We start from the raw sequence: 60,948 nt of genomic DNA on the forward strand, positions 1-60,948 counted from the left end.
GTTCCAATTGACCTTTAGTGTGCTGTATGGTATATGAGCACAAGTGAGTGTCCAAATTGTAGGGTGTGTGTGTGTGCATTCAGTTTTAGTGGGGAGCTTTGAGATGTTGTACTTTGATATCCTTTCACAGGAAGTGGAAAGGGTTTTTATGTTCATTATTTTGCATGAAAACATGGCAACAGACCCATCATTTTGGTCTATCTTTCTGCATCTACAGTAAACATGTTGGTCCTTACCCATAAGTGGTCCTGCGTAGTGTTGATTCATATTTGTGAAACCCAGGGCTGTACTCAGGAACTAGAAATGGCCTGACCTTTTTTAATGGGTAGATGCTGCATTTGCCTGTGAAAAAATAAGGTTTATTAAAGTTTCAAATGTCTCTCAGGCTACAAAAGTTTAAAATTTTGTATAAAACAAATGACCCAAGATCTAAATCAACATGGGGTGCACTGATCTACACATTACTATACAACTTCTCTTTATATAAATGGTTGGGAACAGTAGCAGTGAGTAGCATTATTAGCATTGATAATGTTGCTCTTACCCTGCTTTTTCCTCCCTATGGATGATTCCAGGGAATTTTCTGAAATGCATCTCATGCTTCTCATATGATTAACGCCATCCGTAAAACATCTTTTTCCAGTGTGATAGGTCTTGGGCTGTCCAAAGTTTGGATAAAAGCTCCACTCGGATTCAGACATCATATTTGCCTCTAAATGGACATGCCGATAAATATAAAGATTCTGAAAAATGATCTCAGAATCTAACGACAAATTCCAAAGAAAGATGTGAAGGTGTTTTAGATGATACAGTTACAGATTACTCTAATAAAAACATATGAAAGTTTCCATGTAAAACTGACACCACTAGAGGTCCTTTTATTAACTTGAACAGATTTCTGCTGATCAAAGCCTAACTCACGTGGAAAGGATCTCATCAGTTTCCTTTCATGGGGAAACTTTATGTCTTTGATGTGTGGAAATGGGGCATCACTGTATCGAGGTTCAGGAATCCAGCGCAAATGGGATTTCCAGTCAAGATCACATCTAAAACCATAGGCATTGGCATTATATTAATGTAGAGTAAAAGCCCTAAGTAAAGGATACATACAGTATAGACATTCTGTTGGACTTGAACATCTGAAATACTGACAATGGCCAAAGACAGACCACAAGTGTACCACAATTAGCTGTAATGTTGTAACCCCAGAGCTTTTTTAAATCTAGAACCAAGAGTCTCTCATGTGTCCCAGTCAGAAATTGAATTCAGTTTACAATCCAGCTTATGCAATAAAACTATGACACTTTGCGCCCACTGCTTCAAATACTAGGGGTAAAATTGAAAAGCTGTCATTCACAAGTAACTTCAGCTGTTGTTTAATCAATTTTTAATACTTTATGGGGAAGAAATTGATGTATGAAATACTAACTCAGTAAGAACAGGCTCGATGTGTCTAATATGAGGCTTGAAGTCCTGCTCTTTTCCAAAACTCCAGAATGAGTCACCGACGTCAGTGTGTTTCTTCATATCAGTGTATGACCATGATGACATTTCACTGTAAATGACAAGAGGAAAAACAAAAATCATAAAGGGGATGATCTGTTATGCAGTTCTTTTTGAACTTATATTGCTTTTTTATATTGTAATTAACAAGTGTTTCTATAAAACTGTACACAAAATTTTCAGAAATAGTGCCTGATCGAGCTACAGTATAGGCTAATTAATTACTTACACAAATTTACAAAAAGAAAAGAAAAATATATTGCTCGTTGTCATGTGATTTCAACATATCTGCCACAATGGCAACCTGCAAATCAACTGGATGCAGAGTCTTCATCTCGTGTGAGTTTACATTATTTTAAAAATTGTCACTTCTTGAGGGCTAAAACTTTTTTAATGAGGAAAAATTACCTAATGAAGCGTTAATGCAGTCAGTTAAGTGTTACTTTATGTGATTGTGAGCATATATTGCAATGAGAGTCATTTTAAAAATACTTTCTCTCGATTGAGCCCATCTCAAAGCGACAAATAGGCTATAGGCTACAAACGTTAAATATTTTTTTAGTAAATAAACAGACCAATGGCCCAATTTTCTTCTGGATACCTTACCTCCTGTCCATTATATATGCAAATGTTCCGTTCATATGGAGTAATAATCTTTGTACCACGAATTGAAAGCGATTAAACATAATCCGTTGCCCGGAGAACATAAACAAAACTGCCAATACCAGTTTACCGGGTTTGTATATGCACGTAAATCGATCGGTTCACTTATTCACTTACTTACTGATAGGCTATACATGCATTATTTATTCATATGGTAATTCTTTCGATCGATTTGTTGATGTGTTACATTAGGAAATAGGCTATAAAACCAGAATTTGAATTTGTCTGACTTTGTCGTGTCGAAACACAAGATGGCGCAAGAAAATAATTTATCCTTACAAGGATTTTACTTAGGCTACTTGTGGTAGTTAATACTATATAAAGCATGTTAAAATGACAATATATATATATATATATATATATATATATATATATATATATATATATATATATATATATATATATATATAATAAAATATACATGCTAAATGTATAATATATATATTATTTTTTAAACGGAAGTAGGAAATGACTAATGGACCTACTGGAACAAAATTCGGTGGGAAAAGTTTATGTATCAAGCATAATTACTTAAATTATATATAGGCTATATATAAAAAAAAAATCCTGAATGAGTGGTGTTTCTGAACTCAATGCGGTTGAAATATGGAAAGTGGACTGTCAGGATGAGGACTGACTTTGATATTAACTCATTTTATAAATATCTGAAGGTGTTATTTATAGCTGTGAAACCTTATAAAAGAGGAATATTTTTAAAATGAACCTTCCTTTTGTCAGGACATACCAAGTTGTGATTCTTTAAAAGATACACTATTTAGCCTAGCCTATATTTCTGTTTATATTGTAATTTATATGAAATATCTCACTTGTAAATGAGATATCTATCTCAATGTGATTTTCTTCCCTGGTTAAATAAAGGTAGCCTATATATATATCCTACGTGAGTTATGATGTATAGACAGCTAGTTTTAGGCGTAGTACTAGTGAGTGATATCTGTGATCTGTTAAAAGTGTAAATATCGCTGTTTTAACTTTGACCCAGTGTATGATGAGAGAGAGAGAGAGAGAGAGAGCTCTTTAAATCCACCTGTTAGCCGGCATATATTCTTGCGCCTTCGGTTTGGGAAGGTGAACTGATCGCCAGGACCGTGTGTCAGTGCATTAACTCAAAGTTCTGCATTTCCCAAGTCACAATCTCCATCTTTAATGGACTATCACTGCCGACGACACCATATGGGACAATGTTAATGCATCATTTGCTTAACCGTCCACAAATGCCTTGATCTCGCAGGGACTTCGCCACACTGCTGCAACTCGCGCAACATCGGCACACCACTGGACTTTTTTTCATTTATTTATTCGTGAATATGGCAAAGCGATCGCAGTGAACTGTAGCCAAAGGTTTGCAACACATTGTTGCAAATATTTTGATGAAGAACATGATGCTCTCCCTCTCGCGTGCCCCGTAACTGCTTCCTTTCATTCAGTCCAGTTTAGCGCTGAGCACCGTCTTCTCCTGGAGATTTTCCTTCCAGTTTCCTCTCAATTATGTTCACTTTCGCTGCCTTTTGCTATATGCTTTCCCTTGTCCTCTGTGCTTCTCTCATCTTCTTCGCGATCTGGCATGTAAGTGTTTGCATCTTTGACGTGCTTTATGAAAATATATTGCTGCAGGATGGCATGCATATGTGTTAGAGCAGGGGTTGCTGCATCAGACAAAACTGTCCACCACCTGATCAAAGCCTCCCTGACATTATCAATGTCTCTGGCATGTCTTGCATCACCAAACTGAGTGATCATTTGGGTGTAAATTGATTGTGAAATTCAGACTTGGGTGACAGCAGTGGCGCATCTCCTGGCTTGGTGGCAGCAGCTTGTGTCAGGGAAGTCTTTTGCACACCTTTCGTGGGTATTCCCACCTCTCTGATGACCAAAACACCTTTGTGGGTGGTTTCAGATCCTTTTTATGCATACGGGTTACATTTCAGGAGCTGCGTACCTGTGTTAAACCCCTTACAGTTCAACTGTACAAGCCACATTTCAGGCAGCAGTTTGTGCCTGACCTGTTTTGATGTTACACTGTCCTTTATGTCTGTGCACTTTATGCAAGGTGTAACACTTTTTTTTTTTTTTTCCTCAAGGAAAGCTGCATTAAAACACTCACTCGCATTCACAGCACTGCAAGACTGCTCTAGATTTGGGTCAGCACAGTCGTTTGCCCTAGGCTTGCTTTTGCATAGCAACAGACATTATAGCCCCAAGGGTTAAATAAGGGGTAATTATGAGCACATCACATTCGACCCAGACCTTTTAGTTAGACATCATATAACTCAGTCTATTTCCAATATTCCTAAATGTGTCCTTCATTTCTTCTAAAAGATTTGTCCGTTATTGTGTGAGGAAGGCAGGAATGCCATCCTCAGCGGTTTCAGCTTTTGAATCTTTAATAGACTTAATTCGATCAGCTCACAATGGGAAAATCCTGACACGTCGATCCCCTTTCACATTTGCAAATCGAATGCCTTTTACACTTTAGGTTCTGACTGTAGGTTCAGCATGGTGTTATGTAGTCTACAGTATGTTTTGATGCAGTTTTTGTGTTGAATGCACTGAATTTATGCATGTCCTTTTAAGCCATGCTGGAATAGAGTATGTCACCCAGACATCAAAGAGAGCAGCACCTGATTTAAAAAGGACCTATTATTATAAAGTCATGATTGTTGAATTCCTGGACAAAGAAAACCATAGTGATAATTTTGTGTATAATTGTAGCTAAGGGTTTCTTAAGGCTTAAGGGGTTTGTTTCAACCGGACCCAGAACATTAGTTAAGTGTCCTTTAGCCAACATCCTGAAGGTGTTGTAAGTGATGTTTTTTTTTTTTTCAATAACACACATGAATTCTTATGCATACATTTATCAGTTCTTAATGGCTGATGGCACCACACAAATGCGCACAATCCCAAGAGACTATCTTGAGCTGTAGTGTGAAAAGCAGCAGACAGGGACAATAGCCATGAAAGTACATTTCACGCTTTTAAGAGCCCTTTACAAAGGCACTGGCAATACATCTACTATTATTAAAGTTTTTTTGGTTAGAATACCCTATCATTCAAAAGTTTGGGGTCAGTAAGATTTCTTTTTTTCTATTTTTTTTTTTTTTTAAAGAAATTAATACATTGTGACAGTAAAGACATTTAATAAAAATAAATAAATACTGTTCTTTTAAACTTTCTATTCATCAAAGTATTAAAGGTGCCCTAGAATCAAAAATTGAATTTACCTTGGCATAGTTGAATAACAAGAGTTCAGTACATGGAAAAGACATAAATTGCGTTTCAAACTCCATTGCTTCCTCCTTCTTATATAAATCTCATTTGTTTAAAAGACCTCCGCAAAACTGGCGAATCTCAACATAACATAGACTGTTACGTAACAGTCGGGATCATTAATATGTACGCCCGCAATATTTGCATATGCCAGCCTATGTTCAAGGCATTAGACAAGGGTAGAACGTCTGGATGTGCACAGCTGAATCATCAGACTAGGTAAGCAAGCAAGAACAATAGCGAAAAATGGCAGATGGAGCAATAATAACTGACATGATCCATAATTACATGATATTTTTAGTGATATTTGTAAATTGTCTTTCTAAATGTTTCGTTAGCATGTTGCTAATGTACTGTTAAATGTGGTGAAAGTTACCATCGTTTATTACTTTATTCGTGGAGACAAGAGCCGTCTCTATTTTCATTTTTAAACACTTGCAGTCTTTATAATTCATAAACACAACTTCATTCTTTATAAATCTCTCCAACAGTGTGTAATGTTAGCTTTAGCCATGAAGCACAGCCTCAAACTCATTCAGAATCAAATGTAAACATCCAAATAAATACTATACTCCCATGATCCGACGCATGCATGCAGTATGGATGACGAACATTTTGTAAAGATCCATTTGAGGGTTATATTAGCTGTGTGAACTTTGTTTATGCACTGTTTAACTACACTTATAGTCCAGAGCTCGGAGGGGCAGGGAGCGAGAGATTTAAAGGGGCTGTGCAGCCTGAATCTGTGCATAGTTAATGAAGCCCCAAAATAGGCAGTTAAAAAAATGAATTAAAATAAATCTGTGGGGTATTTTGAGCTGAAACTTCACAGACACATTCAGGGGACACCTTAGACTTATATTACATCTTTTGAAAAGACGTTCTACGGCACTTTTAAAAAAGGAAAAATGGTTTCCACAAAAATATTAAAGGGGTCCTATAATGCCCCTTTTACAAGATGTAATAAGACTCTAGTGTGTGTATGTGTGTCCCTTTAAATGCAAATGAGCTGCTGCTCCTGTCCGCTTTCCAGAAGAGGGCGTAGCTTTAACAGCATGCGCTTTGTAGCTCAACAACAAAGCTGGAGAATCTTACGCAGGAAAAATGACAATTGTCAACACTCTACTACAACAACTCTTCCTCTTCTCTAAAGCAGCCCAACATGGCCTCACCCCCTTTGTTGTGTGTTCTCGGGGGCAGGGTTTATGTAAATTTTAGGGTTAGTGATGTCACTAAAAAGTTTGTTGTAGTCCCTCCCAGCCTTTTGCTGCAGTCCTTAAACAGAGAATTCTTTAAAAGAAAATATCTCCCTATGCATTGAACTTTGAGCGTCGTAACTTTGCAGACTTTGTTTATGCTCTAACAGCAAAAAAGTGAAATCATAATCAACCACCTCTTTAAGCAGCACAACTTTTTATATATATATATATATATATATATATATATATATATATATATATATATATATATATATATATATATCGATAATAATAGGAAATGTATTGAGTATGAATTTTCAGCTTTTCCACCACAGGAATTTATTAATTAAAAAAAAAAAAAAAAACATTTATGTTTTTTTTTTAAATAGAAAAAAGTTATTTTAAATTTTAATAATATTCACAATATTGTTTTTACTGTATCTGTATTCAAATAAATGCAGCCTTGGTGATCATAAGAAACGTTAATGAAAGAAACATAAAATCTTATACCCCAAACTTTTGAAAAGTAGTGTACAGTACATGGCTACTTTTGTATGGCCATCAAAGGAGAGGCTCCTTGTCCCCAAAATGGTGTAGTTGCAAGCAGTGGTTAACGGGGCCAACGTAGCTCTGCCTTTTATGTTTTTGGATTTGGTGTCTTCAGGTTGTCTGACAAGAGAAAGAAGGTTATGTGGTTAAAAGACCAAAAAAGAAAAAGTGGTTAAAAGAAAATTCTTGAAATTTCTTACAATGTCTTTTAAATGTGAAGTTTAAAGGTGCCCCAGAATCAAAAATTGAATTTACCTTGGCATAGTTGAATAACAAGAGTTCAGTACATGGAAAAGACATACATTGAGTTTCAAACCCCATTGCTTCCTCTTTCTCAAAACATACTGTTACGTAACAGTCGGGATCATTAATATGTACGCCCCCAATATTTGCATATGCCAGCCCATGTTCAAGGCATTAGACAAGGGCAGCCAGTATTAACGTCTGGATCTGTGGGAGCGCGCGATTTAAAGGGGCCGTGCACTGAATCGGTGCATAGTTAATGATGCACCAAAATAGGCAGTTAAAAAAATTAATTAAAAAAAAATCTATGGGGTATTCTGAGCTGAAACTTCACAGACACATTCAAGGAACAACTTAGACTTATATTACATCTTTTAAAACTGGTTCTAGGGCACCTTTAAACTAGTGGCGCCGAACAGAATTGCAGAACAAACACAGCTAGTCTATCTTTCATTATCTCAACTTAGATTAGTATCACAGCAGAATCTGTCAGTTGTCCTTTTCAAAGAAATCCTGTTTAACAGTCTAGGGAATCCTAATCTGCATATTTCCTCTTGTGTGTTATTCTACATCTGAAGGGAAATGATCCCCACATTAGCTTAACTAACTCAGAGAGTCAAAAGCTCCCTCAGCAGATGTTTCAAGTACTTTCACAGCCAGTGGAAACCAACACATTAGTGCCCACAAAACGCCTGCCAAAAATGCACAGTTTAGAACAGTATTTAACAGATTATCTGTGAGTGCAGTGGTGCATTCATCTGTGAAGGGTTGAATGTATTATTGAGATGTATAGTGGTTGTCCTAATTGCGGCACGTTTAATTCAGTAATCCTGCAAACTACTACAACAAGCTCTTGTTCAACATCAAAGGGCACTGCTACAAGGTGAACTGCACCCTAATGTGCTAAACACAGTCTTGCACATACAGTACTAACATGAGTTGAATAAAAATTAGTATTGAAGCACAATCCTCGCCAGAAAAAAATATTTTCTATACTGACTAGCTTTTCACTTACATCCATGTTCACAAAACAACCCTGATCAGGTGCATTGGAAAATGATATTATGTTGCTTCTGGCACATTTCTCTATACTTTCAAAATTAAATGAAAAATTTTGTACATTTTATTACACTGATTTGTTGTATGTATCGTGGCAGTTCTGAAATGAAATGTTCGGTGTGGCGCTAAAAGTTGAATGCTCTGTCACATTAGAAAATAACATGTCCTACCCTAAACATAACCCTAAACGATAGTGTTAACAATAGAAAATGTGAGCTAAAAATGCATTTTCTTAAGTAACCATGCCATTAAAGTATTTGAGCTCTTTTATTGTGACTTGTGATTCATGGTATTTGCTCATACATGATCGGTCTGCATTGCAAGTGCAATCCTGTACCAAGGGAGCTACCAAACAAATTTACTACATCAGAAATGCCATACTGAGCCATACATATTGACACAAAAATATATGTAGAGGCACATTTCCAATGTTGGTTTTGTCATTTACTGTAGCTTACTTGAGCTAGTATTAGGGGAGGTCTCTAACCCAAAAATCATGGTTAATAACCACTAAGAGGATTTGTAAAGTTAATACTAACATAATTCTGGATAATAATAGGTATGGGGTCAGTGTTAGAGAATGAGGTGATGGATGAGGTCAAGCATGATAAAATTTGTAGAGAACAGCAGGCAATCCAGCAACAATCTATAATTTCTCACAGCCTGATTCCCTCTTACTGTCAGCAACACAATGTGTTATAATCATGGATAAATATGAGAGTGTTTATGAGGAAATCACTTCAAATCATTTTAAAAGATCTGCACTTAAGCAGTTTATGAGCAACAATTAGGCTACCATTCTGTGCATCACATAAGTATGTTTATATACAGCAGAGTTCTGAATTCAGCTTAGCTCTTTTTCAGTAACGTAATCCCCAAATGGTTATACTGATGTCACATAGGGAACAAAACAGCAATGATTCCACATGGATGCATTATGCACATGTTACATTCTTTGCTGATTTTCTTTTTTAGTAGCGTTGCTTTGTGAATGCACCTTACTTGCACGCACAGTAGAATGCATGGAACTTATTCAGGGACATTTTGAATTTCCTACAACTGTGATTAAAATTCACAAGCTGCTGTCAGGTTTAAACCCAGCCTTATTTTAAATGAACCTGTTTTAAGTGTTTTTTATGCTTCATCAACATTCAGAGAAGTGTTCAGTTATTTATGTCACTTGTGTAGTTTCTATGGTTCAGTGATCCCCCTTTCGTGGTGCAAATCTTAATGTGATTATTAAAGGATGGCCAGATTTAAAACCGTGTATTTAATGCATTTTATTTTCTAGTTATGTAGCAGTTACAGCTCACACATGCTTATCTGATGGCCAAGCAGAAAAGCAGTCAAAATCATACCCTTTTTACTGCTCGTGTCGCCTACAGAATTGAGAGACCATTGTATGAAAGAGGCAGTGTAGGAAGTGAGGGCAGTTTGGTCTGTAGCAGGGGAAATAAGCTTGTCTAATTTGATCTAACTTTAATTTAGGCTTCTCTTGCATGTGCATGTGTTATAGCCATGAGGCACCACAAGACCCTTTTTGCTCGAATGCACATACTAAAGAGGATAATTGTATATGCATTGACAATCTGTAAAATCTTTCACACATCAAGCACTACTTCCACATCCATGATGTAATGGATATTCAAGATTTTGCTGAACTCAAGATTCAGGAAAGTTCATGAATATTATTTTAGCATTTTAAATGGTCTTTTGTCTCTCATATGTATATATTTAAATACATATATGTAGATACACCGATCAGGCACAACATTATGACCACCTTCCTAATATTGTGTTGGTCCCACTTTTGCTGCTAAAACAGCCCTGACCCGTCGAGGCATGGACTCCACTAGACCCCTGAAGGTGTGCTGTGATATCTGATACCAAGATGTTAGCAGCAGATCCTTTAAGTCCTCTGAATTGTGAGGTCTCCATGAATCGGACTTGTTTGTTCATCACATCCCACAGATGCTCGATTGGATTGAGATCTAGGGAATTTGGAGGCCAAGTCAACACCTCAAACTCGTTGTGCTCCTCAAACCATTCCTGAACCATTTTTGCTTTGTGACAGGGCGCATTATCCTGCTGAAAGAGGCCACAGCCATCAGGGAATACCGTTTCCATGAAAGGGTGTACATGGTCTGCAACAATGCTTGGTAGGTGGTACGTGTCAAAGTAACATCCAAATGGATGGCAGGACCCAAGGTTTCCCAACAGAACATTGCACAAAGCATCTCACTGCCTCTGCCGGCTTGCATTCTACCCATAGTGCATCCTGGTGCCATGTGTTCCCCAGGTAAGCGACGCACACGTACCCGACCATCCATGTGATGTAAAAGAAAATGTGATTCATCAGAACAGGCCACCTTCTTCTTTTGCTTCGTGGTCCAGTTCTGACCCAGACGCCAGTTCACCGCTGTTCCTTCTTTGGACCACTTTTGATAGACCACTGCAGACCGGGAACACCCCACAAGAGCTGCAGTTTTGGAGATGCTCTGACCCAGTTGTCTAGCCATAACAATTTGGCCCATGTCAGACTTACTCAAATCCATATGCTTGCCCATTTTTCCTGCTTCTAACACATCAAGTTTGAGGACAAAATGTTCACTTGCTGCCTAATATATCCCACCCACTAACAGGTGCTGTGATGAAGAGATAATCAGTGTTATTCACATCACCTGTCAGTGGTCATATAATGTTATGCCTGATCGGTGTATATGTAAATGATATATAGAGAGAGAGGAGGAAGATTTCAAACTGTCAGTATTCAATATATATCTGAGATAAATAAGTCTAATTAAAATACATAATTATATATTAGTTATAAGGACAATAATATTGCACAATATATTTCAGTTATATCACCCAGCTCTACTTGTACTTTATACCAATGAGATGCTGAAATAATGGAGGATAGATCTGAACGAAGTAATAAAGAGAGTATGTACCCTTGAAGATTGCGCAAAGGCTGCAAATCCATGCGTCTAGCCTAATGATAATGATCGTGTTCCTTTTTTTTCTTTGGGTTTTCAGATAACAGCCTTTGATGAGCTTCAGGCAGACTTCAAGGTGCCGATCGATCAGGGCAATCCACTTCACGCGGTAAGTCATGCAAATAATGGACTTGATCATTTGATTCATTGCCCTTTTCACTGCACTTCCATGGAAATGAATGAGTTTGTATTTGTGTGTGTGTGTGTGTCTGTGTGTGTGTTTATTTGTTTATGGTGGGAATATATTTCGCAAGCCCTGTGATCTTTTGCAGGCACCAGGTGTGTTGCCTACCCCAAACTCTGAAACATTTCCTGTCATCCGCAGCATTGCATGAATAATCCATAGAGCAGCTGTCTATGTGTTGTCTTTCCTCTGCTGGAGGCCCTGGCAGCTTTAATCTCGCTAATTAATTCAACTTTTCCATCTTTTTGGATACACCAACTGTTATCCAAAAGTTTAGAAAAACATTGTCATTCTAGATGCCAGCATTGCAGAATAATTTACATGTGTGCGCTTGATACCTTGCCAGGCTATGTTGTGACAGAAAACAAAATCAAGAGGCGAATGCAGATATTTTTGGTCTTTTGGACTCGGTGTCAGAAAGTCTCACTCAGAATGGGGCACCGTGATGTGTAGACAAAGTATCTGATCTGTTCTGCACAAAACTTCTGTAGTTGTAATTTATTGCTGTCTTCCCAACAAAGTGTCAAAGCAAGAGATACACGCTCTATATGTCACCCACCCCTTTGACAGACCGGAGGGAACTATGGAGGATCTGGAAGGTGGGGGGTGCTAAAAGATTGATGGCCTCCTAGCTGATCTCACCACCCAGTCAAGTCAATCTCACACCCTGCCTGGCTAATTGGTGGCTTCTGTCAGTCTTCAGCTGGGAGGAAGTCAGGACTTCATCCTGTGATTCTCATTGGAGCTCCCCTTATGACTCTCTAGTCTACACAGTAGTGCTGCAGTTACTGTGTTCATTCTTTCAGGCCCCTTTTACATCTGGCATCGTGCGATTAAGAATAAATATTTCTTAATCAGTATTTTTTAAGGCTGAGAAATAATTTATGCAATTAATACAGATGCACTAATTCACACAATACAGCATTGTTTTTTTTTTTGAGGCTATGCTAATATTTTGTTTACCAATTTCCTGTGGCTAGGGTCATATTCTTATGCTGTTTGTGTTGAAACAGGATGGTACAAATGTACCCTATAAATACTTTTTTCTCCATTTTATCCTCAGATATTGAAAAAAAACAATTAATAGCAGTATCGATATCACTATTGGTATTGGTATCAATATCGATGACAAAATTAATTTAATTTATCAATAAATTCTCCATTTTATCCTCAGAAATTGAAGAAAAAAAACAATTAATAGCAGTATCGATATCACTATTGGTATTGGTATCAATATCGATGACAAAATTAATTTAATTTATCAATAAATTCTCCATTTTATCCTCAAAAATTGAAGAAAAAAAACAATTAATAGCAGTATCGATATCACTATTGGTATTGGTATCAATATGGATGATATCATTGACAAAATTAGTTGTTCCAATTTAGCAGACTTTAAGTATATCAATTTAGTATACCAAAAGTACAACTGCAGGGTACATAAATATGTAAATATATAAATATATATTTTATATATATAATTTTATATATATAATATGTAAATATATTTGTAGTATACTTAGCATAAAATAAATGTATTTCAAATACATTTTGGTATATTTATTTATTATTTATTGGTATATTTATATATTCACTAGGGCAATAATATCGATTTAACTGTACTGACAGACAAAATGTGAACTGGATTGAGCTGGATAATGACACTAACTTGACACTGAATTTGAATTACCATTGAATTGTTTTTAAGCTGAATAATGACACTATTGTCTTCTGTAGAGCTGCTTATAGCTGAGTTGAACTTGTTTCATAATTCATGAACTTTACAACTTTGACAGTGAATTACAATTTAAGTGAATTGAAACAACGTTGAACTAAACTGAGCTGAATAATGTTACTTATCTTCTGTTGAGCTGCTTTATGGGTGAAATTAATTTACTTCTATAACTGATGAGTTTTAAAACATTATTTTCATGTATATTAATATGAAAATAATTTGAAAGTGTTATATAAATAAAGGTGACTTGACTTGAAAAGATGCCATGCGGTTTATGTAAAATATAATTTATTTTTGTTGATTTAACTTTAATTTGATTCAATGTGCAATTATTATTACAGATTTAAATGTTAGATACAATTGAGATTAATTAATCACAGAAAACTATAATCACTTGTTTACTTAAATCACAACCCTAGTTTTTTGTCTTATTTTCCAGTAAATAATGTCTAAACATATTTGAAACAAGATACTTGTGAATCAAAATTGCACAAGGCAGAATACATCTTGAATTAAATGTACTTTTCTTACCTCATTTTTTCAATTTTTAAGCATAAAACAGAATGTAGTGAGGATTAAAATTTTCAACTTGGAATGTTTCTGATAAATCAAAGTGTGAGAGCTAGCAGAACTGTCGCATTTAACTGCCCTTGATTGCCGCTGCCCAGCTAATTCTGTGAAGGCATTCAAGATGTAATTCTCCAGCAATTAAACACTTCTGATGCTATTCATTTATAAGATGCTCTAATAATCCTTGATGAGTTTTCTTTATGTGTTGAAACGAGGCATCTTTCATGTTAACGTTATGAGCTCATTAGACGGAATTTGTATCTGCTGTGCTGCCTGATGTGCGCAAGCTTTTAATATTTTATCATGTTAATGTTCTAGACAGACTTTACCACGCATGTGGCCGATTTCAATGTAAAACAACACTAAATTAGAGCTATCATTATGTTGCTTGCATGACGGCAAGTGTTTTATGATCCAGATGTTTGTCAGCATGCACAATATGACCAATCCAACACATCAGCTCAGTTTTTTTTTTTTTTTTAGATTTGGGTCATGGACGAATAAGGTTTTTAAAAATGTAAAAAAAAAAACAATGGAGATATAATACATTTTGAGTAATTTTTTTACAAGATGGACAAAATTTGTCCAAAATGACGATATTTTCGAACACTGCTAACAGGCTAATATCTAGCTAGCTAGTTTTTAAAATATCCCAACATTTTCCATGTTTTATAGCAGTTGTACCGAATGACCTGATGTTTCGGGACATGTGTATGAGCAAGTGAAAACATAAATTTTTCAAATAGTTAAGAGAGAGTTAGTTACTGTCACGATTCCTGTCACTTCCCGGACTCCAATTCCCATAATCCTCCCTGCCAGTCACCTGCACACACACTCCACACTAATCACGAATCACCACACCCAGCTGCAGCACATTAACCAGACTATAAAAAACTCTCATTCACCACACATCATTGCGAAGTCTTGTTATTGTTGCATTACTGAGTGTTATTATTCTGTCTGACTGTCTGCCTGTCTGCCTGTTTACCGATCCTATTTGCTACCCGTTTACGATTCTCTGCCACCTGCCTTTGGACTGTGTATTGTTTCCTGACCTTGTGAGTGATATCTGCCTGCCTCGATCTACTGCCTGTATCCTGACCACGATTCTGCCTGTCCTTTGCTGTTCCTGTTTGTCCCTGCTTTGACCCTGCCTATACGACCACGCTCTTATCTAATGAAAGCTTGCAGTTGGATCCCTGCCTGAGTCCCGCTTCGTTACAGTTACTTTGCTTCGTGACCATGTGGTCCTTTGAATGATGTTTGAATGATGTCACATCCTGTCACATGATATTGAATGCATGTCTTGATCCAAAATGGTCCCTTCATATTGGTTACACCGACTGACATTAATGAAATTCATTTTTCCGGACATCACAAAGCGATTTCTACACATAATTTTAATACCATTATGCACTATGTTGATATATGATGTTATAAAATCATGCCAGAATAAAAAATATTTAAGATATTTTAATCACAAATGAAATGGCTGTATTGGCCTTTGGATGGTTAACAGAATGACCTTTTGACCTTCAAAATCTTTATATGTAGCAAAATATAATTAAAACCTTTTGGATTCAATAAAAGAGATCTAGTTGTACTACCTTACATACTTTGGATGTCATATCTTTGTATTTTATTATTATTATTATTATTATTATTATTATTATTAAGGCCTTAAAAAATCACAAAACAAATTCCAAAACAACATTCAGTACAGGCTTTATATATTTTTTTTTTTTCAGTATGTGTGATCCCTGTGAATCAAACCCATAACTTTGACGGCACCAAGATGTTGAGCTAGTTGAGCTACAGGAGAATTGCTAAAACATTTGCTAATTGTCTAATTCAGAGCTTATGGTAACAATATTACCTACCACGTCCGCCTTAGTAGAGGTCACACAACCCTCCTCAGGGCACACTTTGAATTGGATACGAATGGTCCCTTTGGGGTCAAATAGCATCTGTTACTCTCCATACCACTCAATTAGCTGCATGAGCTGAGCAGCAAGTCTGACCATTTTACTCTGGCATTGAAACTTAAACTGAAAAGAAGAGAGAGAGATAAATGAAGGGTGCTTCAACAGACACAGCAGTAGTGGGTTCCTAAAAACACACAGCTCTTATATTTTTACTTCAGTCGGAAGCTCAAAAAACTTTTCTTGATAACCGGTTTTGTTTCAGGGCCCATATTTTACATTAGAAAAGCCATATATTATTTATATAATTGAGACAATTGAGGTTTCTAAAACAGATTGAGTTATCTAAAACAAGTGAACCACTATTTAATGTAGTCTAGGTCATATTTTATTATCATTTTTTCTTCACATTGCATGTTTTATTTATGATTTTCAAGTATGAGGGGATGCCAAGCTAAAGTGACCAAAATAGTTTGAGTTTGTTCAGAGGCTGAGATTTTGATCACATCTGTTCATGCTCTTTTCACGCCATTGTTATTGGTATGCTGAATATTATTTGCACAACAGAGATGATAGACTCGGTTCTGCTGTGTTCGCATTTGCGTCTACATCAAGGATTACTCATTTGTACGTTGCAGATTCCATGTCTCGAAAACATTATATTCTCGCTGCTGTATTGACTCTCTGTCCTGTATTTAATATATTGTTTACACTGTATGCCAGCACTTGTCAAGCAGAATTTGTGCTGACGAATATTTCAAAGGGAGCTGAGTCTAATTGCCTGCTAATTAAAAGTGCTGATATGGCTGCAGTTATCTCCAGTCGCTTTGGCTGCCAGTGGAATATATTTGCATGCTGTTGTTGAGGAGGGGAATGGTGTGAAAAAATGTCTTAAGCAAATTTGGAAGTAACTAAAATGAGGTACGGTCCAAAAATAGTCAGAGTTCAGTGTAACTTTCATGGATGTTTGGTGTAATCTCTGAAACACAGCTGTGTGCTGAAACAAGACAGTGGGAGGCTGCCAGTCAAAGCCTTAGAAAAAAACTGTTTAAAATGCACCAAGGAAACTTTGGGAAAATAGCTGCATATATCAATTATTTTTAGCAAATTCAGCGATAAGAAGCATCATGTCACTTTTTTTTCGCCAGTGGATATTGAATTATTTGTATCTTTCATAAATATATTGCGAGATCACTGTAGTAAAAACAGTTTAAATACATCATTCTAATTTATAATATAATATAAAATAATTATATATAGTATTATGTACATTATATGATATTATATTATATTATATTATATTATATTATATTATATTATATTAATCATATTATATTATATTTAAACAAACAAACTTTTTACTTCGATATATTATATTATTTGAGCCTGGACATGTCTTATATTAGATTAGCAATTAAGCAATTAAAAAAATTTTCTCATGTGTTATCTTGCATCTTGCTTTGACTTCTATTGGTGCCTCTCAAGAAAAAGAGGTTCATGACGCCCCTGTCTGAAAATCATTTTGTAAAAAAATATATACTAGGAAAAGAGGAAAGCTTCATCTTTAGTCTTTAGTGTGTGTGTGTGTGTGACTGACTAACAAGGCCATAAAGACAGTATTCTTGCTGAGAAGGAGTTTTGTTGTGGTCACTGTAGTTCTGTGTATTAGTGAATAACAGTACATTATTTACAAGTGCAGGCTAGTAGTGTAAATAATGCATTGGGTTGAATGAAGTTAAGTTGAAATGTAAAAAAAATAGCAATCAAATATGTATGTTTAGACTTCATTACTGCAGAAAACAACATCTTTGCACTCCTCCTTCCAAAAGGCAGTGCTCTTTTAGGCAGTGCCACTCATGTAAGATTTATTTGTGCCCAACATACATCCATACATGCCTCCCATTGAGTTCTGCTTTTATTTGTGCCTCAAATATGAACAATTATTCCATTGTGCATATAAGAGAAAAAAATGCAAAAAAAGAAAATACACCTAACCTGAGCTAAGTAGACCTTGCATTCAAATCTCTGTTGAATTAGATTTAATCCATTGCACACACGTGATTAAATGATAAAACACTGACTATACTATGTCTGGGAGTGTGTATATAAAAACAGATTTTGAAACATTCTCCCTTGAGCGTACCGCCACTTTTCCCGCCCCCCAAAACGTACATGTTTGGATGTAATGGCCATATGTCACTTTCACATGCCATTCAAAAATCTCCCTGCTGTTTTTTCCACCTCTTGGCTGTTGTTTTTCTAAATGCAAGTCCCTTGATGTCCTTGCCAATGTATAGTGCTCTGTGATTCTCCAAGGGAACATGGGCCAAGAGCTCCAGAAAACACGAGCTTCAGGCAACAGTGGCATGTCAAAGGAATAACCACTGTGCCACAAACACGTATATTCATATACACTCATAGACATTAAGTCTAGTTAAAAATGTACAAATCCACCCTACTCCTACTATTTGATGCACCACAACTTTTTAGCAAATGAAGGATGTGGCCTTCATACTAGTTTTGTCCTTGAGACTGGTGTTTTAGGTGTTACGGGAGATTTAACAGATCTTTATTTCTCTTAACAGCGTGAAAGGCTGCGGAATATTGAGAGGATCTGCTGCCTGCTGCGAAAGGTATGTAACGTTTGTCTTTATCTGAGGGGAATTTGAAAGTTTTAGAATCAGTCATTGGAAAATCCATGGTGATCGACCACTTTTCATCATCATCATCAGTCGGCTGCAAATATTTATGGTTTGCAGGCGTCAAGAATAAATATTATAAACGTTGGTCCTATCACATATCAAGAGACCCTCGATGCCGTACAAGAGCTTAAAAATGGCAAAGCAACAGGATGCGACTTCTCCATTACACCTGAAGCGCTCAAATATGGAGGCCTGGCGATAATTGAACTTCTCCACCAAATTTGCAATGACGTATACAACCAAGAGACTGCACCGAGGCAACTAACGACCACTTTTACGTACACTGTAAACCCGAATAAGTTGGCGAAACTCAAAAAATTTGAGGCAATCAGATGCCCCAATTTTTAAATTAAGAAATTCAAGGTTTAAGCAAGCAGAACTGCTTTTGTACTCATACATTTTAATTGTTTTTAACTTGACATGTTTGCGTACACTCATACATTTAACTTAAAATTATCATGTAACCCCAATCTAAACATATTTAGTAGTGTAAAACTAGCTAGCTACAACAAGCTAATTCAGAAAATGCTATCTTGTTAGTTTGCTAACATGTTAACAATATGGTATTGGACTTGCTGAATGAGTACAACAACATAAAGCATTTAACATACTTGCTCTCAAAGCAAGCCACATGCACCACTTATCACCATGATGGTAACTCTCAAAAAACCAACATTAACTGAAACTCTTCTAAATTAGTATAACAAAACGTTAATCACTACTAAATCTCTCACTTAACATGAATCGTGCACAAGAAAACATTATACAACACTTAATTTTAGCATTTACTGTCCCTTTTGAGTGCCATGGGCAAAGCATGATGGGAAATAGAAATCCCAGCCCAGTTTCAGTTAAACTTAAGTTCATCTAAATTAAAAGAAATACGTTCATAAAACTCAAAACAATTAAACAGTTCAGTTTGCTTAAAATATATCAGTTCTGTGAACTTGGAAGAAAAAGAAAGTTCTAAATACTTGATTTGATTGAACTAATTTGTTTAATTTAAGTTTGTCCTACTCAAACCAATTAACTATTTTGAGTGTTAGTGTTTACACTGTACATTCGAGGTGATGTACTGCTTTTTACACTTTGCCTGACATAGCCATATTATATGGCATACTGTAACAAAAATAATTTTTCCTGGAGTCTGTGATGAATGGGGTCCAGTTTTAGTGCTATTATATTATATTATATTTAGGGCTGGGCAAGTTAACGCGTTTATCGCGTTAACGCATTAATTAATTAACGCCGACAATTAGTTTATCGCGCGTTAACGTACTTTTTATTTTGAAAGTCCTTTGCTCACTGCGTTTGAATACACATAGATAGACTACAACCGAATACAACACAAACCATGGGTCACAGGAGGGGTGGGATGTTTATCAGTAGGCTACTGGCTGCTTGGGATGAGCGTCATCACGCGTCTCAACCAATGAAAGCATTTGTCGTGTGCCTAAAAGAGAGCTACAGCGCGAAAAAGGAAATATCTGGTGCGGACAGAAAAATGGAAAAAGGTACCCACTGCTTATCACTCAATAAAAGAATCACATTGCTAAGTGTTTTTGAACGTTTTGATTTCGTTTGGTTTAATAATTAACATTACATTTGCGAGTCTGACTCTCACTGCGCTCGTGAATTAGCTTAACTTGACGGGGACATTCAAATGCTTAACAAACGCTTAATGTGACCAACAATTCTGTACATGTTTATTAAAGCATACTGTGTGGAGATCCGCAAATGAGCCCAAAATATGAATGCAACACGTTTATATCTTAAACGGTTTCCTCTCATGTCATCTAAAGAAAACGCTTAATGCACTTAGACTGATATTAAAGATACCAAATTCTATTTACAAATAAAGCACATGCAGAAAAACGGATGACACCAAAATATAAACTTTCAGTATCACTTAAAATGTAAGCATTTTATAAATTTTCTTCATAACGGTTTTATAAAGGTAGGGAATTGCTTAGTGTGGTTGTCATTTGTTAAAATAAATATAAAAATACAGTGTGTTCGTGTCCGTCTGTCCGCTGAATTTGACCCATAATCTCTGATTCTCCTCATCTGTGATCATGGAAAAGGGGAATTACAATGACAAGTAGGCCTACTCAATATGCTCGTTTAAGCATCATTTAAACGTTTCCAACAAATAAATGAATCGACTTTTCTCAGTGTGTTAATTACATAGATTTATTTGGATATTCATACGATGGCTGAAGCAGCAGTGCGTCCAGCGTGCGACACGGCAAACAGATCAACACTGTAAACGAAATTCTACAAAACTTCAGTGAAAAAAAAAAAATGATCATGCGATGCGATAAAATAGCTTCTATTCCTGCAAACGATACCATTAAAAATGTTAACGTTCCACTAAATGGCAGAAACAAAACAAAAGGTAAGCAAGAATCCGTATTAATTTCAGTATGAGTAATAGAGGGCGATCCTGTCAAAATGGCGGCGCCGCCCCGGCATGCAACGAGGTGTGACGTCGGTTCGTATTCTCTATTGCACTTTTGTTCATACAGCAGTACTTTGAACGAATAAAATTACGCAATACACTACTTTTGATTTCATTATTGAATTTTGCGCATGCTGCGATTAATCAGAAAAATCATGCGATTAATCACAATTAAAATATTTAATCGTTGCCCAGCACTAATTATATTATATTATATTATATTATATTATATTATATTATATTATATTATATTATATTATATTATTCCAAAGGTCTGCAGACCACAGTGATGATCTATAATTCAGAATCTTATCATGTAAAGTTTTAGAATCTTTTTTAACAACAACAACAAAAACATCCTTCTAATACGAAGAAGAAATATCTAGAAATTTCATGGTCACTAATCAAATTTAGTGACCATGGGGTCTGATGTTCTTCTCAAATCATTTTGGAGAGCATCATCAGCTTTTACACAAACTTGTGGAGTCAGCTTGAACGTTTTGGCTAACATAATTATGCTGAAAATATAATTTTTGTTTATTATTAGGAGTTTATTGTTTAAGTTTGTTAAAACTGTTTTCACTTGTGGTCTCAGTTGTACTAATGATGACTTCTTAATTAAAGGTATTATAAAAAGTGTTTCCCACACATTTTTAGTGTGAAACTGAACGCACTGTTGTGGGTGTTTGAACATTTGAATCGAAGCACTGTTACAGGGAGCCATAACCTGTTATGTTCCATATTTATATTGTGCCAACATCAGCAGAACGCCTTACAGTCGCCTTCATGAGTAATATGTCTCGTCGCATGAGGCTCGTCTGGAGACCCAGCTGCACTGTGTGCATGTGCACCTAGCTGAAAAGGTTTCTGCTGTCACTCGGTTTCACCTGACTGCAAATGTAAAAGAAAACACAGCCTGACAAAAACACTTAACCAAACAGTGTCCACAAGGGCTTCATATGTTGAGGTGAAACGTCTGCGATTTTACAGATACACCATTTATAAAATGGTTTACAGCTTTAATTTGTGATTGTACAAGCCACGTTTAAAGCAATTGTATGTATTTAAAGCTAGTGGAAAGGTGACATCTATGCAGTTATTGCTTTTGTGCCTTCTTTCCCTTCCCTCTTTGTCTCTCAGTTGGGGTCTTTATGCACATGGGGCATGCGGTTTGTCATTTATTATCATTATTAATTATCTTGGTTGTAAACACTTAGCTTAAGGATCACACCCTAATGGGCCACAGTCTTTGCTTTGATTGACATGAGCTCAATGATAGTTTGTAAGAATCAAGCCAAACAGTAAATAAACAAAAGTTCATTTTTATTCTGAACAGGTAGTCCTAACAGTTGCAGATCTCTTCACTCAGCAAATAAGAGATTTTAAATATATTTGTGCAAGAGAGAATAAAGTTTTTGCTAGTGTGACAGTTTTATTGCTGAGTGCATCTGTGGATTGTGCATCTTTTCAGAATGAAATATTCAGTTATGCTCACAGGTATTCAGTGCTAGGGTGACAAAAGGTAGTATGAGATCATTTATTTTCCCCCACTAAAGGTGCAGGGTATTTTTCATAGCCGACAAACAAACAAGCATGTTTTCTCATCTTTGCTAGGCTGGTATAAATGCCAATCTTTGACATCTGTGTCATTTTGTGTGCATTCACCAAACCACAAAGAGCATGAAACGTCTGGAAAAACAAGAAAGGAATGGTGTTTGAGTGACTTATGCTGAGTCACACAGAGCTTCTTTGCAAAGTGCCAGCATATTTTTAGACAACTGCTAACACGTCCTTTCAGGATCCATAATTCAGATACTTTGCACCAGTAAAGTTTGTTTGTAATATATTATACAGTGGTGGATATGTAAGTATGTATAACTGTAAGGGGTCAGTAGGATTTTTAAAATGTGTTTGAAAGAAGTCTTATGCTCACCAAGGCTGTATTTATTTGATTTAAAATACAGTAAAAACAGCAATATTGTGAAATATTATTAAAATTGTAAATAACTGTTTTCTATTTTAATATATTTAAAATGTAATTTATTCCTGTGATGGCAAAGCTGAATTTTCAGTGTCACATGATCCTTCAGAAATCATTCTAATATTCTGATTTGGTGCTTAGGTGCCCTAGAATCAAAAATTGAATTTACCTTGGCATAGTTAAATAACAAGAGTTCAGTATGGAAATGAAATCTCAAACTCCATTGTTTCCTCCTCCTTATATAAATCTAATTTGTTTAAAAGACCTCAGAAGAACAGGTGAATCTCAACATAACACCGACTGTTACGTAACAGTCGGGATCATTAATATGTACGCCCCCAATATTTTGCATATATGTACTGTTAAATGTGGTTAATATGTGGTTACCATCGTTTCTTACTGTATTCACAGAGACAAGAGCCATCGTTATTTTCATTATTAAACACTTGCAGTCTGTAAAATTCATAAACACAACTTTATAAACCTCTCCAACAGTGTAGCATTAGCCGTTAGCCACGGATCACAGCCTCAAACTCATTCAGAATCAAATGTAAACATCCAAATAAATGCAATATTCACATAATCCGATGTATGCATGCAGCATGCATGACGAACACTTTGTAAAGATCAATTTTGAGGGTTATATTAGCTGTTTGAACTTTGTTTATGCAATGATAGTGTCGAGAGCTCGGGAGGGGGCAGAGAGTGCGAGCAATTAAAGGGGCCACAGCCTGAATCTAGCATTTCTAATTATGCCCTAAAATAGGCAGTAAAAAAAATTAATAAAAAAAAAATCTATGGGGTATTTTGAGCTGAAAAAACGTTCAATGGCACCTTGAAGAAACATTTCTTATTATTATCAATGTTGAAAATGATTGTGTATTTTTGTGGAAACCGTGATACTTCTTTGGTGAATAGAAAGTTCAAAAGAACAGCATTTATTTTGTAACATTATAAATGTCTTTACTGTAACTTTTGATCAATTTAATGTGTCTTTAAAAAAACAAAATATATTAATTTATTTCAAATAATAATAAAAAAAAATCTTATTGACCTCAGCCGTTTGATCGGTATATATGAATTAGATTGCATTTTAGTGAATTGAAATTTTTTAATGAAAAAATCTACCTTGTATTTCTGCCAGAAAAGAATATGGCTCTGAATAAATTCTAAATTATATTATCACCATTCATAATAGAATACATCACTTCTGTTGTGGCATGTAGCCCAGTGCTGTTTTCTAGAAAATTTTAAATAATCTTTAACGCATATAATTTTGCAGCAGTTTGAATAATAAATGACTGAAAAGTTTATAGTTTCATTTCCATCAAAAAATGAATAAGGTAACTGCACATGATAGTTTACTGTTCTGTAAAACTGTTTTCAGTACAATACAATTCAGAACCAATTTATGTATAATAATAGTTTCATTTTGCTGTCAAGTTCTGTCCCTGCATTTTAACATCATTGTTTTGACCCTGTCTTTCTCTTAAGCTAAGCTTTTCCCTCTAACTCTGAAGGTCAAGGTCAATATTCCAGCAGCCAATCAGAGTCGTCCACTGGGGGAGTGCGGCGTAATCCCCTATGGTTGCCAATGCTGTGTGTTTGTTCTTCAAACGAGAAGCTACTTTTTGATGTTGCAGTACAAACGTTTCTGTCCTCTCATCACTCCACTTCACACTTGCATTCATCACCAAAGGCATTTGCACAAAATTTGCAATAAATGGAAATGACAAGGTAGAGCTGAAAGGCAGAGAATCATTCATAAAAGACCTGTATGATATGCTGCAGCCCCTTTCACTTTGGAAATTGATGTTCCAGTACATGGTGAAACACATCATTCAAGATATGACACAGAGCATAAAATATTTGATAAGACTCTTTTGAACTGAGGGTCTGAGATCTGTTATTTTGGATCTTTTCAGAGAGCCGCATTTGTACTAGCTAGAGAGTTGCACCACATGGAATCGCAAAACGACTGTTTTCGAATAGGTTGCCTGAACATTGGTTGGACAAAAAAAAAAAAAGAAAAATGAAAATGAAAAGAAAAAAAGGGCCCTCCAGTTTCTTTTTATGTCCTAAAGAGGACAGCTTACCCCACTACCCTACCCTATTCTCTGTGATTTATGAAAGTGTTGTAGTGATTATTTGAAAATGTTTCTTTTTAGATTTTTACATCTAATATTGGGCAGAAAAACAGATGTCAGCTTAAAGGATTAGTTCACTTTCAAATAAAATTTTCCTGATAATTTACTTACCCCCATGTCATCCAAGATGTTCCTGTCTTTCTTTCTTCAGTCGAAAAGAAATGAAGGTTTTTGATGAAAACATTCCAGGATTAGTAGGGAAGGCATAGGTTTTTGAAGAATACGGAAATGCGGTTTTGGCGGAAGCACTTACAATGGCGATCATTTGTTTATATAAAGCATATACATTTAAATTTTTTTCTAAAATGACCGATTCTTTTGCTAGATAAGACCCTTATTCTTATCGTCTGGTATCGTTTAAAGCCCTTTGAAGCTGCACTGAAACTGTAATTTTGACCTTCAACCGTTTGGAGGTCACTGAAGTCCGCTATAAGGAGAATAACCCTGGAATGTTTTCATCAAAAACCTTAATTTCTTTTCGACTGAAGAAAGAAAGACATGAACATCTTGGATGACATGGGAGTTAGTAAATTATCAGGAAAAATTTACTTGAAAGTGGACTAATCCTTTAATACAAAGTAAATATTTTCCAGATGTTATTTTGGTATTAATATAATGCTTAAATTCTGTCATCATTTACTTAACTTTATGTTCTTCCAAACCCGTATGACTTTCTTTCTGCTGCAGAACACAAAAGAAGATATTTTGATGAAAACTGTAGTCCATTGACTTTCATTAAATGGACCAAGAAGAGACATTTTGAGACATTTTTCAAAATATATTCTTTTGTTTTTTAGGTTTGGAACGACATGAGGGGGAGTAAATGATGACGAAATATTCATTTTTGGGTGAATTATCACTTTTAATGAGATTTTATAGACATAAATGCTGTCTTTATATTTTAGGTACAGACACTATCTTGCAAGAGAATCATCATATGGGGATCTTTGGCATAAAAAATGTTGGATTACTTTTAATTGACTACTTGCTTACATTATCAGATCAGTGCTTATTGATGGCAGATATATGTATACAGTCAGAAAACTCATCTGTGTAGACTGCTGTGTTTTGCCCCAAACATTCTTAAGTCTCTCCATCTTATGACTTTTCCAAGCAATCCTTATCTCATTAGAGCAGGAAATGTGATTTTACTTTTTCACACCCTACACTGATATACTTGGGGGCGCTTTAAGAAATACTGCCTCTGCCTGGAGAAAAAGCTCCATTTGCCTTCATAGGGCTCAGGGCAGAGAACGAGGAGGGAGCTTTCTTGCACTATTCTCAGTCTCTTACCAAGCTAAGACAGTTTAGTGCCGAGACTCAACTGCTGCTGCCTAGGCGTAGCCCAGGAAAGAATTTGCATTAGCCTCCTAGATCAGTCGTGTGCAATGAAAAATGGAAACCTGCTTGAGAATTTATTAGCTCGTGATGTATATGCGAAACTCTTTTCAGAAAGAAAACCACAGTTAAAAATAAGCCATTGTTATTAAGCCTCTTGTAGCTGGCCCAACGCTGCTGGAGAAAAGAGCATTCTCTTTTGTGGCTTTTAAAAATAGCAACATCTGGCTGGTAATCAGACAGTAGCTTGTCTCTGTATGCATCTTGTTAGGTCCGAGACTTGGGTGTGTAGGGGGCAGCAGGGCCCTATTAGCTTGTCACCAGGCTCTGAGACAATGTGCTCTCATCAGAGGTGTGGCAGTGCTGCTGCTGCTGCTACTGCTCTGTGGTATAATTAACTCTGCCACCTAAAAATCACAATGTTACACTATAACTTTGAATTAGTGTATTCCTTCCAGCTTGACGTCACTGTCTCTTACCTAAGGTTGATTTACATTTGCATGTTTCTTATTGTTTATTGTAGACTCTGAGTGTTTAGAAATGTTTTGTTTCTGCCTGCATTGAATATTTTGCCATTCAAGTTTATAATTGATTATTCAGTAAATTCATATTATTATTTATACAACAGTTTGTTCTGGTTCTCGAATCTGATTGGCTGAAAGGTCTTTCTGGCCATGCAATATTCTACCAGTATCACCACAGGAACCGTTTTACCCTTTGAATCACTCCGCTGTCAGCATTCTCACAGCAAATGTCATGGCGGATGAGCAAACTCACCATATTTTTATAGATACTGTTATTTTGTTACGGAATGTAGTTTTAAGAGGTTTTTTTTAGGCAAGAATGTAGTTGTTTAGATCTCAGATATGCGATTTATATGTAAACATAGCGCCTATTTGAAAATTTGTTTAGACGCTTTCGGAAATGGAATTTGCCACTGGCTTTTATGTAGAAAGTGTTTTAACATGAAACAATCATTTTGGGTATATCAAATGGGCAATCTTTGGTCTTATTAATCTATTACTTGTTCCAGAGCTAATAGATTTGGCTTAAGGGAATTTTTATTATTTATTTATTTATTACTTGCCAAAAAAAAAAAATGTTATTTATTATTCAGTTGTTTTATTAGTTATCTATTATTTGGACAGAAGGGTATTGCAGGGTTGTAGAAATGCAGCATAATGTATTCCTAGATATTATTTGTTAATAACTTTTGGTTAACATTGCATGTTCAGTAACCATTTTCTTTCACTATGACAATTTGAATATTTGTTAATTCATTTTATTATTTGTTATTTAATTGATTTATATTATTATACATTGTTTTATTCAGAAAGAAGGATATTGCAGGATTGCAAAAATTCAGTGCAACTTAATAACTTTTTTTAAATGTCTTTATTTATTTGGTTGTAACTGCTTTATAAAGCCTATACACAATACAGAAAGAAAGAAATATAATCTCTCTTAAAGTGCATCAGATATTACAGTATTTCTGCTGGTAATTTTTCCATTGTTTTTTTTGTTTGTTTGTTTGTTTTGTTTGTGTTTTCATTTTTTTATTCATATACATTATACCTTTCAAACGGTTGAGGTCATCTTCATCTGTGCCATACCCCAATATTCAAAATGGTGATAATCACATTCTGAATAGTTTAATAGAGAGCCATTTCATATGCTATCCTGTCTCATGGGGTTAGGTGTTCTTTAAAGAGAAAATATGTATAATTCTATGCTGCAGTTAATTATTGGCTGCTGCTGAAAGAGAAAGACAGTAATTGGAGACTAGCGGCTATTCTGATCTGCTAAGGCCGAGAACATTTTGCTGTTGCTAATCCGAGGGCACAGTCAGATTTGTCATTGAAATAAGTGAATGTGAAAGGAAATGGATCCTGAACATATATGAATTTATTTATGGTTACTAGTACTGTATGTCGAACCCCTATATAGGCTACTTGTGGTCTTTTCTTTACCACAAAGTTAATACCGCTAATTGTATCAATTGCTCTTGCCCATTTCTTTTTTATCTTTATTCTTAATATATACATTGTCGAGACACACTGCCTCATTAAAGAGATATCTACAGGTTAGGTGCCTGCTCCCTTCTGCACTAATTGTGGGACATGTCATTAGTGGTAAGTAATGTTAATTGGAGAGACCTGCAGTAGCAGGCTGGTGAGAGTTTGATAGGAACAGAGGGTTAGAGAGCGAGTGAGGAAGAGAGAATGTGAAGGACACTCCACAGTACAAAGCTCTCAGCTACAGTAGACCTCTCATTAGGTTACATGATTCTGAAGAGGCTCTTGTGATTCCCATGGGAAGGCAACTTTAAAAGTTATACTTAAGGCACTCAAGCTTCTGGACTTTGGTGTGAGTGGTCCTTGACCAAGGCCTCATAATTAACATATATAGGTATAGCAATGGTGTATAGGAGAAACTAGCTCCTTCTGAATGGTTAAATGTGTACATTAGTTAACATTAGTTAATGCACTGTGAACTAACATGAACAATGAATAAAGATTCATAAAAGTTATTGCACACTGTTAGTTAAAGTTAGTTAATGCGTTAACAAATGAGACCTTATTGTAAAATGTTACCAAATTATCTTATTATGCCTTTATTTTAACAGGAAATACTGTTAAAGAAGAAGAAATCATTCAGACAGGAATATATTTACTTTGTATTGAAATTGGTGACGCAATATGGCTTTATTTATGCAGTTTTATATTTAAGACACATTATTATTAAGTGTCACAGCTGGCCTGCTAATTAAAAGTTAATGTCATATAAATATCGCACATAAAATCACCCCAAAATTGCTGTTTTTTGTTGTTGTTTATTCATGCCACTGAAATGAAGGACAAAATATTGTGCCTAAAGTTAGTCAGATGTTCAGAAGCCCTCAAGTCTAACAGATAAAGACTGATCTTCCAGATGGGCACTTCCTGGCCCAGCTGCCAGTCCATATTTACTTGATTATCCAGAATTTATCTCTGCCCTCAGTTGCTCTGTTCCAGACTCTATCATTTGAAGGCATCATAGGCTCAAAAAAGCTGTTTCAAAAGGTAATTAATTATGCTGCTTTATAAGATAAATAAAGCCAAATTAGAAGACAACTTCCCAAATATAACTCATGCAGAATGCAAAATGAACTGAAACAAGCTCAGTGGGAAAAACAATAAAACCAAGATGGTGGACAAGGTGAGAGAATGCTGATGAATAAATAATTTGAATGTAAATTTTTGTTCAAGACTAAAACTGATTAGACTAATTGGAATACTTATTATAGTACTGCATTACGGTAACAACAGGCTAACATCAAACTCTTCTGAGTCTCCCATGTGGAGCGATGGCAAGGAATTCATTTATTCTAGTGAGGAGAGTGAAGTTTTAGATGAGAAACTTTGCTTTGCCAATGGCAGTTCACAATTCAGCTAAAATCCAGATAAGGAATTACCCATGAGCCTCAGCTTGAAGCGAACAGATACACTAAGGGAATGGTTGGAATAATAACTTGAATTTGTGCAAAATATGTTGAAGTCTTTGTTTAATGGCCTTCAGCGAAGACCATGAGAACCAGACAAGATGTCTGCACAGACCCTATAGCCAGCTACAACTCTCCCACCAAATCCTGGTGTATATATCCCAATCTTCAAGTAGAAGTAACTGGATGAAATATTTGGAACGATATCAATCCACAGTCTGACTTGTGATGCAGCCTGGAATTGAACAACACCATGTTTGTTCATCTAGCCAGAGGAGAATTGACCCCCCAATTCACCCCCCCCCCCTCCATTTCTGTCACCCATTGAGTTGGGGCTCCTTGCCACAGTTGCCTCTGGCTTGCTTAGTTGAGGCCACTTAATATTTAACAATATTATTGATCTGACTGCACTGACATTATTGGAAGAACTGAGCTGCAGCTGGATGATGACATCGCTGTTTTCTCCAGAGCTGCTTTATAGATGAATTGATCTCATTCCATAATTGATGAACTTTACACAGTTATTGAACTGAACTGAATCAACACAGAACTGATTTCAACTGAATAATGACTGTTTACTATTTTCTTTTTATAGCTGCTTTACAGCTGAATTGAACTTTATTCTATAAAGAGCTATATTAATAAAGGTGACTTGACTTTGATATTTCTCTTGTTATAAGGATGAGAATATGGCACAAAGACAAGAATTACACAGGACAAGACATTTTCTCTAAAGCATTTATCATTTTCTTTTTATATCCAGGGTATTTCTGTATAATGATGGAATATTTGGGGCTTTTTTTGCACTAATAAGGTTAAATAGCTGGGACAGGTCAAACTTTAATGAGCCCTCTTACATAAAGGTTGGCCTGAACCACATTTTCTTTAGCCTGCTGTGGACTCCACAGGAAAGGTTTGTGCCTTAGGATGTTGTGTCTTAAATGATAAATGATTCACTGAAGCCAGTCCTCAGGCTGAGTCAGGTATAAACTGGAGTTAATGGCTACGATATTGCAGGCTTTCTATATACCTCTTCCACAATGGTTTTGGGGATTTTGTTGGGTATTAGATATCTTTGGTAGCAACCTCAAGTACTGTCCAAAGTAACTGCCCTAAGAGTCCCCTTTCTTGTCCATTTACAGCAAACTGGCACAGCAGTGTTGCCAAAAATTGTCCTGTTCTTCCTCAGCTGAAGGTGAACTAACATAACCTAGAAACCATGTCCTCAAACTCACAATGCTAACACCAGTGATCACATTAGATTTTTATTGATTCCATCAAGTACTCTGCCTTAGAGTTTCCATGAAAAAATTTCAGTTGTATCCCTCTTTCTTATATAAGAGAAATCCAATTTTTCACTGATCTCTGAAATCTCTTCAGAGTAACAATGTGAATATAACAGTCACTTCCTTTCTTAAAGGGGTAGTTCATTCAAAATTACAATACTTTCAAGACAATTCTTTCATTCAATCATGGCCTAATGTCCTTGTCACTCTTAAAGGTGCCCTCGAATTAAAAATTGAATTTATCTTGGCATTGTCAAATAACAAGAGTTCAGTACATGGAAATGACATACAGTGAGTCTCAAACTCCATTGTTTCCTCCTTCTTATATAAATCTCATTTGTTTAAAAGACCTCCGAAGAACAGGCGAATCTCAAGATAACACAGACTGTTACGTAACAGTCGGGGTGTACGCCCCAATATATGCCAGCCCATGTTCCCAACATTATGAAAGGAATTACACAAGGGCAGCCAGTATTAACGTCTGGATGTGCACAGCTGAATCATCAGACTAGGTAAGCAAGCAAGGACAATAGCGAAAAATGGCAGATGGAGCAATAATAACTGACATGATCCATGATATCATGATATTTTTAGTGATATTTGTAAATTGTCTTTCTAAATGTTTCGTTAGCATGTTGCTAATGTACTGTTAAATGTGGTTAAAGTTACCACTGTTTCTTACTGTATTCACAGAGACAAGAGCCGTCGCTATTTTCATTATTAAACACTTGCAATCCGTATAATGCATAAACACAACTTCATTCTTTATAAATCTCTCCAACAGTGTAGCATTAGCCATTAGCCACGGAGCATAGCCTCAAACTCATTCAGAATCAATGTAAACAATATAACAGTATATATTAGATTATGTGAGTATTACAATATAATACTCGCATAATCTGACACATGCATGCCACCTGCATGACGAACACTATGTAAAGATCCAATTGAGGGTTATATTAGCTGTGTGAACTTTGTTTAGGCACTGTTCAAGGCAAGCGCGAGCTCCGTGGGCGTGGAGCATGAGAATTAAAGGGCCAGTAGCCCTGAAACGGCTCATTTATAATGATGCCCCTGTTTTGCTGTTTAAACACCTTTATAATGATGACGTTAGTTGAGCCATATGAGCGATGGGCGCCGCCATGTTAGTTTGCACCGTGCAGAGAATCGGATCTGTTGGATTTACAAGCCGTGAATTTATCCACTTCTCCCGAAATACATGAAAGTAAGTGTGCCGGTGAACTGGGGAAGAATAGAGTAAGCTTTTAAGTTACTTTCACGATGTATATCTGATATGAATTAAACGTGTTGTCAAGTTATAATGGAAAGGGTTGTTATTTCCGCTTCTATAGACATCATTGTGTATTTTACAAACTCTAAATATATTGTTTAATTAGTACTTATGTGCATTTAAATGTCTGAAACCTGAAATGAACATTATTTGGTTGAAAACACTGCATATATGTGATATGAAAAGTGCTGCGCGCGTCCGTCTCTGGTTTAGAGCCAGTTAAAGCGCGCACGCACATTTGAATTTGGCAGTTGATCACGTAATGCACTGAACGTTCTAATCACACTGGTGTGATCGTACGCTCCTGGGGCAGCTAAGACTGATCACACCGGTGTGATCGTACACATCAAAGGGTTAAAAAAATGAATTAAAAATAATCTATGGGGTATTTTGAACTGAAACTTCAAAGACACATTCAGGGGACACCTTAAACTTATATTACATCTTTTTAAAAAAAGTTCTGGGGCACCTTTAAGTGACACAATTTTAATTTTGGGGTGAACTATCCCTTTAAGAATGAATCAAAGACTTCAAATCTATAGGTCTACCTGCATGAATCAGACCCTGCTTTAAAGAACTAAGTCTTTATCTGTGTTCTCTCTAGTTGGTGCTTCCAGAATACTCTATCCATGGACTCTTCTGCATCATGTTCCTGTGTGCACAGGAGTGGCTTACTGTAGGCCTGAATATCCCACTACTCTTCTACAACACATGGAGGTGAGCACCTGAACCAGCCTTTATTCCCCTTAAACAGCCTATGAGGACTATAATATTCCTGCTATCTGTCAGATATCAGTGAAATAGGAAATAGGAAATCACAGCAATACTTCTGATATTATTATACCAATGTATTTTTTTGTGAATATTTAAGGATAAAAATTATAGCCATTTAAAATTAAAAAGCCATTATCAACAGCTCTATGTGACTGAGTGATGAGCTATATATTGAGGGGTAATTATCCTACAAGACTGTTTATTAAAAAAAAAAAAGAAGAAGAAGTGGGAATTTTCATTCTAAATTATTGTTATTGAAAAAAATTGGCAACACTTTATTTTAGGGTCTTTTAACTAGTTCCTTATTAGCATGCATATTACAAGAATATTGGCCTATTCTGCTTATGAAAAAAACAAAACTGGCACTGCGTTCGTTCCGTAAGTAGAAGCATTAGGACATACAGCATAAGCGTTTTGAAGAATACAGAAAGCGGAATCACGTGCAAGGCGATAATTTGTGTTTATAAAGCATATACAGTTGTATTTTTTTCAAAAATGACCAATCATTTCGCTAGATAAGACCCTTATTCCTCGTCTGGTATCATTTAAAGCCCTTTGAAGCTGCACTGAAACTGTAATTTTAGCCTTCAACCGTCTGGAGGCCATTGAAGTCCACTATAAGGAGAATAATCCTGGAATGTTTTCATCAAAAACCTTAATTTCTTTACGACTGACGAAAGAAAGACATGAACATCTTGGATGACATAGGGGTGAGTAAATTATCAGGAAATTTGTATTTAAAGTGGACTAATCCTTTAATAGTTTATATGTGTTCCCTTTACTAAAATGTTACCAAAAATTCTATATTTTTATGTGAGGACTGATCCTCTTTTGATACAGCATCAGTAGTGGAATTATCAATATTTCAGATCAATTTCATTCCTAATTATCCTACATTAAAGCTCCTTGGCACTAAATGTACAGTGTGTTCCTAATCTTGTCATTGCGCATTAGTCTTTTTCATTTTTTGGATGAATAATAAGAGACTGAATGTTTCATCACACAGTGAAACAACTTGGAAATTCATAACTTGGATAAAATTAGTTTCAGTCACTTTGCAGTGGAGCGCTTAATATTTCTTCAGGGTTTGTTACAAAATGTTCAGATCTATTGTCAATTACTGCCACAGTCCTCAGAATATGAGAGATCATTCTCTTTGGGGCCCGAGCACCGATGGTGTGAGGACTCTATTAGGCCTACTCTTCTTCTCCGAAATGAATCACATTTTTGAGGGCCTAAACATGCTCGAAAACTCATGAAACGTGTCAAAAGTTTTTATTTCTTTTGCAGATTGATAAATGGTGAAACACTAAACTTAATTTGATTATTGTTATGAAGTTACATTTAATTAGCTGGTTGAGTTTACCATCAATAATTATCAATAAAATCAAACTACCTTTTTTCACTGATCCAATGATTCTGCTACCCAGTGCACTCTCTCTTTTTCCCTTCGTTTTGCTCCAATTCTTCCATGTTTTTCTTCCTAATGCACTTAAAGCCTCCACTTCTTGTTTTTGAGTCACCTAATAGAATTATTACACCAGGGGTGGCGTTTTTCCTCATCTTTCCTCTCTAAGAACTGCCTACATTGACAGAAATAGAATAAAACAAAACTTTGCATTAGACATTAAAAAATAAAAACAGACAACAAAACAAAGGTTCACATAATTTTTCAAGAAGCACTACCCGCCTTGTGTTTTTTCCCATTTTCGGCAGGTACTTCCACAGCCCCACAGACACTAAGGAGCTTCTCTATGATCCAGCGTCCGTCATGAACGGAGACACGCTCAAATTCTGCCAAAAAGAAGCCTGGTGCAAGATGTCCTTCTTCGTCCTTTCGTTCTTCTACTATCTCTATTGGTGAGTAGATATCCAGAAGCTGTCTCAACCAAACTTTATTGTTTGCTAATGGGGTTCTGTGCAAAATCTTCACTAATTGTTTTTTTGTTTGTTTTTTACAGCCAAATATGCTTTTTAGTGTGTGTCTTTGCTATAGTATAAGCTATATCAAGACTATAGCATAGCAGAGATGTATACCTAAACAAGCATTTAAACTGACAAGGATGCCAGCAACATGCCTTTGGGCAGAATTCCTGATTCTTTTTTCCTCCACACTAGATCATGTCACATTAAATGTTAATATACACACATAAAATGCACATATTCTATAAAGGTTCACCCTTCGAGCGAACAGGCCTTATGACCTTTTGTCAGATCAAAGGCAGTTCTTGTGTATCAGCCAAATTCTCTATTATTTAATGCTGTTTGCTTCTGGAATTGAAATTCTAGGGCAAATACAGTCGTTTTACTTCCTTTTTCCCCAGCATCTATTGGTATGCACTCAATCTTTGAGGAGTGATGGTTTTGGTGCTTTTCTTCACAATGGTCTTGCCATCTTGGGAATCTTGACCTTTCCTCTAACTGCTCGCTTTTTATTGCTACTTTCTTAAAGAAATGTTTGGTAACACTTTATTTTACAATGTCCTTGTTACATATGTTACATTATGTTTACATGCAACTAACCCTAAACCAAACCCCATTCCAAATCCTAACCCTGTAGTAAGTACTGTAACATGTTGTTAAAATAAAGTGTAACTGAATGTTCAGTATAAGTTAAAATAAATCAACAGCATTTGTGACATAATGTTGATTACCACAGAAAATCATTTCTAATTCTTGGAAGTTGGAAGGAATGGAAGTTAAATAGGCCACACAATAAATGTTAAACCACACAAAGTTTATAGCCACAAGCACAGTGTAGTATAGCCACAATACTTATGTTAATATTATAAATATTATGGGCTATTTTTGCTTAACAGGGCAAACTAGCATGAGAGCCAATTCCAAAAAAGCACCAGTGGTAGTGGAAATTTCTGCACATGCAAATTAAAGAACAACAAAGCCATTTTCCACACAATCTAGCAAGAACAGAGCAAATTAGCGTCTGGTTTAAGACATGCTTTTTTGGGGGCGGTAAATAATGGCGCAAATACCAATAAATTGACTAGCGCAAACTTTAATAAATCACCTTGCATGATTTATTAACATTCCCTCCTCCCATAAATTTGTGTTTTAAAGGGAAACTCTTATGCTGCGTTCACACCAAACGCGAATAGAGCGTCAAATTCGCGTCTAGTTTGCCGCTTGAACATTTTGAATGCATTTGAAGGCCGCGGGTCGATAAACGTGTACGTGACTCAAAAGTGAGCCCAGGTAGCCCAATCTCCTCACCGACACTCTTCCAAGCGAGCTCCTTTTTATTCCTGTCTGAAGTATGAACTTGTGTCATAAATCTCTGGGTGACTGCTCACTGATAATATCAGTCGTTCCTCCATTTTGAATGAGTGACTCCGGGCGGGCCTGCCGCCACAGTATGGCAAGCCAAAGTACTCACAAACGCCTGGTCGGACGTCTGATTGCACACGGACGCGTCAAAAGCGCGCGTTTTGGCAGCAAAACGCGCGTCCTCGACGTGTGATTTGCGTTAAGAACGCGCGTTTTTAACGCGCGCTTTGGTATCATGGAAAACGCGCGTCAAGAACGCGCGTTTTTGTGTACCTAAACGCGCGTTCTCAACGTGTGATTTGCTATTAAAACGCGCGTTCTTGACGTGCGCTTTGGAGTGACAAAAAACGCGCGTTTTTGACGTGCGTTTATCATAACGAAAATGGGCGTCGAATACGTGCGTTTTGAGTCAGACAAAACGCTCGTTATGAACGTGTAAACAGGTAAACCAAACAGACAGTGCAAACGTGTGTTTGAAGTGTCCATCAGGCGAAGAGAACGCGCTCTTTCCTTAGTGTTCTCAAAAGTGCACGTCGAAAGCGTGTGCTCTCTCTTTAGGGCTTTGAGTCTGTTATAGGTTTAGGACAGCATTATCATTAAACTCAACCAAAACAACATGGAATTATCAAGGATAAATTTGGCAGATGATTATAATTGTTGAGTTATAATCCAGTATAATTAATATGAAATATGCATATAAAAATGTAAAACTATTATTTAAAATAGCCGTGGGGGATGACAGGATAAATATACCTTCGATCAAGGCCAAAACTTTGTAAGTTTGTAAGGAGCCAATAAAATACTACACCACATGTATGATCATCTTGGCTATATATTACGGTGGCGTATTGCCTCATACATAATATGTTTTCCACTCAATTATGTCGTTAAGACATCTTTACATCTTTTTCTCATAATAACGAGATGTTATGTCGTTAAAACGACATATTTTGTACGTGTACGAAAAATACCTTTATACCTTTATCTGATCTATAGAGCTCATAGCCTATATCAGTTCGATTTACATTTATTTTGTTTAGCGCTTTTCACAATACTCAGTCCTATAGTTTTAAGCAGCTTTATAGGAAATGCTTTAACATTACAATTTGGAGTACATAATCTGTTATCAAAGGTGACTGTACAAGTTATGGCCTAATTTCAGACATATATAGCCTACATACATAGGCTATATGTAGTTAGCTAACATTAATTTAAACAATGTAGTCTATTAAGGTAGAAACAATGAGCGATGTCCAGAAAATGTGTAGACATAGCTTATATTAAACGCTGTAGCCTACTAAGAAAGCATAGGTACTACACAGAAAAATGTATTCGTGCAGAATTTGATATTTTAATAGCCTATCACTTAGTAGGCTACATTAAGAGACCTTAAGCTTTTTCTTTATAACGGTTTTCTATAAGAGAAAAACACTTAATTAAACGAACTGCGTTCATATCTTTGCTGTACATAGTATGGTTTAGTATGGTGTTTACTGAGTTTGGTCTTCTATGTCACACATTACACAAGCATTAAGCTTTAAACATGTATTTTAGGCTATTTCCACAACAAATCTATAATGGTATTCATAATGAGAATAGTTATAAAAAGTATAAAATAATCATAAACAAATTATAGCATTCATTACAAACAATATTTATTTTAAAGCTTAAAATATTATTTAAATCGAAACTGTTGGGCTCTCATTCGGCACAAATCCAATTGTTTTTTAGCACTTGGACGTTAAAATATATTTACGCCTATTATGTTGTTAAACAATGCTTTCATGTCCCAAAACCACACCCTTCAGATGCGCAAAAACATGTTTGGAACAGGGCCGATTATTTCAATATTAGGGGAATGAAATATGAATTATAATCATTCTAAATTACCTGGTATTATTCATGAATATTCAATAAGAATATCGACAAACTTTAGGCTATTTTGTATTTGTCTAGATTGGCAATATGTAGCTATTATTTTCTTTTTTAATATTTTTTCCAATACATGTAATCTTTTAAACACTATTATTATTTTTTAAACTCTGCCTTTGTGCAAATTAACTTGGATGTATAACAAAATTTAGTAGTTTAGGCTTTAAAATATTGTTTGTAGGTAACGAATGACAATATAATTTATGTTTATTTAATACTTATATTTTGTATAGAACAATTTAAAGGATTTGTTGTGAAAATAGCTTAAAATACATGTTTATCGTATTTTTTTGTAAAATTTCGTTTTCACCGGCTATCCCGGCTTCAGGTTGGCATAGGGGCATTTAATCCCATAGGGGGGCACCACTACTTAGGTATTTTTAGTTCCCCTACAAATCTTTTCAATTTAATGGTATTCAGAAAAACAGAACAATAATGAAAAATATAATATATATTTTCCATATGCACTAGTATTTAGATGCTATAGCCTATAGCCTATTTATTATTTAAACTCTCTGATTGTACACAGATATTTAAAATGAGCAGTGGAACTTTTTCTGTATTTGGTTGACTGTATTTTGTTTTGACAATAAACAGGCTGTGAAGTCAAGTTATAGTAGGCTAGCTACTAAAACTGATAGTCTATGGCGCCGGCGCGTTCACTTGATTTTTTTTTTTTTATAAAAGCGTAAACAACTTAAAATACTCAGACATTTATGGTCATAAGAGTAATACCATTCCAATCTGTGTAGGTATAACTATTATTGTAACTATTATTTGTACTCACACAATAAAACATTGCTTGAAAAATAAAGACAAGCAATGCCTTTTCGTGAACTTCTCAAAAATGAATGGAAACTCAGCATATTAGATGGTCTACTTGTCGAAACTTTGTACTTGTACTTTTTTTCTTTCATTTTCTTAATATGTTAATTATTTAGGTTTAATATATTTTGTGTATGCCTAGCTATATAGGAAGAAGCTATTTATTCCTTTTATAAGATTTTATCTCGTTTCTTCTCCGTTCACAGAAGCGCTGCATGCGATGCAATGAATCCTCCTGTTTTGTTGTTTCTTCTATATAGCCTAGGCTAAAACTGAACCCTGGGATTTTTTTCCTCATTCTAATTTCGTTTAATTCTAATTTAACATAATCTTGTCGGTTAATGAAAGGATCGCCTCAGGGGGGAGAAAGGAAATTATATTTAAATTTTTAACTAATATTTAGGCTATATTTTCTTAAATTTCAGGTTTATTTCGATTAGCATAAATGTTTTGAATAGTTTTTTTTTTTTTTTAGTTAACTATAGGCAAGGATAATATCCTTGCCTAGACAAAACACCCACAGAACTGCAGTATAGCCACAGTCATTTTTCCAGCTGTTTGAGCCACGAATATTTACAAATATTCACGAATTATTTAATGCCGTCTGAGACACAATCTCTGACCGGGAGTCTCAGACTCATCGAGGCCAATAAACCTTTTAAGAATAATGACACAAATGTTGGAAAAGTAATGTAGATATTTTTGGAGGTAGGCTATTGTCTCCACTTTCATTTATCAGTTTTATTTTGATAAATAGGTCAATGACAATATAGCATTATTGTTGTATCCGTAGTGTCAGGCCTGTTTACCGGTATTTTAGCTATATTATTTTTGAATAGGCCTATAATAAAATGCGACTGAAACACCAATGATATTTTTTTTCTCTTTTATTAGGCTAGAAACTGCATAGGCTATAATATTGTGTTCATTATTCTATGGGCATTGCCATCGATACAGGCATCGAAATGTATTTTACACTATATTTGCTTATGCTTTTCGAGTGCGGAAGTGTGATAAAGGCACTGATCTAGGATAAATTCTCTATTATAGATCAGATAAAGGTAGCCTATATGTTCACGTCATATATGCCTACAAAATATGTCGTTTTAACGACATAACATCTCGTTATTATGAGAAAAAGATGTCTTAACGACATAATTGAGTGGAAAAAATATTATGTATGAGGCAATACGCCACCGTAATATATAGCCAAGATGATCATACATGTGGTGTAGTATTTTATTGGCTCCTTACAAACTTACAAAGTTTTGGCCTTGATCGAAGGTATACTATTTATCCTGTCATCCCCCACGGCTATTTTAAATAATAGTTTTACATCACTGCAAATTTTAAAGAGTGAATTTAACTCCCTCAGAGTTAAAATTAACACTTACCCAGAGTATATATGGGAACCACTGGCAAAGTGTTAAATTAACACTTTTAAAAGAGTTAACATTATTAAAACTGTGACAGTGTTAACTAACAAACTCTTATAGTGTAAAATTTTAACACCACAATGGATGATCAGAACACCAACGTTGGAGTTCAAAGTTAACTTGATGACCTGGTCAACACTTAACCAACGTTCAAGCAAATTTTAAACTAAATTAATGTTGAGTATTTACATAGACCCCTAGGATTTACACTATAGTTACAACAGTTACCATCTATAAGTGTTACCATCCCAATAATCAGACCATAAAGTGCTGCAATGAATAGATTTTATTATTTTTCTTTTAACAGGGCTTCACATTTCATTTAAGCCAGGGACAGGGCACTCAAAATACCCTGTACAATGACCTTGTTCAACATTAAACTTCATAAAACAAGCTCATACCTGCTGTTTGCAGTCTATGATGCAGCCGTTTGGTACAATATAAAACAGTCTGTAAGCATAAAACAATCAAAAATCGAAGAGCTTCAAGTATCATCAAAAGCTTCACATAACATGACAGGTGCATTATGCAATACTCCGCAAACATAACACTTAAACATTGTTCACTGACTCTTAGTTCCTGTTCATGAGCTTGGCTCTCAGTTCCTTCACCTTTGGACTTTCTTCAGTGGTGTCAACATCTATACTGTCTGGAGGGATGTGTACATGTTGCTGAGAGCATCATTAAAGCTTACACTGAAAACGAAGTGTTCTAAATAGTTCAAAGGCTGCCAACGACGTGGTTCCCTGACATGGAATGAGCATCTTGTCAATCACAATGTAGTAATAATTGCTGATGGCCCACTTGTGAGTTCCTGAGGCAAGGAGATATGGCTGCCGATGTCCCTCCAGTTTCTCCAAGTGTTCTTCAACGCAGCTGATTGACTGTGGGAAAAATTATATATCAATTTACATAGTACTATTCTTACTAGTTTAGGTTTTCTGCAAGTATAATTAAATCTAATTTAATGCTCTTTGAAGGGTTAGTTCACCCAAAAATGAAAATAATTTATTACTCACCCTCATGTCGTTCCACACCCGTAAGACCTTCATTAATCTTCGGAACACAAATTAAGATATTTTAGTTGAAATCCGATGGCTCCGTGAGGCCTGCATAGCCAGCAATTACATTTCCTCTCTCAAGATCCATTAATGCACTAAAAACATATTTAAATAAGTTAATGTGAGTACAGTGGTTCAATATTAATATTATAAAGCGACGAGAATATTTTTGGTGCACCAAAAAAAACAAAATAACTTATATAGTGATGGCCGATTTCAAAACACTGCTTCAGGAAGATTCAGAGCATAATGAATCAGCGTGTCGAATCATGATTCGGATCGCATGTCAAACGGCTGAAATCACATGACTTTGCCGCTCTGAACAGCTTATTCGACACGCTATTTCATTATGCTCCGAATCTTCCTGAAGCAGTGTTTTGAAATCGGCCATCACTATATAAGTCGTTATTTTGTTTTTTTTTGGTGCACCAAAAATATTCTCGTCGCTTTATAATATTAATATTGAACCACTGTACTCACATGAACTGATTTAAATATGTTTTTAGTACATAAATGGATCTTGAGAGAGGAAATGTCATTGCTGGCTATGCAGGCCTCACTGAGCCATCGGATTTCATCAAAAATATCTTAATTTGTGTTCCGAAGATGAATGAAGGTCTTACGGGTGTGGAATGGCATGAGGGTGAGTAATAAATGACATTATTTTCATTTTTGGGTGAACTAACCCTTTAATGCCAATCAGAATCAGAATCGATAAAATTCAAAAGATACCCAGCTCTATTAGTGAACAGAAGAGACTTATTTTTTTTAATTCTAATTAAAGTGTTACTTTGCCCAAAAATGAAAATAATATCATTTATTACTCAGCCTCATGTCGTTCTACACAGTAAGACTTTCGTTCATCTTCGAAACAAAGTTATTTTGTGTGTTAAAAATAAGTTATTTTTAAGTTATTTTTGATGAAATCCGATGGCTCCGTGAGGCCTCCATTGAGAGCAAAGCCACTGAACTTCTCAAGATTCAGAAAGATACTAAAAACATATTTAAAACAGTTCATGTGAGTACAGTGGTTCTACCTTAATATTATAAAGCGACGAATATACTTTTTGTGCACCAAAAAAAACAAACAAAAAAAACCTTTTCAACAATATCTAGAGATGGTTGATTTTGAAGCACTGCTTTGAATCTTTTTTTCGATCCAAACCATGCGATCCGAACCACTGATTTGAAACAAAAGCTTCGAAGCAGTGTTTTGAAATTGGCCATCGCTAGATATTGTTGAAAAGTCATTGTGACAAGCAGCCTGAGGGAACGACGCGAGGCTGGTGACGTGAGTGATATTGAGCGTCAGCTGCGCGTTGCAACTGTCTCTTATCTCTCACCGAGGAGCTCCTAGGTCTGGACTTTAAGTTATGTTTTATTATGTTTGTGTGGGCGGCAGTCATCCGTTACTTTTGTAAAATGTCCCACCCTGCTCGTCACAGACGTTATTTTGTTTTTTTGGTGCACAAAAGTAATCTCGTCGCTTTATAATATTAAGGTAGAACCACTGTAGTCACATTAACTGTTTTAATTATGTTTTTAGTACCTTTATGGATCTTGAGAGGTTCAGTGGCTTTGCTCTCAATAGAGGCCTCACTGAGCCATCAGATTTCATCAAAAATATGAACGATGGTCTTATGGGTGTGGAACGATATAAGGGTGAGTAATAAATTACATTATTTTTATTTTTGAGCAAACTAACCCTTTAAATAGAATTAAAAGTCATTAATTTTAAGGCCCTTTTTTTTTCCGTGAAATCCATTTAATGACTTTTAATGCTTTTCAGTGCTCCATGGAAACAATGTAGTTTTTGCTACCCACTAAAAATCACAAACTGTAGCCTGGCACATACCTTGTGAAATACAGCTAGATGGTCCATGGACTGAGCTGTGCTGATCTTCAGTTTTTTCCTTTTTTAAAGGTTGTGGTGGCAGGATATGCAGAAGCAGCAGAAAATATGTCATATCACTGTCCCACTCTAAAAGAAACAAAAACAAAAAAAGTGATTTTTTTTCCCGACCCTTTTTGTGTTGTTGTCACATGAGTGCTGTGAAATGAATACCTGGGTGATCCTCTGAAGATTCATCATGGTACTGATTCCTGGCAGGCTTCAGCAAACTCTGGAGCACTGAGGTGGTAGTAAGGTCAAGGTTATCTGCTTCTCTGATCACCTTTTCCTTATAGAATGTAGGCCACTTCTCCAGCAGTTTGACAGCTGTTTGTGGACCAAAGAGGAGGCTAAAACCTTGTGCTATCTGCAGCAACAGAAACAGAAACTTTTATTCATATTTCTGACAATCATATAGCCTACTAAGCTCAGAGATATTAATTGTAATTGAAAAAAAGGATGCCAATACTTACTAGATCTTTAGTGTCCAGCAGCCTTGGAAACACTCTGAGGATGGTGTGTGATTCATCAGGAAGGATTGTGGATGGGTGATCACCAGTCAACTTCTAAGGATGACAGCAATATCTTTCTACCCTGTTTAACAAATGCACTTACCAAAAAAAAAAAAAAAAAAATCCCTTTTATGAAAGATATTTACAAGATTTATATATACAATAAATACTTTTACAATACATGTAGAATTCATATTAATCATATTGCTTTTTAGGACTTTAAGACACAATTATTAAATATCTAACTTCACAAGGTTATGTTAGCCTCATGACAACTTTAACGTTACAGATAAAAAACAAATTACTTACCTGAAGAAGAAAATATTAAAAGTATAGTGTCTCGTGATCCGGTTGATTCCTACACAAGAGAACGTACATCAAATGTATTGTTAAAATAAAGTAAACGCCATCAGAGGTATTTTATTAGTTTGTGACACATATCTTCAATGATAAAAAGCGATTAACGTTGACGTTGCTGAATAACGTTAGATTGCGCGCGATATTATTACAAACAAAACCCCCGGAAATAGCCCACTAAAACTCTCTAACTCGAAATGAAAGCAAAAAAGAAAATTGTGTCTCCAATAACTGTATTTTTATATAATTGTTGGAATCATCCCTCAGGCCGGCTTGGACGCCTCAGTGGCAGAGCCGTTGGAAAAGGCCTCTGATCCGCGGGCTAACGTTAAGCTCTGCCTGCAGGACGCATGTTCGACACACCTAACGTTACCATATCAACTACTCCGATAAACTTCATGTTTGCACAAAAAGAGCCATACAATGCAAGCACCGAGTAAAACATTTTCCTTGAGACACTTCTTATTTATAACCGATTGGAGCAATATTTAAAACCGCTTCAGATGGAGCCTTGTGTAACGAACAAGGACAAATAAATAATTTGCGCTATAATACATCCCCGTATGTAAAAATATTAAAAACTAACACTAAATGAATAATGTTGATATAAAGTATCCCTTAAACGTAAACTTTAAAGTAGCTTTAACTCACCAGTTGTCGTTTTTCATTATCCTCCGCATGGCACGAGAAAATGGCGTCTGGAAAAATCTTTCAGCGAGATCGCTGAATAAATGCCCGGATGTTGCAAATAACACTGGGGGGTGTTGCATACCTGTAACTCAGTGATTACACTGAAGCAAACAAGCTTTTAACACTGATAGTGTTAATTTCTCTAAATTTTACACTGTAACTTCAACACTTTACTCTGAATTGGCTTAACACTTGAAATTTAACACTGATGAATTTGCTGTGCATTTTTATATGCATATTTCATATTAATTATACTGGATTATAACTCAACAATTATAATCATCTGCCAAATTTATCCTTGATAATTCCATGTTGTTTTGGTTGAGTTTAATGATAATGCTGTCCTAAACCTATAACAGACTTAAAGCCCTAAAGAGTGAGCACACGCTTTCGACGTGCACTTTTGAGAACACTAAGGAAAGAGCGCGTTGTTCTTTCGCCTGATGGACACTTCAAACACACGTTTGCACTGTCTGATTGGTTTACCTGTTTACACGTTCATAACGAGCGTTTTGTCTGACTCAAAACGCACGTATTCGACGCCCATTTTCGTTATGATAAACGCACGTCAAAAACGCGCGTTTTTTGTCACTCCAAAGCGCACGTCAAGAACGCGCGTTTTAATAGCAAATCACACGTCGAGAACGCGCGTTTAGGTACACAAAAACGCGCGTTCTTGACGCGCGTTTTCCATGATACCAAAGCGCGCGTTAAGAACGCGCGTTCTTAACGCAAATCACACGTCGAGGACGCGCGTTTTGCTGCCAAAACGCGCGCTTTTGACGCGTCAGTGTGCAATCAGTCGTCCGACCAGGCGTTTGTGAGTACTTTGGCTTGCCATACCACAGCAGCAAGCAGGCTCCTGATTGGTTAACGCGGCGCGAATTTAAGCCAAAGTTCAAATTTTTCAACTCGGGCGTCAGACGCGAATTCGCGTCAAACGCGTAAATGCACAAAAAGCACCATTCGCGCGTATCGCGCGAAACGCTCAATTCGCGTCATTCGCGCGAACTAGACGCGCGAATGAGGCGAATTCGCGTCTTCCGCGCCGCGCTAAACGCCTCATTTATGAGGGGTGACTTCAACAAAATGTGATGATTGCTAAGCAAACTGAGAGGAGAACTAACGTGTATACGCACGCCAGCCGTCTGGCCAAAATCCCATAGTATTCAGGCGTCAGACGTCAGATATGAGACGTTAGACGTCACGGTCACGTGTTGGAGCTGCGCTCAAAGTGCGCGGCGGCGATGGCGGCGACGTAGTTGAGAAAGTATATTTTTTACTTTGCGTCTGGATAACGTACGTGTGGATAAACGTCTGGATAACGTACGTGTGGATAAACGCCTGGATAACGTACGTGTGGATAAACGTCTGGATAACGTACGTGTGGACTAGCGTCTGGATAATGTATGTGTGGATATTGATAATAATATTTTTGCTTTATTCTTATTTTGTCCAAAGGAAGCTTTAATTAAGGTGTAAATGTTCATAAATGTAGGAAGCATTATAAATCTGTCTCTCTGAATGAAGCTTGGCCATTCCTCCGGCCACCTCTGTTGCGCAAGCACCGCATTTGTTGACTTTTCTCCGTTTAAAGAACACACCGCTATTCCAGCTGAACTAAGGCTTTCACCTCTTAATATGGAAAATAATAATAATAATAATAATAATAATAATAATAGGCTAATAATAATAATAATAATAATAACAAGCCCAAAAATGCATATAAGTGGCCATGGTAACACTGCAAGTGCGCGCTTTGCTTGAAGCAGCTAAACAAATAAAACAGCAGAGACGAACTCAATGGTCAAACAGGTTTTTGTTTTTTTGTTTTTTAAGAGCATGTTTACGTAGAAAAATAATGTAAAAGTGCTGCAATGGCATAAAAAACATTAAGGTTAGCACAACGAAATAAACAAATATATTTCATGGTTATACACGCTCGTTTGAGATGTGTTGCATTAATTATTATTAGTAGGCCTAGACTTATTTATTTGTTCATGTGCTTGCATTCGATTTGTCTAATGCAATAAATTGAATTATTATATTTAAGCTTTAGTTATATTTTAGGTGATGTCGCTGGGTAAGTGAATTAAGAACAGTGCTCAGTCATAAAAAAATAAATAATGTGTGTGCGTGAGGCGCCGACGCAATCACTTACATTTTCTTATAAAAGCGGGAAAAAAAATAAAATACTCAGACATTTATGGTCACATTTATGTAACATTTCGAATCTGTGAAGGGTTAAATAGGCCTGTTATTTCACAAGAAAAAAAATGCCTGTAAAATAAAGAAAGCAAAAAGAATTTCCTTTCTGTGGACTTCTCAAAAATGAACCGAAACTCAAATAACTTACTTGTCGCAGTTTGTTCCTTTCATTTTGTTAATATGTTTATTATTTAGGTGAAATAAACTTCGCGCAGAGGTTATTTATTCCTTTTATAGGATTTCTCCATTCAGAAGTGCTGCTGCCCGATGATGATGATGAATCCTCGTGTTCTGTTGTTTATTCTGCTATTTGTTCATGTAGGCTAAAACTAATTAAACCCCTGGGATTTTATTAATGGGTCACAGACACGTATTCATTGTAATTTCGTTTAATTCTAATTTTACCTTGTCGGTTAATGAAAAGATAATGATCTCGTCGGTTGAAAGTCAGGGGAGGAAACGAAATGACAAAGGCAACATTTAGTTTTCGTTTAGTTTAAGTTTTTTTTTTAACTAATATATATTTTTTTTCTTATATTCAGGTTTATTTCGATTAGCATAAATGTTTAATAGCTAGTTTTATTTTTTCTTAGTTAACTATAATAACCCTGCCTGGGAAAAACATCCACAACTGCAGTACAGTCAATTTTCCAGCTGTTTAAGCCATGAATATTTACAAATTCACGAACTATTTATTGCCGTCTGGGACACAATCTCAGGCCGGGAGTCTCAGACTCATCGAAGCCAAATACAGTTATTGATGCTCGGGAAGCTAATCAATTTCTTAACGATCAGCATTTCATCTGAAAGAGGTTCGCCTGAAAATGTTGTCCAATAGAGGGAGCCACAGGATAAGGAATATTTTAAGCTTATTTTCCTTATTTTTAAGCTTATCTGTTTCCATACTTATACTTTTGAACTATAACCATTAAATTTCTTTAACCATGTTCTGACAATATAGTTTTACTGTACATTGACATATGAGAAATGCTTATCCCAAGAATAATTATTTTTATATGCTGTCTTAACTAATAGCCTATGACAGTTTGTTCTGCATGTGCATTTCTTTTTTCCGGTATATAGCTTACAATATTATAATTTCTATTAAAATACATGATTAAAGTGTTTGATAATAGGCCATAGCTTGCACTGTGAATTAATCTTTTAATTTCGAATTTGGTCTTTTAATTTAACTGTCTTTAATGCATCATGCATTTTTTTTTTTTTTTTTTGTTTGATTTGTTTTGTTTTATAAAGGATTTCTATGGGGGACAAAACTCTGTAACAATATGTTTTACTTGGATAATGCTGTCATTATCTTAGCAGTAGTGTTTATGACAGGAGAAATGTGTTGATTAGTTGTCTCTGGTTGTCACTGTAGGACATTAAGCCCAGGCATTTTCAAGTTAAGCAATAGCACATCTTTTAATGTCAGTTGATTGGCTAATAGTGTACGTTAGGTCATGTTTTCGTCAACATATTTAAACAAAATTAGGAATGGAGAAATATTCAGCGATTTTGAGGTGCGTTAAATGTGTTTTCTTTTTGCTCAAAACAAAGCAAAAACACTAATTTACAGAACTTCAGACAATTTACAAAATAACAACTGGCAAAACTTACTTCAGACGTCACGGCGCAGACGTCACGTAGCTTCTCACGTAGCTTCTCACACGGTTTTGGTCACGGCTTCTGCTCACGGCAAGGTACGCGACGATCGACACGATTGCTTAGTTAGCATCGTAAATAGAGAAACGACACCTCATATAAATAGAGAAACGACACCTCATACTCATTCGCGCCGCGAGACCTCCAGACGCGCGTAAACGCGTCTGTACATTGACTTGAAATCATTCGCACCAGACGCTCTATTCGCGTTTGGTGTGAACACAGCATTACAAATGCATATGCAATAAGGTCAGCCAACTAAGGCCTAATCCTGGCTTAAAGTCTGCGTGAACCGGAAGTTGCAAATGACTTTTCTCCAGTGTTATGACCAATTAGGACATTTAAGTAGCTTTTATAAATGTGTTTTAGAAAAAAAACATTACTAGTGTGCACACAAAACAATAGCACTGACATATTTTAAAATATGTCAGTGCAAGTTGCTTTCAGTTAAAACAGCTCAAACATACATTTTCGTCTAGGACTACACTTGCACCTACTCTGTGAAACCAGGGGGTTTGTCTGCACAGCGACTTAAAAGCAACAAATCTAAACTTCTTAATTGGACTGACTTATGTAATGCCTGATTTGATAATTGCTGTTTTTGTTTGCACTGCCTAGTTTAACCCCTGTGGCTTGAACTTCAAACTTTGTTTGTACTCTAACCCTTCGTAATAACCGCAATGTTCTGCTCCCTCTTACGAATCAATCTTACAAATCAATTGAAAATCCAATATCAGCGCACCAGGCCATCACCCATCCAATTACAATAGTTGGTTTGACGTTCCCTTTTTCTAAACACCATCCAGAACCTAATGACTCAAGAAAGGAGCATGCCACTTTGATGGAAGTGAAAGAGAGAGATCTGGGCAAACGTCACACTAGTTCTCAAGTGTTTCAGCTTCACAAAGATTGCAAAGGCATGAGGAACATTGTTCGCCTCAGGCTCCATCAAGATCATATCTATGATCATAGCTGAAATACATTTTTCATTGATCTTCCACTTTCAACACTAAAAACGTGTTCTCGGGACGCAAAAAGCCACGGTCTTTAATAATATAGCAGTTCTACATTTAAAACATCTTTATGTTTGAGACCAGCTTTGAGCTATGTGCACTGAATATAATGGCACTCAACCTTCAAAAAACATTTTCTGATTAGGTTAAATATATGATGCATAAGCAGTGAAAATTTCAGAGAGCATAAAAAGATTAGTAATATAAAAGGAACCAACGCCACTACTTTTCCAACCCCCATACACTGAAGATAATAAGACACAGCGAGCCAAGAACTGCTTATGCAGTTTTTATCAGGGCAACCCCTTATTATGTATTAATGCCTGTGGACAGCATTCTGGCATGACATCAATGGCCCCTAGTGTGAAGTCAGCACAGAAATTCAACGAACATCAACATATGGCAGTGCATTCTAAATAAATACAATCCATATCATGACCTGCCCGGAGTGATCCTCAAGCTGGTGAAGCTGTCATTTTCCATAGCGTCAGCTGCTTTGAAGCCTTTCGCCTTATATTTCCACCAGCTGAGGATGAATGTTGCAGTTTCAGCTGGATAATTTGGGGACAAAATGTGTCTTTGTGTTTGTTGTTAGCTAGGAAGAAATGAACTAATTAAAGCTGTTGCCTGACAGAATGATTGAACCCATGGGCACAAGCTCATTTCACAGAATCGAAAAGTAACGTGCATAAAGGGAGATGTCCCTGTTTCTCACCAGATGCATAGGATGGAAGCTGGGAGTGATGTTTGGAATGGAGTTAATTAGCTTTTCTGGAGTTATCTCTCTATCCATCCATCCATCCATCCATCCATTCATCCACCTGTCTGACTGTCTATCTATCATCTGACTGTCTTTGTCTATTCATCCATCCGTCTGTCTATCGTCTGTCTGTCTCCGTCTATCCATCCTTCAATCCATCCATTCATCCGCCTGTCTGTCTATCTGTCGTCTGTCTGTCTCTGTCTATCCATCCATCAATCCATCCATTCATCTACCTGTCTATTTATCGTCTGTCGGTCTCGTCCGTTCATCCATCCATCCGTCTGTCTGTCTGTCTGTCTGTCTGTCTGTCTATATATCGTCTGTCTCTATACATCCATCCATCCGTCTGTCTGTCTATCTATTGTCTGTCTGTCTCCGTATATCCATCCATCTACCCATCCGCCTGTCTGTCTATCTATCTCTTGTCTGTCTGTCTCTTTCCATCCATCCACCCATCCACCTGTCTATCTATCTATCTTTCCTCTGTCTGTCTCCGTCCTTCCATCCATCCATCCATCCATCCACCCATCCACCTATCCGCCTGTCTGTCTGTCCATCTCTCGTCTGTCTATCTCCGTCCTTCCTTCCTTCCATCCATCCACCCATCTGCCTGTCTGTCTATCTATCTCTCGTCTGTCTGCCTCCATCTGTCCTTTCATCCATCCATCCATCCGCCTGTCTGTCCATCTCTCGTCTGTCTGTCTCCGTCCTTCCATCCATCCATCCATCCATCCATCCACCTTTCTGCCTGTCTGTCTGTCCATCTCTCATCTGTCTATCTCCGTCCTTCCTTCCTTCCATCCATCCACCCATCTGCCTGTCTGTCTATCTATCTCTCGTCTGTCTGCCTCCATCTGTCCTTTCATCCATCCATCCATCCGCCTGTCTGTCCATCTCTCGTCTGTCTGTCTCTGTCCTTCCATCCATCCATCCACCCATCCGCCTGTCTATCTATCTCTCGTCGGTCTATCTCCGTCCTTCCTTCCTTCCTTCCATCCATCCATCCAACCATCCACCCATCCGCCTGTCTGTCTATCTATCTCTCGTCTGTCTGCCTTCGTCCGTCCTTTCATCCATCCATCCATCCATCCGCCTGTCTGTCTATCTCTCATCTGTCTGTCTCCTTCCTTCCATCCATCCATCCATCCATCCATCCATCCATGTCTGTCTATTGTCTGTCTGCATCCACCCATCCTTTTATCTATTGCCTGTCTATCTATCTCATAAAGTCTAATCTTTTATTATCAAATTTTACTAGTTTATGATTTTAGTATAACTTTCTGCACACAATGTCAGTAATGCCTGTTTGTTTTGTCTTCCAGTATGATCTACTCCTTGGTGACCTCATAACAGAGTTCTCAACACTGAAGTCAAGTCCAGTTTTCAGAAAGCTCTAAACTACATTTGAATGAAAGAAGAGCACCACTAGACACTAGTTCAACACACTGCAGTGTCTGAACCTACAGAGAAGATTTGACCCCATCTTCCCAGAGTATCAGAAGAACCTTGTGTTGTTTACAGATCTGACTCAACGCCCAAGATGTCTCATGGACCTGGTGTGACGCGCTTTTCACAAGCTCACAGTAACGTTTGCAAAGATTGTCTCAGGCATAGCACAACTTGTCCTTTACCACTTTGAGAAGCAAAACCTGCCAACCTTTACACTCACTATGTAGCTTAAAATTCATGTCGGATTAAAACAAATGAAAGAAAATAATGACTAACTTGATCAGCGAATGTTTCATTTTTACCAGTCACAGACTAGGCCACTGAGTTCGATTAAATGTGTGAGAAGCTTTTGTGATATATTTTATGTGTATTTGTGCACTCCTAACATAAGCATTTTTAATATGAAATACGTATCCATTGCATTACTCGTGTACATAGAGAACTTTGTGTAATGCTTTTATGTGTTGGTGTCAGTTGGTTGAGATGTTTTTGGACTTTATATTTAAAAATGCTAATATCGAGGCTTTATTATAGAAAACAAAAGCCACTTTTCCACAATTTTGCACAAAGTTGTTATGAGTTTGCACAATAGATACAGTTACTGGTTGTGGTGGAAAAACAAGTCATATTTATATACCCAGTACAAGTCTTCCAATATATTACAGTGTATCAAACTATCATAGATTTTCATTCTAGGGAAGAAATTAAAACCACAGCTCATGATCTACAAATTTCACTTTCTCATTTTGTATTATCATTATTAGATTAACTGTATTACTGTTCTACAACACGGTCAGCAATACTGATTCTATCTATCTATCTATCTATCTATCTATCTATCTATCTATCTATCTATCTATCTATCTGTTGACCCCCCCCACACACACATACATACATTTCTGACTTTTTTTTTACAGATTTTAAACTAACAATGTTGTTGAATCAGTCAGGCTAACTGTCCGGAGTAACCACATGATGCATATGAGCATAAACCCCTCAAGACTACATGATGCTTCAGTTGAGCACCATATATAATGCAGAGTACTGGAAATAGCAGTAGACATACTACATCATTTTAATTGCTGTGTAGGGGATAATAATACCAGTCCCCCAGCAGAACTATACTCTGCTGCAGTCATGTAGCCTGCTTTTGTATGCCTTATGTAGTTACATGATGACCAAACATTTTCTATATCCTTACTGTGGACGTGTTCACTCATCCAAATATCATTTAAGAAATTTGTATATGAAATAAAACAGACTATTTTAAAACGTTTAGAGTTGCTTTCTTATGCATGCATGCAGCGCTCATATGCTTTAATACCACTAAGAGAGGCATTTTTTCACTCCATAATCATATTAATTTCATCAGTCGTGCGGTTCATGATCCATATGTGGTTATTTCACTCAATTACCCACAAAGCATTTCTCACATCTCCTCATTAGAATCCACACCCTGGAGTGACTCTGAAAAACATCTACCTCAGACTGACGCGTGACCCCATCTCTCAGATGTCTCTTCTTCGGCGAACGTTGCCTCCCGCTCATGAGTCGACTATTATCTGCGTTTTCCGCTGCCAAGCCCTGTGTGGCAGTGACTGGCTGACAGATCGGTGACAGGCTGTCCTCCTGCTCCACCTGCTATCCGTCCAAATCACTGCCACATGCTCTGTAATTACAGTTTGTAAAGGATGCGGCTCCGTTTGCCAACGATCTAACACTTTGCCACTTATAGCCGCGAAATGAACGTCATCAGATGTCTGCAGGTCCTGGCACTCTAAGAGCTTTCTGGCACCCTTTCGACACTCATCTCTGACCCCGGTTAGTATGCTGTGGCGCAAGATAAGTGATGAATTTTGGCTCCGGCCTCAAAGGGACATGAAAATCTCAAGTAAAGGAGTATTTTTGGTTTATAAAAAATAATCGGTCTCATGAAGAAACGCCTTATCTTTGCTCTTAAGAGTTCCATGTGTTCCACTCAGAAAATATCCTTGCCCTCAAGCAAAGAGCTTTGCACATTATGTGCTTTGACAAGTGTGGTTGTCCCCCACACAGTGCTGGATGGGCAACCTGTCAGCTTGCCGGGTTTCTCAGATGCCCAGCCTGTCAGCACAGATTACCTATGAGGCCAGCTGAGCATGGATTTTACTTGCCTTGTTTTTCTAGGATTGGATGGCTTTTTCACCTTGCTTCCTGGCCGCACAAACAAACGCACACAGATTGGTGTAGTTTGGCTTATGTTCGCATTTTTTCAAAACTTTGTACAATCTGTGATTGCTGGCACATCTAGCCAGTGTTCTGGCAAGGAATCATTAAACCTAATAGTTACCCAAGAGAAGAACAGTCGCCAAGGTGCTGGTGTTTTTTTAAATCTGGCAGCTGTTTACAAAGATTTTGTTCTTGACTTACTAATACGTTCTCTTATGTACAAAATAATCCTTAAAAAGTTGAATAAAGTATCCAGTAAATCTTATTATCTATTGTTCAATAGCAAGTAATAACATCTGTAAACTTTCATAATCTGTTTTTTTATGCTCTTTCCAAGCTACATAGTTCTTTGTGGCACCTTAGCTTCAGCAAAATACTTTTTGTTTTTCTATTCTAAGATTAGGACCAGCTATATATTTATGTATAAAAAGTCATTTATAGTGTTAGAGAAATATTAGGCTTTTATATTGTCACTGTACAGAAGCAAGTGTTTAAAATATTATCAAGGAAAACGTTTACTTTGTTGACAGTGTATATAAGATACACTGTTTTTTTGCACACTCCAGACTGTCACTCTGTGCAGTGGTGTGGATTTTTTGTGAATCTTACATAGGCGAAAAGTGACTCTTTATTAATTCAAAAATGCTGATTCATTCAGAAACAGAACAAGTGGCTGGCTGCATCTGACATCACATACTTCCCTTCTATATAAGCGACAGAACAGTATGTGACAAAAGAAGTATGTTTGAATTTGATGACCTACTACTTCTGGCGAGATTCTGAAGTGTGCCTACAAAGGACACTTTACTATCCCCTGAGGCCACAGGAGAGGATTTGTGAATGGCAGTGAATCGACTCAACTGATGCTGGTAAGTCATGTGATAATGACAACATAGTGGATGTACATTCATACTACACACAACATACATACTTTTTTAGTGGTTGTGAAGTTATTCAAAATATTTACCTACTCGAGAGAGAGTGTGAGATTTTGGACGCAGCCTCATTTTTTATGAGTAAGTCATTGAATTAACCGATTCATTCAAAATCACGAAACAACTATTTTTTTTTTTTTGTTGGTGGCAGCAAAAACAGACGAAAGAAACTGGTAATATTGTGACTAAAATGCAAGTTACACATTTTTTTATTCACTTGTCCTCAAAACTATACACAGATTTATTGTTTTTTTCTTTCTTATTGAAACTTAAAAACATTCTGCTGTCAACTGGCATGGAAACCTCACTCTTAAGTGAAACTTTTACTCTTTTTAAGTGTACTATAAGAATAGGGTTTTTTCTTGCCTTATTATTGGCTATATTGTCATATCAACTAACAGTGCTGACTGTCAAAACCCTTCAACTACTGCCATCTGTGAATCATAGCTTGGGGTTGTTAAAGGCAGATGAGCACCATTTAAGAGGAATGCAAGAAAATAAAAGCTGATCCTTGCAAAAGAGAGCAAACTTTGATCCTTCCTAGTTAGATAACAACACTGATGCCTGTATATGATGCATAAATTGGTCCACTGGGTAAAATAAAAAATGAGAGTTCTGAGCAGACATCAGAGGATGTTGTCCTCTACAATGATTCCTCAGCTCTCAGTGTCTGAACCTAAAATCCATTTCAGAACACGCCAGTAGGGATGCAGAAAGGCGATAACAACACCATCAGGTGGAAAGCTTACTGTTGGCCTCTCTATTGTTTGCACAGAACATTTATTTTCTCCCACCAGCTAAAAAAAAAAAGATGCCAAACCTAAACTCTCTACAATCTAACCCATTTAGCACAATACAATGGCACTTCCTATAGCTATATCTGCAAATCTGACAGAACCTAAAACAACTCTCTCTGACAAACAATCTGTACTCTGTGTAAATGTCCTTTGGCTGGATAGTTTGGTAAAGAAGATATACAAATATGTACATTTAACAATATGAAATATATGCATATGTGACCTGTGCTGGCAAAATGAGCTGGAATGCGTACAGGCTAATTTCGAGCTACACTGCTACAGGCAAAACAAGTCTAAAATGTCCAGTTTGGTCGAATTTGAGGTTTTCACAAAAATGTTTTAATTAAGCCCTCATGTAGCAATCCAAATGCTTCAAATAGCAATTAAACGTCTAAAAGTATCTTTATTTGTATGTTTTCTGAGAGGTGTACCTTTCCTTTGTCTATAAAAAATGACATTTTTATCTGCTCACTTCACCGCTTCCCCTCAGCATCTTCCACATTAGTCCAAGTTTGGTATCATTTTAAAACACAGCATTCCAACTTTGCAAATATTCATTGCGAATTTTTGATGGTATGAGTCTGAACCAATGAAATGTGATTTTCAAACTCATGCTGATGTAAACAAATTGATCTTACTCGTGCTGACTGGCTATAGGTCCGAAGCGATCCCAAAATACTGTACACATCATAGCATATAAACTGTACAGTACTTCCAAATATTGAAAAAAAAAAGTTGAATTATACATATTTTACTATAGATATTTGGTTTTGACAAGGTGCGTGCCAAATTAGATGTTATTGAGATTTTAAGGTATGGTTGCTAGGTGATTTTGTTTTGGAGCCAAAAACTTTAACTCGATTTTTCTCAAAATTGACTTTGGTGACTCTATAGACTCTAAACAGGTGTAGCGGATTCCAACAAATCATACATCATTTTTAAGCTTTTTTAATAGAGATTGTGAAAATAACTCATTTTTGAAAATTTGCTTATTGTGACTCATTTTGCCAGCATGGGTCAAATATAGCTCATTTAGATACCGGTTGGTACTATTGTGCTTGGTACCCCAACGGAAGGGTCCCAAAAAAGTGGTACGGTACGGTTCAGAATTAGGGTACCATTTACAACTTTTGACAATGGAAACTGCAAAAATTGCGTACCGTACTGAACTGTACTGAACCTTACCGCTCAGTGGAAATGAGCCATTATTGTAGTAAAATTATATAGCCTACATTGTTTGCAAAGAGTTTTGGCTCTGATTTACTATATAATAAACAGTATCACCTAATTTAAGAGTGAATGAGTTTGATGGGTAATTCCAGTGGGTTGAGAAAGGGCAGAGTCGGTCATCTGACTTTATTAAATGCATGCGGGTGCATGAGGTGATTCAGTGACCTGAAGCAAAAAACTAAGGACTCATGAGGATGTGCATATTAAAATAGCAGACAGGTCAGAGCACTTGTTTCAGTCAGAAAAACAAATATCTATATCTACAAAAATAAGCCAGTTAGAAATGTATATGATTAGGCCCACAGGGAGCTCCACAGACTTTGGTGTTTGTTTAATAAATGAAATATTTCATGTATTACATTTTTTTTTTTATTTAGTATTTCTGCTCCATTTACGAGATTTTACCATGTTTAAATGCATTCCATAGAATTCCACAGACTTTTTCACCAAAATCAGCTCTGAAAAGACAGCACAGATTCCGTCTGGACCTGTTAATGACATATACATTTCCAAATTAAAAATGATCGGTTCATAGAAAAATTCCTCTGGCATGAGAAGTAAAATGATGAAATGTTCTCATGAGGCCTTCAATTCGATCTCAACACATTCCACAGCTATTAATAACAATTAGCAGTGTTAACAGACGCGCTCCCCTATAACGAGGGTGGCTGTTTGCATTAATCTTGGGCTCTTGGCTCTGGCTCATGGATATGCCTCAGTGAATCTGGTGGAGGACAACGCAAATGCCTGAATCTCCGTGAGTCTGTTAATTATGGTCAATTCGTGCTGCTGCTTTACTGTGTCTTAACCTTCAGCCTCGTCCTTTGACTGCCTCGGTCATATCGCTCATACCTCCACAGCATGTGGGAGGAAACCACTTAAGCAGACTGTACCGATGTCCTTTACTGTAGGAAACAGCATGCATCCTTTAATTCATCCTAAACTGGAGATGTGTATTGATTGGATTTACTGTAACAGCTTAGTGTGTTCTGATGGATTCAATTTTCACTAAAGGGTGGCATAAGATGTTGTGTTTTGGTTGTGCCCCTCTATGAATCTGCCAGTCTGATCTCTTGGCTGCCATACTCGCTCCCGCTCACACCTGTGCATGGATTATAAAAGATTTTTGTGCCTTCTGTCATGCTACAAACAAGCATGTGAAAGCAAAATATGGCCCAGAATAGCCTAGAGAGTATATATACAAAATATTTCTATTTGTAAACATATTCTTTCTATTTATCAAAGAATTCTGAAGAAAAATTACCATGGTTTCCACAAAAATATTAAGCTGCAATAATAAGGGCATTTTCACTAGTAGTCTTTTGGACCTCACTGGGAATGTGGCAGTGGGGATTTCTCTAGTTTTTAATATTCATATGAGGTGGTATCCTGGCCCAAAAACTGGCATCCCCCAGTCCAAATAAATCTCTGTCAGCTTGCCCAGAACTAAGGGCTGAAGACTGGCCAGCAGAGGGGAACAGACAAGGTGCTGGCAAGCGAACATCACCTTCTCATGCACTGATGCACATTCAAATTCTCCATGCCCTTCTCTACTAGCACCTATTTAGTATTCAAGAACATTTACCTCTGCTGATGCTTTAAAGCACTGACTCATTGGGAAATATTCTGCAGAAGAATAGAACATATATATGTACGTCAGTCTATGTTTTGGTCTGTTCTAAATCCACGCAACCAATGTTTGTATGTTTATATTTATATACTATTTAATAACATTAAGCCACGTTAAAATATAATCAAGTTTAATGCATTTTAGACATTTTTAAATTGCTTATAGGAACACAATGAGCTCAAGGGAGGCAAAAGAGACACTGCTCCTTGAACTCAGATTTTATATTTGTTTTGTTACAGTATGTTTTTGTACTGTCAATTATTTTCTCATCCAAGGTTTATTGAGGAAGCACTCTCTCCTCAGAGAAAATGTGCTTAATGTGAGATGCTCTTGAGTTAGACCTCTGTCCTCATAATAACCACACAGATTCAGGGATGTTGTACTCATAAACAAATCTAATAACAAATTGTCTGCTGCAGACAGCCTGAGTTCCTGAAATAGCTGTAAGTATGTTAGTGGCTACTGGGGATCTGCAGTTCACCCCCATGTCCACACCAAAACCCAGCACAGAAAACTCATCTGAGCTTGAACAAACAACCCAGCCTTCAAAGCAGAGATAAGAGAGGGATTTTAATTCCCCTGGTCCAAACCATCATCTTCACAGCTTTCTTTCTCTCTAGTGTTTTCACAACACACTTTGCAGTATGATCAGCATGTCTTGTATCATCCTGTATTTTGTGATAATGACTGGCTGAGTGTATGTCTAACAGGAAACGTGCAAAGGTAAAGGAAACACAAAAATGATTTAAAGGGGATCTATTATGCCCCTTTTCACAAGATGTAATATAAGTCTCTGGTGTCCCCAGAATGTGTCTGTGAAGTTTCAGCTCAAAATACCCCAGAGATCATTTATTATAGCTTGTCAAATTTGCCCATATTTGGGTGTGTCCCTTTAAATGCAAATGAGCTGCTGCTCCCGGCCGCTTTCCAAAAGAGGGCGGAGCTTTAACAGCTCACGCTTTGATTGCTCAACAACAACAAAGCTGGAGAATCTCACGCAGCCAAAATGACGATTGTCAGTAACAGTGTTCAACCTTACATTGTTCAAACCGGAGTCTGAGAATCTATCGCTGATAGAGAGAAAAAAGTGAAAATCATAATCAAGAACCACTTTAAAGGTGCCCAAGAATGCTTTTTCACAAGATGTAATATAAGTCTAAGGTGTCTCCTGAATGTGTCTGTGAAGTTTCAGCTCAAAATACCCCATAGATTTTTTTTAAATTAATTTTTTTAACCGCCTATTTTGGGGCATCATTAACTATACACTGTTTTTGGCAGAGAGCTCCCTGCCATACGAGCTCTCTACTATATTACAGTGCATTTACAAAGTTCACACAGCTAATATAACCCTCAAATGCATCTTTACAAGATGTTCGTCATGCATGCTGTATGCATGCTTCGAATTATGTGAGTAAAGTATTTATTTTGATGTTTACGTTTGATTCTGTATGAGTTTGAGGCTATGCTCTGTGGCTAACGGCTAATGCTACACTGTTGGAGAGATTTATAAAGAATGAAGTTGTGTTTATGAATTATACAGACTGCTGCACATGTTTAAAAATGAAAATAGCGACGGCTCTTGTCTCCGTGAATAAAGTAAGAAACGATGGTAACTTTAACCACATTTAACAGTACATTAGCAACATGCTAACGAAACATTTAGAAAGACAATTTACAAATATCACTAAA

General features: G+C 36.5%; 2 protein-coding genes and 1 long non-coding RNA gene across 3 annotated transcripts in view; 1 reads left to right on the plus strand and 2 right to left on the minus strand.

Moving 5' to 3' along the window:
• Positions 1–2,120, minus strand: part of LOC137018840 (spermatogenesis-associated serine-rich protein 1) — a 2,616-nt gene extending 496 nt beyond the window's left edge. The window contains exons 1-5 of the mRNA XM_067383571.1: positions 2,110–2,120; positions 1,430–1,555; positions 922–1,046; positions 539–712; positions 237–342 (exon numbers count right to left, since the gene is read on the minus strand). Of these exons, the coding sequence (XP_067239672.1) occupies positions 237–342; positions 539–712; positions 922–1,046; positions 1,430–1,555; positions 2,110–2,120 (542 nt within the window). The remainder of the gene's footprint in view (positions 1–236; positions 343–538; positions 713–921; positions 1,047–1,429; positions 1,556–2,109) is intronic.
• Positions 2,121–3,675: 1,555 nt separating this feature from the next.
• On the plus strand, positions 3,676–35,435 carry cnih3 (cornichon family AMPA receptor auxiliary protein 3). Its single transcript, XM_067383135.1, has 6 exons — positions 3,676–3,753; positions 11,541–11,609; positions 18,497–18,544; positions 33,203–33,315; positions 35,089–35,232; positions 35,334–35,435. The coding sequence occupies exons 1-6, from the start codon at positions 3,676–3,678 to the stop codon at positions 35,371–35,373; spliced, it is 492 nt and encodes a 163-aa protein (XP_067239236.1). The 3' UTR covers positions 35,374–35,435.
• Positions 35,436–41,650: 6,215 nt separating this feature from the next.
• LOC137018797 (uncharacterized) lies at positions 41,651–44,046 on the minus strand. Its single transcript, XR_010894944.1, has 3 exons — positions 43,977–44,046; positions 43,767–43,892; positions 41,651–41,734 (listed from the first exon to the last, which is right to left on the minus strand). It is a non-coding gene; the product is annotated as an uncharacterized lncRNA (long non-coding RNA).
• Positions 44,047–60,948: the final 16,902 nt, after the last annotated feature.

The sequence above is a fragment of the Chanodichthys erythropterus genome, chromosome 4 (genome assembly GCF_024489055.1).
Source record: "Chanodichthys erythropterus isolate Z2021 chromosome 4, ASM2448905v1, whole genome shotgun sequence".
In the NCBI taxonomy this organism is placed as follows: domain Eukaryota; kingdom Metazoa; phylum Chordata; class Actinopteri; order Cypriniformes; family Xenocyprididae; genus Chanodichthys; species Chanodichthys erythropterus.

Coding starts and splice junctions, on each gene's coding strand:
- cnih3 (XM_067383135.1), top strand. CDS start 3,676: ATGTTCACTTTCGCTGCCTTTTGCTATATGCTTTCCCTTGTCCTCTGT. Junction 3,754..11,540: donor TCTTCTTCGCGATCTGGCAT/GTAAGTGTTTGC, acceptor TTGGGTTTTCAG/ATAACAGCCTTTGATGAGCT. Junction 35,233..35,333: donor TTCTTCTACTATCTCTATTG/GTGAGTAGATAT, acceptor TGTTTTTTACAG/CCAAATATGCTTTTTAGTGT.